The following is a 72089-nucleotide window of genomic DNA, read 5'->3' on the forward strand; positions in this document are numbered from 1 at the left end:
CAAGGCTGCTTAGTTGACAAATAGGAGGTGTCGAACAATTGTTTCTTTAGTTAAAGACTTTGTTTTTGCTCCTCCAAACAAATGTTATCACCTTTCATGACCTATTTTTGGATTCTACCTTAATTTCAAATGAACAAAAAATAATGAAATAGTAACTTTCTTATCGACTACATATATCTCCAATTATTTCGTGTCTGCAATACCAGCACTTCACCGTGTGCATACTTTATCCCGTACCTATTGCACACTCTTAACTTCATTACCGTGTCGGGCAACGCGAATTAGGGCGACTTGTAAGTCGTCGCGTGTGCGGCGACCGTAGTAAAGCATTTGGTTGACTCTGTCGCCGCTACGTCGGAACAAGTGGAAGCTGCCCGGCTACATGGCGGCACCACAATTAAAGGACGCGTGTGCGCGGCTCAACGGTCTGCTTCCTGCTCTGTTCCAACGGTCGTATTTTTATTTTCATTTCTATACTCCTGTCACTTCTCCTAACGTTCGGCTCTCCGGACCCCACCGAGCTGTCGATCACGTGCATTAGCTCCACTTTGACCCAAGATTCTTAGTAGCCCGGTCACCCGTCGCAACATCTCTCTCGTTTCGGACCAACCAGGCACGGGGATCGCCATTACATGGCGTGCCACGCAACAGATCGACGCGTTCGCTGCATGATCTGTCGTGGTTAGATTGGTGTTGCGTGTTCGCGAAAGAAGTCTCTCCTTCCAGAAAACACTTCCATTACCCACTCCCTTCATACTCGTTGGTCGTCCTGTCTTTGGTTGGAGGTCCTTTGTGGGTCCCGATGGAGTGTCAAATAGAGAGGCGGGTGAGTCAGCCGAGCGAGGACGGGTGACACGTTACTCTTTGCTTAGAGAGATCGCTTCAAGCGACCGCGTCTCGATGTTGGAAAGGAAAGGTCGGACTTCTCACACCTTCGCCAACACGCCATTTACGTTGCTTTGACTCATCTGCCAAATCTTCCGATCCAGTGCCCTTTCGGGCTTCTGTTTTTCATCCGGCACCGATCAATAAGTCCAACCTCTATCAGATCCTTCTGATCCTGTCAGATGATCTCAATCGTCCAAATCTACTAGCGCTAGTTCTTGAGGAGCATTTTACCAACACTCGAGCGCTATAAATATCAGCTCTCCGACGGCGAGTTCAATTTGGTGAAAGGAAGCGACTTGGCATCAGAAAGAAAAAGGAAGAGAAGACTAGACGATGTCGTGCTCTGTGGCTATCGCCAGCTCTCCTGTGTTTTCCCCAACTCGGATCTCGATCTCGTGCAAGGGGTCCCCGGAAGCCCTCTCCCTCAACACGGGCTCGCCCGCCGCCTCGCCGTGCTCGTCGTACTCGTCCTCCCCGTTCCGGTCGCGGTTCCAGAGAGCCTCAAGAGGGCTGCGGGCGATCAACGCCGGAATCGGCGCCGCCTCACCCGCCTCGCCCTCCGTTGACACGGCCAGGTCCTCCCCGCCTCCTCCGGCTTCGGCCGAGTTGGGGTCGGTGTTGAAGAGGAAAAGGCCGGCGCGGATTGATATCCCCTTGATGGAGGGGTTGCCCTTCGCGTCCGAGGGATCGGATGGTAAGAAGGAGGTGGAGGCGGAAAGCGTGAGGTATTCGATGTATTGCAAGAGGGGGAGGAAGAGGTTGGAGATGGAGGATCGGCATAAGGTGACGCTGGACCTCAATGGAGACGCCAAATTGGTAGGTGTCCTTCGAGGGTTTCATTTATCTTTGTTCTGTTCTTGAACTAAATATTTTGGAGTCCAGATTAGGCGTAAAATTGAGATTTTTCTGAATAATTATCATAAGAAGTCGATAATTCTATGCGCGAAAACTTCAAACGAATTAAAGATTGGCTTTTGCGGTCTTTAAGTCGGTCTAATTTTCTGCTCTGTGAATTGAGCAGTAAAAGATTGGATTTTGTTCATAAAGTATTAATCGTGGGGTTTGATGAGGTACAGATAGGTGATTAAAGGCTTGAGATTTTGGTATGCTAGAAAATTTGCAATGTATTTGTGGCATGAATTCTTCAAGTCCTAACTTGATCTCATTTTTTCCCTCCCCTTTGTGTTCGCAGTCTTTCTTCGGCATCTTTGATGGGCATGGTGGCAAGAGAGCCGCTGAATTTGCTTCTGAGAACATGGGAAAGTTTATAATCGAACAAGTGTCGACAACAAGTGGAGCAGACTCCAGCGCTATGGAGGAAGCTGTTAGGATTGGATATATGAAAACCGATAAAGAGTTCTTGAAGGCGGAAATGGATGGAGGTGCTTGCTGCGTGACCGCCTTGCTCATAGATGGTGATCTTATTGTCTCAAATGCTGGCGATTGCCGAGCCGTATTGAGCCGAGCGGGTAAAGCAGAGGCCCTCACATCCGACCACCGGCCTTCTCGAAAAGATGAAAGGGAACGAATTGAGAGCCTTGTAAGTATTTCTACATCATTTGGTTCATCCCTTCTTTTCCATAGTTTGATAATATGACTGTTGATATGTGTGGGAGGGATTTCTTCCTGTATGCCATGAACGAATTGGTTAATGACCTCAATCAATTTAGTTTTTCCATGAATTAGGGTACCACCATTTACTTAGATTGATGAGAAATGAGACCGACGAGAAATCCTGATCACTAAGATTTGATGCTAGTATCAGCTGATGACACTGTTAACAGAGCATGGAATCAGCAAAATTTGCTGAAACTTTACATTTGATGCTTCTTGATTTCAGAGTAACTTGGCGTGGGTTCAGTACTATTAATTGATCTTAAGATGATCATGAAAATGTATGCAAAAATAATATGTCTTTGCAATTTGATACCTTGAAAAAATTTGCTCATGAGCATGGTGTACATCTCATGCAGGGTGGCTATGTCGATTACTGCCGAGGCACATGGAGGTTACAAGGTTCCCTTGCTGTATCCAGGGGAATTGGAGATTTGCATCTGAAACAATGGGTGATACCGGTGCCGGAGACTAAAATCATTAACATTGAAACTGAATGCGAGTTCTTAATTCTTGCATCTGATGGGCTATGGGACAAGGTACAATTGCTCTCTGGGTTTATCTATCTTTTGTTGGACTGCAAAACCTTTCTCCTTTTATCTCTGCTCTCTCGAGTGAAGATGACAATATGCTACTCCTAATTCTTTTCAGGTTAGCAATCAGGAGGCTGTAGATATAGCTCGACCATTGTGTATCGATGCCGACACTGCATCATCATTGTCTGCTTGCAAAAAGCTTGTGGATTTATCGGCTACACGAGGATCACTGGATGATATAAGCGTTATGATAATAAAGTTGCAGCATTTTGTTTGAAGGGTTATGAAGTAACAATCCCGAATAGCCATTCATTGACAAACAGAATTAGGAATAGATGTTAGTTTTGTGCCGCAAGTATTATTTTCATGGACTTGCGGCTATCACCATTGGAGTTCGCTAATTCTCTGATTTGTATTTAGATTTTTTCCAAGATGATGATTACTAACTTTGTACTGTAAGAACTTGTAGAAATTGACATGAGATAGATACTACATTATTTTTGCATGTCTGATACAAACCTTTCAACCCATTGTTGTCTTATTGGTGTTTCATTTTGTTTGGCATGAAATAATAATTCCACAGCTAGCTTGATATTGAATGAATGTCAAGGAGAGATTGTGCATGTAATGTAATAAAACAAGACAAACTGATCATTTTTGCAGATGAGAATTGGGAATCTAAACCATAAGACCGGAGTCTTAATATTGCCATAACTTTCAAGAGTGTAAGCCAACCATTTCATCCATATTCTCCTATCTGTGTTCTTCAACAATCAATACTTTCATGCAACAATTATACCTTATTTCTAGTAAATGCCTAAATAAGTATCTGCTAATGAATTCTGAGATATGCTACTTTTCCCTGAAACCTGTCACTATGAGTATGCCTTCAATCTGGCCTCTTCTTTCCTAATATTGTTCCATTTGCTTGCTTACAAAGGCAGATTACACCACACAAGAAGTGGCATCAACCTTACCACCAACCATGTTCTTGGTGACCAAAATCATCAAGACAGGGCCCATCTCTTCATTCATTCATTCATGTCTCGCCGCTCTGGGTTGAGACAGAATTAGTCAGATCTGGAACATCTTTCGCCCAGCTTAGTTTACTGTTACAAATTGGAATAGATGGAACTCCAATGGCAACTACCATTGGGCATATCTAACTTTTCATCCTTTATTTACAGACCTCTATACTTCTTGGCTGAAATAAATGTTCATTGAGCCAGGAGAAGCATCTGACAGTAGCAGCAGTTCTTCTTTAGAGAAAAAGGGTAAATTAGCAGTATTAACTGAGCACTGAAGATTGACTTTTGAACTGAACTCTACTTCTTGCATGCAGGCAATTGAAGGAAAAGTACAGCAGCTACTCGATGCAGTGATTGATACAGGTAAAAACCATGAACTACAAGTCACCCACTGACTCCACTCTGTGCAACAAAAATCATCAAGTACAATCTAAGAATTCCAGAGATCATCAACAGAACCCAATGACTCTTTCACTCTCTACAACCAAAACCATCAAGCACAATCTAAGAATTCCAGAGATCACCAACAGAAGCAGTGGTGAAGAAGCTTCACCAGTTTTATTCAAAGCGAGCAGTCCACTACAACTCTGCTGCATGCTCTCATGGGATCACTCCGCGGAATGGATTGGGGACCTCATACCCGGGGTTGGGAACAAACGTGTCATCGTTCCCAGGAAGATACTTGCCATTAGCTGCAGCTGGGATGCTGTGGTCTAAACCACGGAATCCAGGCATCTCATGGCTGCCGATCATGTACCGCCCGATACCAGGAATCAGTACAGTGCCTTCATGGCCGAGGAACTCGGTCTCCTTCGTGTCCGAATTGGCCGGAACTTTACGTCCGGCGAGTGCAACTTGAGCTACGGATATCAGTCCCAGGAAGAGGAGGATGAGAGGGAGAGTAGGGCAGCGTGAGCAGCTCCCCATTGACACAGACAACGACAAGAAGAAGAAGGAAGTAGTAGTAGAGACAGCTGTGTTGGATTGCTGCTGCAAGCTCTGCTGCTTCTTATATAGGCAGAGAAGAGTTCATGGTGTTAGGTGGAGAAATGGCGGTGATTAATTCTGGCTTGCCAACCTTCCGTGAGTGACAGCGAGAAGCTTTGTTACATAGCGTGAATTAAGTAGGCTCCAAATCCATCTAACCCGATCCATTACAAGAAGCAGACACCAACAATCATTTCCTGCTCATTCATGTTGCCACCTTGTACATCCAAGGATATAAATTAGGGTTTACGTTGCTGTATGTGGCTTCTCCTTCCACGTACTGGTGGACATTAAATCGAGGGCATGACCGAGCAGGAGGCTGCTCCACGAGATTGTTGGGATTCAATTAAATCCCAATCTCTCTCATCAACGTCATGAGCACCAAGTCGAGCGTAATACCATAGTCCTCCTCTACACAAACTGATGATGATGATTTGGTGGCTTTTGTTCATATCCTCATCAAAGCGTTTCAACCATCTGATGCAGTCAAAGCGCTTCGCTTTATTTGTTACTCTTACATCCAAAATTTCCTCGTGAGACCGACCATTCACATCCCACGAGGATTTCTAAACCTAAAAGTTATTTATGATTACAGATTTCTCGTATGATATCTCCTCTTGATAACTTGATCGAAATCATCTTCGACACACGTAAATCGACTACATTTCCTATCGTTCCTTCTTTTGAATTTGACCCAAAGGTATAATAAATATTATGACACCCATCTATTATCTTCCCAACCATCCGACGATTTCGTCACGGTAAAGTGTCCAAATACCTCTCCTGGATCAAACACGTTCGTACCCGAGTTCGCACCCCAGCATGGGCCAGCACTGCCGACATGGTCCACCTGGCTTTGAATCGAGACAGCTCACTCGGGTGGTTGACCGAGTCTCGAGTGAGCCCAGTGGAAACCAGTGTATCAATTGGACCGCTGCGTGCCCCACAAACAGGCTCCTATTAAAATAAAGACTCCTCTACCCGTTGCCCCACTGCAGCGCTGTAGAAGCCAAACGTGCCGGATTTCTCCACCGTAACGCGTGGGTCTTCCTGTTATCACGGACGTCCGATCATGATCGGACCGCTCTCGTTCGAAGATCACGTCGGTGATCGCGCACGCACTCGCAGTTGGCAGCCGAAAAGCCTACCCCTTTTTTTTGGGGGGAGGGGTATTTGACGGCACATGCGCCACCAACGGTGGCGATCCGATCTCGTTCCGACGGGCCACACCGACACTAAACTATGACGGTTCAAAGCGTTGAATAAATGCTGATTTGGCGTCGGTTCGACCCGTCTCTCCCTCCTCCCCATCTCCGTTGGGGATTCATCCCACATGGCCACGACCGTCAGCGAAGCAGGCGGCGCTGGCGATGAAAGAGGCCGCAGGAAGGGCCGGACCACGCCGCCGCACGTCAGGGCGCTGGCGGGGTCTCTCGGCGGGGTCGTGGAGGCGTGCTGCCTGCAGCCCATCGACGTGATCAAGACGCGGCTCCAGCTCGACCGCACCGGGGCGTATCGCGGGATCGTGCACTGCGGCGCCACCGCCGCTCGGACCGAGGGGGTGCGCGCCCTGTGGAAGGGCCTCACCCCCTTCGCCACCCACCTCACCCTCAAGTACGCCCTCCGCATGGGCTCCAATGCCCTGCTCCAGTCCGCCTTCAAGGACCCCGCCACCGGCGACCTCTCCAACCGCGGCAGGGTCGCCGCCGGATTTGGCGCGGGCGTCCTCGAGGCCCTCGTCATCGTTACCCCCTTCGAGGCGAGCCCCGTTGCCCCTCATCTTATTATCTAGTTCCCAATTTCTGACCTTGATATTGTCATTGTAGTCGTTGCTGTCTGATTGCTTATTAATATATGTTTCTCATCGATCTTTATCGTGCTGTTTAGGTCAAAGATTTTGATCTTTTTTACTGTTTCTAAATTGGTCATCTATTGGAGAAAAAATTATACTAAAATCTTGAACTTGATATTCTTGATCTAATGATTATTGCAATATCAATCCACTTAACATTAATGTATGAAAAGGAGGTCAAACCTTTGAAGGAGAAAGATCGTGTTATGAGTTCTTTCATTCCTACTAAGGCATGCTATTGAATTTGCCTCAGACCAAGTGTCCTTTTACGGAAGCCATATATCTTAAGATGTTCGTATGCATTTTCATATTGTACATGAGTTTGTGATCCCTCTTATTGTTGTCATAATCAGCATATTGGTATGTGGCATTCTTGATCAGACACTGCATTGAATTTGAGATCTCGTACACGGAAAAAGTTTCAGGACCACCGATTAGGTATTGGTACAACTGATATAGATCTCTTGTTGGTCTTAAAATTGATATACTTCCCTAATCATGATATTGCTTTAGCATACTTGCATCTTTACCCCAAAGTCTCATTAAATCATAGGTTTTCCTGGAAAGGACAATGCTGGTATAACCATCCAGTTGTCTGCCCATGAAGACCTGATAATTCTCTCACACCTTGTCCGGCAAGAGTCACCAGCATAAGTGCAACTCGTATTGATTTAGCTCAGCAGGCACAACTCCATTTGCCTTAGAGGTGATTGGTTTGGACCTTCATGATGAATCTATATGCATTCCTCTCTAAACTTTTTCTGGAAGTTGCCAAACCTTTATTCAAAACATAGTGGATGTGAAAGATAGATGTCGACCATCTCGAACTACATGTTTATTCCTCAGTTATTTATTTATTTTCACTGAAGTATTGTTTACATTATCAAATTGAGGAAATGACTTTGTGCACAATGAAGATCCAAGAGTCTTCTTTTTGCAGAAAACCAAGTGGTTTCATTAGGATAAAATTGGACTGAGCTTTTGTTACAGTATTTGAAGTTTTTAGTTGCTTTGAAATGCTAGGAACTGCATACACCTTACATTCTATTGCCAAGAAAATAATTTTGTGTCAGTCAGCTGAGACCTTTACGACCCAATGATTATCACATAATTCTGAATAAGAAGATAAACAGGGCTCTGGGTCTGTAGATATCAGATATAACGGCGGAGTGAACAAATCCTAAATTTAGAAAGAGATTGAATTTAACCTGTTTATTTACAAACATTTGACTCTGCATAATATCCGCACACAAGGTCATGCGCTTCAGGTTCATTGGCACTAGGCGTCGTTTGCTAGACATGTGTTCTTCTCCAGAATTCTCCTTTTTTATAGGTAACTTGTGCTGGATTGCTGTTTCATACTTGTGCTCTTTCACAGTTGTGAAGCATTAATGTAGATCTCATGAATACAGGTGGTGAAGATTAGGCTGCAGCAACAAAAGGGGCTGAGACCCGAGCTTCTAAAGTACAAGGGTCCCATACATTGCGCAAGGATGATCATTCGCGAAGAAGGCATTTTGGGTCTTTGGGCCGGAGCTGCACCGACCGTCATGCGTAACGGAACCAACCAAGCCGCCATGTTCACGGCGAAAAATGCGTTCGATGTTGTTCTCTGGAAGAAGCATGAAGGAGATGGCAAGGTGCTTCAACCGTGGCAGTCTATGATTTCAGGCTTTCTTGCGGGGACTGCTGGGCCAATCTGTACCGGCCCCTTTGATGTTGTCAAGACAAGGCTGATGGCCCAAAGCAGATCAGGTGGTGATGTGAAATACAAGGGCATGGTGCATGCGATCAGAACAATATTTGCCGAAGAAGGGTTGCGTGCGCTTTGGAAAGGATTGCTTCCCAGGCTGATGAGGATCCCACCTGGGCAGGCCATAATGTGGGCTGTTGCTGACCAAGTAACCGGACTCTATGAGAAGAGCTACTTACATCGGGCTCATCTATGATCACCCTCGTCGATTGCTTTGCCAATAAAAAGGACTTGGATGATGAATGTCCATCAACTTTCATTTAGCTTTCTGAGAAAGGATAAAGCATTAGAGCTCACACATATCTGCTGAACATGATTCTGTAGCAAAGGAAGATTACATTGTTGTTGTAGTTTACATGTACAAGATATTGGTTGGTTCAATCATTCATTTGATCCTATGCTGTTTATATGTCTGAATGTGAAATCTGATCCATCTGACATCTGAATAAAGCTGTTCAACAACTACTCAGAGCTTTTTTGTGAGACAATTTTCTCGATACATATACCTTCGCTTGGCATATACTGCGTGACATCATCGCTCTGTTTGTGATCTGTAAGCCATTTCTGAGTTGTATAATGGCAAAGATGAACTGCGCAACAGATGTATGGTTCAATGGATGTACATTTCTTTTGTTCCAAAGCTGTGAGGCAGCATATTTCGTGGGACGAACCAAAACCTTGGAAATTGAGACTGGCAACTCGTGACTGCATCACCGCAAAGCACCATAAATGCTCGTCTCCGGCCATTGGCTGCGTGCTTTGCAGCAGCAGAGGCTGGTGGCGTGGGACCCACCGCCCTCCGTCTCACTGCGTGCCAGCTCGTCTCGGGAAAGACAAGCAGGCGTCATCGTCCCCGTTGGTGCTGCTCAGCCGCAAAGCTCTAATATTTTCTTTAATTCTCGGATAATCATTTAATATCTAAAAAAATACTCCTTCAAAAAACTATCATTTTAAATAGTTTAATTTAAAATTTATTATTATCATAAAAAATATATATTTTTTTATTTTGATAAATAAAAATATTAATATTATAGTATTATTTTTGAAATAACAACATATGTGAATCATTGATATAATAAATATTTATTTTATTTAGAAAATATATGTTATCCGATTGGATCATATGGTTATTGATTGTCAAACGTATCCGAAGTGAAAATAGGAATAGTTTTATTTAAAATTTATTACTATCATAAAAATATATTTTTATTTTGAAAGAATAAAAAATATTAATTTTATAAAACCTGAATAAATATTTCAAAATATTTAAACTTAAGTTAATAATAAGAAAAAAATCATACATTTATGATTTAATTTTAATCTTTATTCACTTTTTATTTGAGATTAGAATAGGATATTAAACAGTAATTTCGATCGGAGAAGCAGAAGAGAACGGAGGATTAATTCTTTGCATTGTATGATCGATATTACATAAATATTGAACAGAGCAGAGCAGAGCAGAACAGAGGACATGACATAAATATTTCGATCAGAATAGCAGAACAGAACAGAACAGAGGATTAATTCTTTCCATCATACGATCGATCGGACATGGTAAAAACTCTTTTATATCTGCTTGGCACAAATTCCAACATTGTTTATATTGATGAGGTGAGGTGAGGTGAGGTGAGGTGAGCTGCAGGCCAGCTTTCCATGTCGCCATTATTATGGAGTTCAGGGGTGGTCAGATACGAACTCTGTGGACATTGTTATTGCTGTTTGCCTCGAGAGGAGCGTGTGCCGAGTTTGATGGTGTGCTACGCATGTGGGATTGGCTTTAATGTCCATCCACAACTATCTCTCTGTCTCTCTCTCTCTAATTCTTTTGGTCCTTCACCCTTGTTATGTGCTTGAGTCTAAGACATAAGAACTTTGGTTAGTAAAGATCTGAGAAGGATCAATGCACTAATTTTATCTTTATACTGATCGTTTACTGTATCTAAAATGAGATGAATCGCAAGAGAGAGAGAAAGAGAGAGGCTGCGAACTTGAGAGGCATGTATGTATTAAGATAAAACTCCATATACAAAAGACCCAGTTAATAATCTTGTTGACTGAATCATACATAATATGTTAAACATGTTTAATTATCAATCGTGTTGATTTGATCTCTAAATTTTATAATATATTATTTAAATTTAGATTTAAGCATCACAAACATCAATGAGTTAATGAAACAATTATTCTATCGAATCAGATCTTCACAATGAATATCAAAATCAACAAAATTAAAATGTCTACCGCTAATTCACCTCAGTATTAGACACGAAAAGAAAAGGAGAAGGAGAGGCCCCCCTTTTCCCCTTCTCTGCATCACACACATGTTGTGTGTGTGATGTTTTGTGCCCTCACTGCATTCAATACTACATGAATTCTTCAAACCCTTCCCTTCTCATGTCCCCTTCCCTCCATGTTGACATCCCCTAAACAACACACCTTTTATCTTCCTTGCTAACATTCTTGCCGAATCTCCTTCTCCCTATTTTTCACCAACCAAATATTAAGGAAGAACACGCAAAGTGAGAAACTGTGCACGTTAATGCCGCCGTCGTTAATTGAACACGATGCAGGTTTGCCTGCATGTCTCTTTCTCGGCCGACACCCCGCCGTAATCAACTCCTCCATTGCTGAGAACATGGCCTCCAGCTCCTGTTCTTGGATCACCTCCCGTTTCCACGGCTGCTCCTTCGTTAGGAGACACCGAATCGGACCGATACGATCGACCATGATCTGTTCGTGTTATAGCAGGAGACAGGGCAGGGCGACTCTGTTTTGTTCCTTTGTTTCTTTCTCTGCTTCGTCGGTTGGTGTTGGACGGAGAAAGATGGATGCCGAGATGTCTCGTGCATTACAGCCATCATTCCCTTTCTTTATATGCATGCAGTGCTCGATCTCGAGCTGGCCGGTGTTCCCGCGCGGCAGGAAGCGAGCACGCCATGGCGTGCCGTGCCATCATTCTGGGCCATGACGTGCGCCCACCGAATCCCCACCACCGCCACCAGCAGGAGGAAGGAAGACGGTCGTCGTCCTGCACGTCTACTGCTGCTGCTGCTGCGGCCACAGCAAGCGTCGTGCGCCCCTCGACCGCATCCCACGAGCCACGCAGCCACCACTACGTCGAACTTGCCCCATCCCACCAGTCTCGCCATCTCCATGAAGTCAAACGAGCTTAACTCCAGCAAAACTTAAACCACGTTCGCAATCAGTCACTCGATGCCGAGTCGGCTTAAATCGAATTGACCAAATCAAGACCCAATTCGGATGGGTTCGTCGTCGTCCATTTCCATTACGTCAAAGAAACCGTTTCCGGTGGAGCCTTTTTCCCACGCCCCGCTCCCACCGTTGGCCACTTCCCCCCTTTCTCTCCTCTCTCACGTGCTCTTATTTACTGCACGCCTAACTATATATACCGGTCCTGCCGTTTCTGCTGCCCTCTATCCGCTCCGTTCCCTTCTCACTCCCGGCTCCTGTCTTAGCTCACCATACCAGCCTTTCTCCATGGAGGGCCGCCGCCGCCGCGATAGCAGGAGTTGGGTGAGGGGGCGAGTCATCGGAAGCGGTTCCTTCGGTACCGTCTGCCTCGCCTTGGACGAATCCAGCGGCGAAGTCTTCGCCGTCAAGTCCGTCCCTCTGCATTCCTCCAACCCCGCTCCGACCCTTGCTCTCGATAACGAGATTCGTCTCCTCAAGTCCCTCCGCTCGCCTTACGTCGTCGAGTACCTCGGCGACGACACCACCCGCGAAGCTCGCGCCGGCGCGTGCCGCAACTTGCACATGGAGTACATGCCCTGCGGCACCGCGGCGGACTTGGAGACTGCGAGGAAGAAGAAGGGGAATTGCCCCATGGACGAGCTCGAGGTGCGAGCTTACGTTCGGTGCGTCGCCTGCGCGCTTCGTTACCTCCACGACGTCGCCGGCGTCGTGCACTGCGACGTCAAGGGCCGGAACGTGCTTCTAGGCCGAGCTCCCGGCGTCGCTAAGCTCGCGGACTTCGGCGCCGCGGTGAGGATTTCCGATGGAGGCGAGCGTAACAGGGTGCGGGGAACGCCGCTGTGGATGGCGCCGGAGGTCGCGAGGGGGGAGCGGCCGAGGCCAGCGTCGGACGTGTGGTCGCTCGGCTGCACGGTCATCGAGATGGCGACCGGAGCGCAGCCGTGGCCGGACTACACGCCCAAGGATGCCGAGGCTGCTATGTTCTTCGTCGGCTACGGCGACAAGCTGCCGGAATTCCCTCCCTGGCTGTCGGAGCTCGGCCGCGATTTTCTCGACAAGTGTTTGAGAAGGAACGCGACCGAGAGGTGGACGGCGGAGCAGCTACTGCGGCACCCGTTCTTAGCTGAAGCAGACATCGAGACGCCTAGGGGAGTGCTCGAGTGGGCCAATTCGGAGTTCCGTGACGACGCCGACGATTGCAGCAGGGAAAACTACAGCACGGACTACAGAAGCGTTGCGGATTCCATTGATCTGATGGCTTGTGGAGGAGAGAGAGTGAGGGAGTTGGCTTCGAGTGTGGGAATTATAGGGTGGGATAGTGATGGTTGGGAGGAAGTGAGGAGCGCAGAGGAGCACAATTGGGCAGGGGATGGAAGAACAGAATTGGTCGTGGGTGGGTGGAGGGGAGAAGAAGGGGGGAGGACATGCTCGGAATATTCCAATTGCTGCAGCGTGGGAATGGCTGACGAGGATAGGGCTGGCAGTGCTGCTGCTGCTCCTCTATGTGGCTCTTGTAATGGCGGTTCGGTCGGTTTACATGGGACCGATGATCTCAATAGGAAGGTGTTCTTTGGATGGTGTGGTTTACTGTTACTCCTACATGTGAAAGTTGATGTTCCCATGCACTCGTCCTTTATCATTGCAACATTCTCCGTAGTTTCGGAGAATGGATTATTTTTGTGACTCAAATTCTGACCTCTCAGATTATAAAGAGGCCGCACAGAAGAGTATTTTCTTGATGGAGTCTGGGCAACTGTTCCAAGTGATGCAAGTTGAAGCACTTGTGTCTCTCATGCTTTCAGTACGAGAGCCACACACACCAAGAGCATGGGGGGGCGGGGGCGGGGATGCTCCACTGCCCCTCTCTCGGTGCTCCGAATAAAACTTAGTACATTCTCATCTCACTTTATGCATGATTGTGTCTGTGGTCATTACTCGAGTCAGAGAGAGAGAGAGAGAGAGCTGAGGTGGCCTGTCTTCTTCCTCAGCTTTCGGCCAAGCTCATGCAGTATGGATTATGTGGGGTCGGGACTAACTCTCCCTCGCCTCAAAAGATAAGTGGTTGCAGATGGCCCACATGACGCCTTCTCTTTACCTCAGTCACGCTGCGGCCACCCAAAGATGGCTACAAAATTATGGCGGAGTACGGTGCATGGGAAAGACGAAGGCGGACGGCCAGCTTTTTCATAGTTATGCCCTGTGCCAAGTAAGTGACAGCTGCCGCAACCCCAAACTAAGAATAACCGAAGACGACATTTGCGGGCTTTTCATTTTGTGGTTGGGTCATATGATTCGAGGACGAACCGTAGTATATGGTACTGTTGATGAGAAAGCATTTCAAGTTTGCACAGCCATTGCAGCTTCACCTATTGGCATCCGAGGAAAGAGGAAGCATTATGAGAAGAGACGAGAATAAATGTTGGGTAATAAATAAGAACATTGCTTTCGGTTCTTCCATTGTTTGTATCAATAATTGTACATCATGGCACGAATGATTCATATCAAATGCTGTTCAAACTGAGGTAAATTGTAAATGCAGCAACTACGCTGGGGTTTAAGCTCGACAATATGATTATGATGCTCCCATTCAGTAAGTAAATATTCGCAGGGACTATGTTCTAACTCATATAATTGATCAAATGATTCCCAAAAAACAATTGGTAATTTACCCACGCAAGAAAGATTATTTTCCATGACGAGTTATATTTCTTTGAATTCCCATTCCAAGTTCCACACAGCCACTGACGGAAATGTGCAAATATGAATAATCACCATGTAGCAGGGTATCTAAAAGTGTTACCTGCTTCTCAGGGACACATTCCCTTCAGCCAAATGAACTGGAGTTGAACATTCATTCATTCAAGATGGACATCCGGCTGCGAGTTTGAAGTACTTCCAGTGATTGTTATTTTCGAAAGGTCTGTAAAGTTGGATGGATCCAGAGCAATGTGGGACGAAAAGTCAACAAGCTACACCCTTTACAAAATACCTGAAACAAATAATTCGAATATTAGTTGCCGGTTGATTTGCTTCCAAACACGAATAAAATTATGGATGCATCAAGACTCATTATGCAATCACCTATAGAGTAACACAAGGCATCACACACAAAAAGAATAAAGAATACATATCAAAATTTCTAAACCATCTTTCATGCCTGCTATAGCTGAACAAGTGCTGATGGTTGGAATAGCTGCATCAAAAGATGCACCTCCATGAAAAGAAGCACAAGCTTTTACTTTGTCTTTCAGCATAGTTTTCAATTGTAACTGTATAATTGGATCTGAATCTTCACACGCACACACACACATATATATATACGTATATACATACATATATATATATATATATATATGTATATACATTCATATATGCATATTTATATATATATCTATACACACACGTGTGTGTGTGTGTATTGACCCACTAGAGAACGAAGGCTGAAATGCAAACAAACATTCATCTCTTCTCTAAATGTTGACCCAATACAAAATCGCTGATGGTTTGACCTACTGCTATTTTTACGGGGATTCTATCAATCATTGTATGATCCCTATTCAAGATCACTGCAGTTCCTCTTCGGGCAAGACTATAAAGAAATCATCAACAAGAGCTATGAAGATGTGAAAACATGTTGCATATAAAGCTGGCTAAAGCAATCACACAAGTCTAAAGCTAGGCTAAAGAAGAATTAGCAGTGAATAAATTTGAAGGCAAAGGTTCATATCATTTCGAACCTTATCAACCCATATATGAGCCAAACAAAGAATTACTTTCTGGCTGATGGAAAGTCCTGCCTGCTGAAGGGCCATAGCAAGAGATGGTTCAGATGCTAATTGAGCAAAATAGTTGGTATTCATCACCAACACCCTGTCAAGAATGGTGGCAGAAGAAGCACACACTGGTGTCACGGAAGGATTATGATCAGGGCCCAGTTAGGATGAGTTTCTAGAAAGCAGGGCCCAGTTATCAGAAGTATGAGAAAATGTGCCAAGTATAATGCCCATGCAAGCTTTGTCAATCCAATAGAACGCTCAAGTACCTGAAGAACTCCAGTAATCAGTGGAGGGGCCTCCACAAAAAAGCACTACAGATCGAATGAAATTGATTGACTAATAATTAATAAATATGTCCATATTCATTTAAGCATAGTAAATTAATAGTGAAGAACTACAAAATAGGTGATCATGTTCTGCAAACAGCAGTAATAATAATTAGTATAAAGCACCACTTTGATTATGTTCAGTGTATAATATGACTGATGCAATAAGATGCAAAATCTAGGTTTGCATGAGTTGAAAAGCTTAATTCTATCAGAATTTGATAAATTCAACGTAATCACCATACAAAGCTTTAATAAGTCAAACTTGGAGAATCAGGTAGGATCTGAAATATATATGAGAAAGAAATGAATGCAAGGCCAATGAAGAATTCGGTGTATGAAAGAAATAATAACAAGAATATTAAACATTCTTTCAAGATGTTCCTTTCAAGAGAATTACCTTGCTCGGTGCAGCACAGTCAGTGTGACGTATCATTGAATTTGTTGGTTCCTTTCTTATACTAAGTTGATAGTCCTGCCATGGATTTAAGTACTTGTTCGTACGGGTTTCAGTAATCTATGAGACCGGTACAATACCAGACACCAAGCAGTATACCAAATAATACCCTCCATTGTCATTGAATAAAATAATAACAATAATTTAAAGCCAGTGTCAAGCTATAAGCTTCTATTCTAGTACTTGGTAAAACCGATAAAACACCAATCAATATGTAAGGGTCCATCCGGTATTTAAATTCTTGGGTCCAAGTTCAACGAGTAAAAAGTACAATATTCAATATTTATTCTTTATCATTCCCCCTATCATGAACAACATTACAATGGACATCTTAAGGGACTACATAGAAGTATTCATAAAAAAAAATGTATGCTTATGAGAAAGGAAAGATGCAGATGCTGCAGAAGATTTCTCTGGTTTTTTTTCTTCTGCACCATTATCAAAAGCGTTCGACTGAACTACACCTACCTTATGCAATTATAAATAGGTACATCAGGCATAGACCAAAATCTATTCAATCCATTATGACAAGAAAATTGGCAGGAGTCATATTTTCGGTTATTTTATATCTTACCTTTTTTCTCCTTTCCTTTTAAGTTGCTTTCTTTGCACGTCATCAATATAATCGCCACAATTTTTATTGGCAATCTTGGCTTTTGGTAGCTGTACTTAAAGGGCGAAGAAATAACAAATTAACAAATGGAAGCTTTAGCAGTGACTTGTATAAGAACAGGGGCAACCATTGCAAACAATGTTCTTAAAAATGAATGTGAAATATAGAGCAAACAATAACAAAAAGATAAAAGGGTCACTAGGCAGTCTAAATATATCAGGATGCATCAAAAAACAGAGATGCTAGAATAAAAATCATTAAGGTAAGTCATTAGAAAATCTTCTTATTATCAAATCCCAAATTTTATGGAGAGGAGATCAAGTGAAAAGGCCCTCCGCAGTCATAATCTTTGAACCATCTCAATTCATGTCCCATCTCCAATGCACCTATTTGTAATTATGTTTATAAGCGAGCAGGGCAATGGAACAAGTCAGTGATGCAATTGTAATAATTCATTAATATGCCATCAGAGCACTCTAAAGTTGTACCTCACCATTCGAATTCATCCAATTTGTGCATCCTTCAGAAATTTTATTAATAGATTTGATCTAAATTCTCGTGGATTTTTAATCCTACGGATTTTTATCAAAATAAATCCGAAAAAACACACAAAGGCAGACCGAGTAAAACTCACAGCAGTCAAACCATGGAAAGTTCCATGCTTCGAGTGGGACAGCTGTCAGGATATCACGGCGAGGCCTCCAGGAGCGGACCGATACTGTTCTAGAAATACACGGAGGCCAGGAGGCGAACATCATCCCGGCGACCCGAATCCCTCGCCGTGACGATCTCCTGCATCCACCATTTCCCAAGTTCTTGAGTTGAATTCATCGTCGAATTGAAACGAACCACGGGCGAAATAGAAATCCAAGAAAGCAAGATGGGTTTGTAAAGATTACAAGAAGGCAGGAGCAGAATTCCGGGCGGTTCTCGATCTGGGCGAGGGCGGACTCATCGAGGCTCAAAACATTGGAGAGGATCGGGTACACGGTCTGGACGTCCGCCGCGGAGAGAGCCACTCCTCGACCGGGAAATATACGAATGCGAGTCTCTCTTCTCCCAAATCTGGCCATGGCGATCGAGGGTTTGGATTTCCTAATAGAATCGGTGGATGCATTCGCGAATGACGCGGAGAGTGGATTCGCTGGGGCGTGGGCAAACGACGGTGCCGCAGACAGCAGGGGGCGTGCAAGCGGCGAGGAAAAGGCCGTCGGGGAAGAGGGCAGCGAGGCATGTTGTATGAAGGCGCCTTTTCTTTTATGAAGGCGATTTTACATATCTAAGTTCTAACTTATGGGAAAATAATATTTACACTCACTAATCTTATTCCAAATATTATAATCTTTGAAATATTATTTATTTCATGAATATTTCATTCCCACCTTATAAATAGCAACCATTCATGATACTTTTTCCTCTCCAAGTAAAAAGAAAAAGAAAAATGTAATACGTTATTTGGTCCTAAAACAACAAAAATATAATATTACGTGACTTTCCAAAGAAAAAGATAACAAACAAGAGAAGAGATTCATAAAGTCAACTCCATTGCCCCATCAATGCCTCTCACAGTTACAAAACAACTATTGACTTATATTATGAGAGTAAACAAATTATAATTACTGAAACTTTTCCTCTCTCTCTCTATATACATTATTACACGGTCAACCCAGCTGTGTACTTCACACCAGTTGACGGCAACCACATGTTTCCATCTATGAACTGAGCCACCGTGAAGTTGGCAACCATGGCCGGATCGCTGAGTGCATGGTAGCCTGGCCACTTGACTCGGTTCCCCAACCCGGAACCCGGCCCGTAGTTCATGTACTCGGCGTAGTACAGTGTGTCCAAGGCGAACTCGGCGTTCCACTCCAGCCACCCCTCCGGTCGGATCAACGAGCCCAGGTAGGACTGCATGAACACGGTGCGGGAGTACTCCTTCCACGGCCGGCCGAGGTACGTGGGCGTCGAGTTGGTGAAGCCGACGAGGTCGGCGTCGGCGGAGACGTTGCAGAACTGGAAGGAGAAACCGGTGTTCTGGTTCGGATCCTTGCGGCCCTGGGCGGTCACTGAGTTCTTCTGCTCGGGGAGGGGCCGGCGAAGGAAGAGCTGGCAGTTCTGGAAGACCGCGGCGGCGTTGCCGAAGACGAAGTCGACGGTGCCGGTGACGCGGCACTCGCGGAAGAACTGCCGCAGCGAGTGGGCGTAGAGGGTGTCCTGGTAGCCGGAGAACTCGCAGCGGTAGAAGACGGAAAGGTCGGAGTCGGAGCGGAGCGCTACCGCCTGGTGCTTCTGTGGCCCCGCCGTGTTCTCGATCGTCAGGTCGCGGGCGATGAACCCCTTGCCGGCGACAGCTGCAAGAACACATTCGGTGACACGTATTCCCCAAAAGAAGAGAGAGAGAGAGAGAGAGAGAGAGATGCATGCATCGTAAAGAAAGGACTCGCTTTTGACTCGAGAGCACATGGAGATCGATGGTGATGGTGGCCTTCAATCACATAGGTGGGTGCAGCTGAGGACGGTTTGAAGACGATGGGGAGGAATGATACTTTCCATCTGAGGCCAGTGGCATCTTGTCAGATCCAAACATAGCTTCGATCAGACCAGGAGGGCAATCGAGAGACCACTTGAGGAACGATTCTTGACAGCAGACACGGGAATAGCATGAACAAATGAACGCTAAGGCCGGCAATGTAATACGGGTACCGAGGACCTCACACAAAAGCTTCGCCATCCGGCGTGGCTCTCTCGAGATCCAGAGCATGAGAGAGCCAAAGGAAAGGGAGGTTGGGACACACCGACACTCTCCAGGTCTAAAGGACCTAAAGCCGGAAGAAAAGCCGGTGACGGTCACGTCACTTAACTTCGTCTCTTCCGTCTCTTCCTTTGATGCGCCGCAGCGCATGTGACTGGTGTCGTGTTCTCGGTAGGACGACTATTTTTGACTACATAAGTACGAAGCATTGACCAATTTTGACTTTGGATATGTGTTAGAGAAGGATAATGCCGTGACGTGGTGAAGGATGGGTTCTTTTGACTCACCGAAGGTGGCGCTGCGGTAGGTGGTCCAGCCGTCGACGTAGCTGCGACTGCCGGAAATGACGGTTTGGCCCATGCCGTCACCGACGAGCATGAGGTTCCACTTCTTCTTCTTCACCTCCACGTTCTCCTTGTACACCCCCTTCTTCACGTGTATTACGTACCTCCGCGCGCCCTCCGTCGGTGCCGCCGCCACGGCCGCCTCTACCGTCGTGTAGTTACCACTCCCGTCCTGCGCCACCACGGCATCCGCCACCGTCGTCGGCTGGGCCTGCAGCAGCCTCCGGTCGGCCGCCGACACCCACTCCGGGAACCCCATCAGCCTCCTGCTGCCGCCTTTGCCGCCGGTCCCTCCGCCCGCCGCGATCTCGCGGAGGCCGTCGGAGACGAGGGAGGTGACCATGTCGAGGCCGCCGGCGACGAGGGTCTCGACAAGGCCGCCGGTCCCGTCGAGGCCCTCCTTGCAGGTGTCCTGGTTCCCAAGGGCGGCGCTCATCCAGGAGCGGAGATCGGACCGGCGGTTCCCGGCGCCCGAGGCAGACGCGGAGGCGGTGGTGCGCTGGGACGCAGATAGGGTCCAGGTGAGCTCGTCGGAGGAGAGGTCGAGGAGGTCGAGGCAGTCGTCGACGGCGGAGGAAAGGCGGAGGTCACCTCCGAGAACTCCAGAGAAGGTAGAGACAAGTGACATGACCTTCTTGATCTCCTCGAGGGTAGACTGCAGGGTGGAGACGAAGTCGGCAGAGGGGACGAAGGAGCTGGCCGACGACGACACCCGCCGCGGTGCCTTGGGCGTCTCGCATTCCGGATGCCATGCCGTAGTATTCAAGGAGCTGCCCTGGGCGGACGTTAACAGGAGGAGGAGGAGGAGGAGGAACAGAGAAGCAAAGGTGGGCCGGGAAGAAGCCATGATGCCGGTATTGCTGCGGAAAGGATAGAGGAGGGAGGGAGTCATTAATGGAGAGGTGATGAGCTTCACAACTACATGCAGATTGTGCTATATAGAGCGAACAGAGCCGCGTGCCAGCTGCACAAAGATAAAAAGAGATAGCGTTGGAACTGCTGCGCCCTCCATCGAGAAGCTTTCTGCTAATTGAGCTCAAAAGAGCAAGGAAATCAAGAAGAAGACCCACATAAAACATAGTTTCGGTGGATTTGGACCAACGTAGAGAACTTGTAGTCAAGTTTCATTCTTATGACTGTGGAAAGCTGTGGTGAGGTTGAATTGGTTCTTGTAATCTTCTATCCGAAGCTTTCAAAGCCATGGTCGTTTGTTGAGTACATAAGCGGTGGATCGGCGACACGTATGAGCTGCATTTAGCTTGGTTAAATTTGGGGCATGTCCACTTGGCTTTTGAGATTCATTAATGCAACTTGGTTGCGTGCAATCTACTGTACCATAAAGACATGGCTTTAATCTTCATTTTTCTATAGAACAAAGAGTTCATAACCTGATGATATTAATATTTCTATATAAGTGGGTGAGAATTGAGTAGTGAGATAAAATGGTAACGCCAATAAGAATCGCGCCCACATAAGAAGGGCTGTACTGCACTACTTTAATGCGTCTCCGCGTGAGGCTCTGTTTAAAGATCGCTTTCTTCACTTCAGCAATATTCTTTGGAGTTGTTTATTTGCGTTGGCAGTATCCGTCTTCACATCAATCTGCAGTAGCGCAATAAAACCACGTCCGACTCCCCACCCATGCAAAAGGATTTGACGGTCTTCTTCGTTTACCGTGGACGGAGAGACGAAGCAGCGCCACCACGTTTCGTCCATCGCTACTGTGTCAGCGGCCGCCGACGCTCGTCCTCGCAAACTGTACGTGATCCACATCACATGAACCGACGCGGTTTGCGGACAAAGCCCATGCACGGATGTCTGCTTCGACGTGGGGGTGTTGACCGAGAGTCCTCTCCTATCATCATCCTTTGAACCCTAATCCTGTCCGTGTACTTGGACCAATAAATACCCCCATGTTCTTTTTCAGCCACTGTCCCTACGATCGATCTCTTTCTCTCTCTCCCCCCAACCAACCTGCTTTATGATGCAATATCTAAGCTCGTGGTAGGGTCATCGATTTGAGTTGCCTTTCCTTCAAACGATGGCATCACAACATTTTTGAGCTGTCCTCACAAATATTAATTTATGAATAGCATATACATCATAGCAAATCCTAAAACCTTGTTTATATTTAATTTATGGACATTGGGGTTGTACATTTTTTTTCTATATATTTTATATATACCTCTCAAGTGAATCTTTTAATTTGTTTATATTATTTATGTTTCCTATTTGCAACCTAGCAAAAAATCTAAAAACTAGCATATATAGGCTTACTATCTTTGAATATTAGTTAATATTAGCTATGGCTAACAGTAGTCTAATTTGATTTTTCTAGATGGATATATGTTCACAAGAATGATAATGATATTTGCAAATATGAGCTTTCTAAACATTGCAAGATTTTCTATTGTGTGGAGCTGAAAAGGATTGGCATCACAAGGAAGGAAGACATTGAAGGCATGTTATGAGTTTTATTTAATGGGGACAAGCCTCACCACATCAACTATTCAAGTCTTTTCAAGAAGGTTGTGTAAAGCTCTTTATTATTGTGATTCTTCACTTTTCCTTAGTGAGCTTAAACATTTAAGCTCTTTATTGTGATTCTTCACTTTTCCTTAGTGAGCTTAATATTTAAGCTCTTGTTCAAACCTTGTAGAGGTTCGACTACAAAGAGATAAAAGAACATCGAATTTGTTGGTTGGGTTAAGTAGAACACTTTATTCGGTGGCTTCTCGAATTAATATTTTACTGATTAAATCGATTACTTAATTTAGCTTACATTGTTCTGACTATATGTTAGATAAATCAGGCTATTCAATCATCATATAGATTGTACGTGATTGAATTCGTCAATGTAAATGAAACTTAAATCTTCAATCCGAATCTTCGAGAGATGGCAACGCCCAAAATGAGTCATTGCTTCGCCTTCAAGAGAATGCAAAGTCCCACAAACAAGCATTACGATTGTTGTATGAGATGTGTTGTTACCTTCATTGACCACATTGCTTTTAATTGATGTTACAAACCATCTTGTGCTATCTTTCAAAGAAATTTGCACATAACAAAAAACAAATTATTTGCAAAGATAAGATTATATATATTGATCAGCTTCTTATTTCATATTGGTAAAAAAAAATCTTTTAAGAAATTATTTATTACTTGTAAGTTGATGTGTATGTTTTGTTCCACATCAATTCAGAATTAAGGGAGGAGCAAAAATGAACCTATTACTTGATTGCTCAATTTCTTTCTTTTCTTCTTAATAATGTTTATGTGTATGGGAAAAATATTTCTTTTAATTTTATGAATAAACACCAACTTTCCAATTTTCTGAATTATGCTTCTACGAATGGTGGATTGACTTCTTTCAATTTCTTGAGTAAATACAAAGTTTCTCATTTTTCAAATGTATTTTGTTTTTGTACTATAAAAAAAATGGTGTAAAATTTTTCTTAATATATTTTGTTATTATGAACTGCTTATTAATCATATAATTAATATGAGGATCTTTGAAATCTTTTTTCTAGAAACACTGATAGGTTGAAGAGAAGAGAACTTTGTGTACGTTCAATATCAAATAAGTTACATAATTCTTTAAATATTTAAAAATTATGATTACCTGTGCGAGTATTTCTTTAACGCTTTGGATGTCTTCATGTTAGATTTTAATTTAAATTAGATTAAAAATAGATTATGAGTTTGAATTGTGTTTGAGTATATTTTGATAGTTCGAACTGAAAGTTAACTCAGATTCAATCTATTTTTTCTTTGAGATGATCTAAGATAGAACTTGCTAATTTGGGCACTTTGAATCTTATAAAACTAAGTCGGGGAGCATTCTCGGCAATACTCTTTTAATGCTTAAATGAGTGGTATGATCTATCACAAATAAAACTGTAAATAAGGTATTCGATGTAATGTTTTTGTATGTCTATATCTTTCAATTTTATTTATACTTTGTACAGCATATAAAGAATTTATAGTATGCTTAGTAGTCTTATTTTGATTGGCTTCTAAATAAATATAGGTTGTACACAATCATCACATACAAGCAAAACTACATAGAAACAAACCATCTAAACAATTATTTTAGAGATTTTCTAGCTCCATAGAGTGATATAGAGTATTAGCTAACACAACATCTAGGAGTTACCTATGTGACATATGGCTAGATGAGCATTTGTGTTAGAATCGTTTCTGCACTAAAAGGGGGTGGTGAATTAGTGCTTTCGTAAAACTTTGACGGTTTGAAAAATTTTGTTCTTTAAAGCCGTATCAAAAATGTATTTAAACTTAGAGTGCAAGTAAGAGAAGTCGATAGTTAAATCAGTTTGCAATATGAGAATGAAAAGCATAACAGAATTACAAACCGAGTTTATAGTGGTTTAGTTGTCACGACCTACATCCTATCATAGACAGAACTATAAACAAGATGTTTAATGTAATGCTCATGTATGTCCGTATCTTTTAGTTTGTTCATGCTTTGCGCAGCATGTAGAGAGATGGTCGAAGGCTTAACAGCCCCAATTTAGTTGAGTTTTAGGTTATTTTAGGCTTGTAAATAAAGGTTGTGTCATGTGGATACTTGTAGGAGATCTCGGTCTATAGTGGACCATTTTGGATCATTTGTTGTGCAACTGTTTAGAGCTTGTGAAGTCTGTTTGTAATTTGTATTAATTATAAAGTGTTTTATGATATGTTTGCTTGTGGTTCCCGAGTGAGGCGTTTTCTCTAACCCGTTTTCTCTTTTGTAGGTCCTAAGGGACCATGAGAGGTTTCGGGGAAGTTGACCTTTGTAGACGGACACACAAGGGTGCCACATAACTTAGGAAAAATCAGCAAAGTCCGTGACAGATGGTATCATAACGGGACAAGCACTCATAGAAACACTTGGCATGCAAACGTGGGGGACCTAACGAGACTACGTTGAGGGCAGTAAGCATGCATGACCGTTTGAGGGCAAGCAGACATGGAAATGTAGGGAAAATGAGTCGTTCAGAGGAGCAGGCATATGAGATTAGCATTCAGAGGAATAACTAACCCTTCGCACAAGAGGCACCACGAGGACAAGTAAGCTGAGAAGAACGCATATCGCACAAAGGTTGGGATGGCTGAGTTTAAGCTACGACTCAACATTGGTAACCATACTTGATGGTGCTCAAGGCAAGCGAGGTGCTTGATAAAGGTTGAGATCATGTAAGATGTTATGGATTATTCATCGACCGAAAGAGTTGTGTAAAGCTCACAAAGGTGAGAGGAATTGGTACCTGAGGAATTTGGTACTCATGCAAAGGCTTGTATGTGAACGATGGAGTGTTCGTGGCCATCCCAAGGCGACCAAAACTCAGCGCCATGGAGCATTGAAACTTTCTCTTCAGCATAATAAGGATACGTCCGTAGGAGGCTGAAGTGTGCAGCGAGTTTAGCATGTTGCTAGGCCTTGAGGGGTGCAGTGGGGGCTTTATTGACGTGGAGTCGCAATCTAGCAAGTGCGTTTACGAGAGCAGAACAATGCATAGTTTGTTCAGTATAGCAGATTAGTCCAAGGGGATAGTGGTCTATGAAATTTTCAAAGAGAAGAAAGCGAAGAGAGAAGTTGCTCCAACAGGACAAATATCTAAGAGGGATAAGTCTCGACTCTTCAGAGGGAGAACCATATGCAACGAACCACACATGTTGAGGAGGAGTACCTTAAAATAATTTCACAAAGCTCAATGGACCGAGCGAGTGGTGAGAAGTCATCACATGATTTCACTTGACATAATACATTAGGGAATTCATTACAAGATCAAGTGGGGGAGCGATTCAAGGCAACACAAATGAAGGCACACTTGGAGCCGATATAGAGATCAGACTCAACGAATGGCTAACCCGTAGAATGGTGGGCGCGAGGGCCACCATCAACTCAATACAAATCGAGGAGCAGAGTAACTTAGGTGTAACTTGGCGAAGTACCCAAGCCACATGAAGGGAGCCGACATAGAAGATAGAATATAGAGCGGAGGCACAGAGCTTTCCTTGAACAGAGGTCAAGGACATGAACTCTTGTAGAGGCAAGAGTAGGATCATATCGTTCTATGGATCCCTAATTCTAATGGAGCGGGCTCACCCTGCATGGTGCCAAAGATGAAGGGAGCTTCGAGGTACATGCATCTTACCTTAGAGAAGCATTTGACGGAGGAACTGAGGTGACTCAACTTACGGAGGCGAAGTTGGGTTTAGAAGGCCTTGGCATAGGGCAATAGGACACGAAGGCGGGTACTTTTGAAGAATATGCCATAGTGTTGCTATTCAAGTTGCCATGAAGGGAGCGGTATGTAGCGGAGATTGTGCTGGTAGGGGCATAGGCTCAGGATCCAGACAATAATGCACCAATTTTAGTAAAGTCGATGGACTTCGGGAGCTACTAGGCGATGGACTATCCAAGAGCGGGGCTTCATCTAAGTGTGACCTGAGAGCGGATGGACGAAGATCGATTGCCAAAGGAGCGAACACAATCGAAAGTGGAAGAGACATTGTGATATGTTGGTAGAGGCCACATATGGAGGGATCACGATCCGAGTTCATCCCACAAGGATCAGAATGCAATGGAGATGTCACCAGGAGGTGACATGGTGTAGCGGATTATGGTGGAATAGTTCATGATAATACGATACATACGAATATAGTCCCGTGAGGGACTATATCATACGGAGATATGATCAGGAGCTATTGGGAGCTCCACTTCGGTGAACAACACGATGGCAAGAAAGGCTATAGATTCAAGGAGTGAAAGCATGGTATCGCAGAGGCAGGTCTTCCGTTCGTGCATCGAATTTTGTATCAGATAAAAGCTTTGGTCATCAGCATATGGGGGTTGTGTACCTCCGAGGGAAAAGTTCGGATGCAAGTACCAGTGAGTCCCATGAGTAGGACTTGATCATGTAGAGGTATGATCAGAGTAGTTGGAGAGTTGGACTACTTCAGAGCCTATATTCGCTTAAGGGAGCCCGACAAGTCAAATGACAAGGCTGAGTAAGCGAATATTGCTACCAAGGAAGCTAAGGAGAACAAAATCGGTATGAACCTTGCAACATGATGGCAGAGGCTATGTATATGAGTTATAGTCTGTCTTTCCATCGACCAAAGAGAATTGCTTGGAGAATACAAAGGTGTTGAAGCAAGAGGTCGAAAAGGGCGAGAAAGCGACGATGAGTCCAAAGGGGCTTAGCTACCCAAAACCAAGCATTGATTAGAATGGAGATGAACTTAGAGGAGTGCCATAGAGACATATCTACCGATTATAAAGAAAGGGATGCAGATATGAGGCGACGGATAGTAGGTCCACGGGCATGGCAGCGCCATGGTACCGCAGATGCGAGACTTCTGTGAAGTCATCGATCCCTTGCTCTCATGGAGGGAGAGCACTTGGTCGTGAAAGGGGTCATGGAGATGAAAAATGCAGAGGCAAACTCTAAGTACCAAGATAAGGCTGAAGGGAAGAGGCTAGGGAACTTCATAAGACCGATGTCAATGAGCTTCTCATTAAAATAACCGAAAGTGGAGGACTTCGGGTCGATGCAAGAGTACACGACTAAAGAATGAAGCAGACAGTACGCGGTGTTATATCTTTGCTACTCAGTGGAGTAGGCGGTTGGGTTGATGGAGAAGACGGTACAATCCCAAAGGTGACCAAAACTATTAGAGACTTACTCCAAGTTGGGGTGAAAACTTCCTGCATTCTAGAAGTTCGATGGCATTGAGAAGGTGAATCACAGAAACTAACTCAATGCAAGGAGTGCAAACACTTCAAGTGCTTCATAAGTATGAGCAAAGAGTAGACGAAGACCAATAACCAACTCGATGCATGTAGTACATGTTAGGATCGAGAGCACTAAGAGGGGGGGGGTGAATTAGTGCAGCGGAAATCTTACAGCGATTTTAAAAACGAAAGCTGCGTTCGTCCGATAAAAAACGATTTCGATATAAAAGCAGAATCACAGTGCAGTTTGCGTCTAAGCGCAGTTTTGCGTCTAAGCGCAGTTTGCGTCTAAACATAGTTTGCGTCTAAGCGCAGTTTGCGTCTAGGCACAGTTTGCGTCTAAACACAGTTTTACGTCTAAACGCAGTTTTACGTCTAAACGCAGTTTTGCGTCTAAACGTAGTTTTACGTCTAAACGCAGTTTTACGTCTAAACGCAGTTTTGCGTCTAAACGCAGTTTTACGTCTAAACGTAATTTTACGTCTAAATGTAGTTTTGCGTTTAAAAGTAGTTTTGAACCTTGAAAAGCGTTTTACGTAGAAAGCAATTTGCAGTTGTAAATGGAATCCGAATGTAAGCGTAAACTGCAGTGTGAAGATCGTACGAAAACACGATTTACGTTTGAATGCAGATTCTGAAAGATCAGAGCTTAGAAACTCATTCGTAAAGGCGCAGAGGGTAGTAGCAATGTAGGAGGTTTGCAGTAATGATAAAGTGCTCAAGGTAAAAGCAAACCAGAGATTTAGAGTGGTTCGGTCAGTCTTGACCTACTCCACTTTTGGCTTCCTCCTCCGACGAGGTCACCGACGTCAACTAGCTGCCTTCCTTCAATGGGCGAAGGCTAACTGCCCTTTTACAATTTCTCTCCTTTTGACAGGCTCAGGAGACAACCTTTACAGATCCTTTCTCTCCTCTCTTTACAACTCAAGACTTGAAGAACAGAAGGAGGAGAACTTTAGGACTTTACACAAATTTGAGCTCTTAGAATCACTGAAAAGATCAAGAATTCGGTGTGGATCTGTATCTTTTCAGTGCTGAATGGGTGGGGTATTTATAGGCCCCAACCCAGTTCAAATTTGGAGCTCAAAACGATCAAATCGATCAAATCCCAGAATTCTGGGCGAAGGCTAACTGCCCTTTTACAGTTTCTCTCCTTTTGACGGGCTCAGGAGACAACCCTTACAGATCCTTTCTCTCCTCTCTTTACGACTCAAGACTTGAAGAATAGAAAAGATGAGAACTTTTAGACTTTACACAAATTTGAGCTCTTAGAATCACTGAAAAGATCAAGAATTCGGTGTTGATCTGTATCCTTTCAGTGTTGAATGGGTGGGGTATTTATAGGCCCCAACCCAATTCAAATTTGGAGCTCAAAACGATCAAATCCCGGAATTCCGGGATCAGGCGGTTGCACCTCTTGACTGGAGAGGTGGCACCGCCTGGCAGAGCTCGAAGACTGAGCTCAGGCGATTGCACCTCTCTACCAGAGCTCGAAGACTGAGCTCGGTGGTTGCACCGCCTGGCAGAGCTCGAAGACTGAGCTCGGTGGTTGCATCACCTGGCAGAGCTCGAAACTGAGCTCAGGCTGATGCACCTCTCTGCCAGAGCTCGAAACTTGAGCTCTGGCGGTGCTACCTCTTGACAGAGGAGGTTGCACCGCCCAGTCTCGCTTGGAGACTGAGCCCTAGGCGGTTGCACCTCTTGGCTGGGGCGGTTGCACCGCCCAGTCTCGCTGGGAGACATAGCCTGGGCGGTTGCACCTCTTGGCTGGGGCGGTTGCACCGCCCAGTCTCGCAGCCCTGGCGGTTGCACCTCCTGGCTTAGGCGGTTGCACCGCCTGGTGCAATCAGGGTCCGAATGGTTCGCTCCATTCGGCCCAATTTGAATCTTTTCAGGGGCCCAATTGCCCCAAGATTAAGCTAATGGGATCACCTCCCATTTTTAAGCTTAATCATCGTGCTAACTACGATTAACTCTAAGACAACTTCTGCAGCTATGCTCCGATGCGTCAATCGCTTCTTCCGGCGAGTTTCCGGCGAACTTCCGTCGATCATCCGATAAACCCTCGGTGATCCTTCTGCGGACATCCGGCATACTCCTGGACTTTGCGACGATCCACTTGGCGAGTTCCGAAGAGCTTCGCTTGGCAAGCTTCTGGACTTCTCGGATCTGTTCTCGCTGAACCTCCGACGACCGTCCGAACTTCCGTCGAACTCTCGAACTCCCAACGTGATCATGATCTTGACTCCGGCGCAACACCTGCTGCTTGTCTTACTCTCATCGTAGTTAATCCTGCACACTTATCTCAACACATAGATTAGATAACAAATGACAATTGACTTCATCATCAAAATCCGAGATTCAACAGTACAACCCTCGAGGAGGTGAGCGAAGTCAAGTAATATTTGGCTTCTCAACACTTAGAGAATGGGTGAAACGAGTGTCCCAATTCTCTTATTTGTCCAACAAAGGAGCTCTGCACATATTCAAAGACCCTTCGAAGAAACCAAATGGAAGACAATAGTTGTCAAATCCTCACCAATGGCGATCAGTGCTACTAAGAGTATATTAGCCGCTTCATTTCCCAACAGAATGTCAATAAAAAATGGAAGTGATGCGAATCTACTTGAAAGTGACAACTAAATGAAAGAAGAGTCAATGGGTAAATTTTGTGGAAGAAGGACCCAAAACTTTAAAAGTTTGCGAGGCAATGCTCGTTAAAGCTCCAACAAGTATCTACTCAGTTCAAGTAGCATGAGGCATTTGAGAGACTAACGCATAGTAAGAATGGTCTTTTCCTTCATCTAAAGGATCCGTAGGAACCAACAGGGATCAACACAACTCTGCCAACCCCACACTAGAGTCAGAGTCATTGGCAAGTTGAAACAACATGGTAGATCAAAAGTTTGACTACTCAACAATAGTAGTGGAGAGCAGTTGGGTGCGAAGAGGCACATTGCAACTAGAGCAAAAGATTAAAGACTCATGAAAGACGAGGAATTGTAGTGTCGACAAAGGCTTCGACAAGAATTTCAATGGAATAAGTGGGGGAGAATGTCAATGACAAAATTATAAACAATGTGTTTAATGTAATGCTCATGTATGTCCATGTCTTTTAGTTTGTTCATGCTTTGCGCAACATGTAGAAGGATGATTGAAGGCTTAACAACTCCAATTTAATTAGGTTTTATGGCTATTTTAGGCTTGTAAATAAAAGGTTATGTCATGTGGACACTTGTGAGAGATCTCGGTCTGTAGTGGACCGTTTTAGATCCTTTGTTTTATAACTGTTCAGAGCTTGTGAATTCTGTTTATAATTTACATTAGTTATGAAGTATTTTCTGAAATGTTTGCTTGTGGATCTCAAGTGAGGTGCTTTCTTTAACCCATTTTATCTTTTGTAGGTCCTAAGGGATCATGGGAGGTTTCGGGGAGGCTAACCTTTGTGGACAGACATGCAAGGGTGCCGCATGACTTAGGCAAAATCAGCTAAGTCCGTGATAGTCCACTCTCGATTCCTCTTCCGTCGAGGCCATCGGTGTTCACTAACATTCTTCTTTCAGTGGGTGAAGACCAACTACCCTCTTACAACCCTTCCTCCTTTTCACAGGAGAAAAACTTTATAAGTCACTCACCCCTCTCTTAAATATAAATCTAAACTTAGAATAAGAGAATGGGAACTCTCAAAGTATTACAACAATATTTTCTTAAGTTTTTGTTCTCAGTTCATATATAAATCGAGTAGGGATGAGTGATGTATTTATAGGCCCCAAATAGATTCAAATTTGGAGTCAAAATAGTCTTATCCTGAATTTTCAGGGTACTGGCGATACCATCGCATATTAGTTTGACACTAGATGGTACCACTGCCTAGTTTGGCGGTACCACCGCCTAACATACTGACAATGGTGGTACCACCACCTAATAGCTTGGAAAAGTGTGTTCTTGACTTTTCTAGCTTATAGGCAGTTTCACCGCAAATTTGGTAGTGTCATCGCTTGAGGCAACTTTTGATTTATTGAATGAGTCTCCCAATGAGCTCAAATCAGTCCCAATTTAGGCAAAATTGGCCCCTAATTGAGTTAATATGATTACACCAAAGACTAACTCAATTAGCCCCCTAAATTACTTCGATCTAGACAAATGATTACAAAGCATGAATCCTTTGTTCAACATGTCATTGGTTCATTTGGTGCTTTGTCTGATCCTTTGGTGCATCGTTCTCTCATTCGGCGTATTATTTAATTGGCATGTTGACCTTTTGCAACATCCGATCTCCTTGGTGTAATGTCCGATTATTCAGCCCGATGCTCGAACTCATGGCATAAAATCTTTCTACTAGCATGTCGATCGATTCTTTGGCCTAACGTTCAATATTCTAACATGTTCACTCTGGCTCAACGTCCGATTCTTCCTACTTCAATCTATTTGCTTTTTTTGATCGAAGATAGTCTTGCATCACTTAAACACATATTAGATAATAACTTCATTAATTGATTTCATAATCAAAATCTGAGATTCAACAATCTCCCTTTTTTTTTATAATGACAACCAATTGATGACGGAGTTTAAACTAAACTCCCCCTATCAATATGTAATATTGAAAGAAACTTTGAATATAGAAAATTATGAGTATTTCATCATTGCATACTTCTTTATTATGTTGAAGTATTGCATGCATAATACTAAATCACCATGTATATTTTTAAAATATAAAATCATCATTACATGTATGATTCTAAATCATCATACATAATTTTAAAATATAAAACTACATCATACCATGCATGATCATCATCATAACTTCTTCCTCTTTGTCATAAACAAAAAGGAGAAAAGTACAACAACAAGTTTTTGATATATGCAAGCTAGTAATTTTTTAGAGATGTGTAAGTTAGCAATTTTTGCTTTTCTTGAGATGTGCAAGATAACAAGTTTTTGCTTTTCTTGAGATGTATAAGATAGTAATTTTTTACTGCTTCTTGAAATGTGCAAGTTAGCAAACTTTACTTCTTCTCTTTTGAGATGTGCAAGCTAACAAGTTTTTCTTCTCTTTCAAATGTGCAAACTAGCAATCTTTGCTTCTCTTTTGAGATATGCGAGATAGTAATTTTAACAAATTTTACATCATTTTAGAACATGCAAGCTAGCAATTTTATTTTTCTTTATGATGTGCAAGCTAGCAATTTTGCTTTTCTGTGTGATGTGCAAGCTAGCAAGACTTTCTCCCCCTTTGTCATTGTAAAAAAAAAGGGAAGAATACAACATTATAATTCTTTTCCCTTTACATCAATTTTTAAATTATGATAAAAAAAGATAAATATAAATCAAGAGTGATGAGGTATACAATTCATAAATACAAGAGAGTTATACATAATGAACATCATGTCATGAAAGATATAATATCAAAGATCATGAAAGATTAAGTCATGAATACCAAAAGACATGATTCATTTTGACAAATCTCTTCTTTCGTAAATAGCAAAAAGAAACATAGGAGATCAAATGATAAAATATCTTGATTCATACATAAGAAATCTTAAATCATCAAGATCATGATCATCAAATCATCAAAATCATTTTCATAGTTCAAGAGATTAAAAAAAAATATAAATAGATTCATTAATCTCTTTACGAAAGATTCGATGCTTTTAAGGATAGAGATATTTTCAAGAAAAAATACATTCTTCTTTTTTTATTTAATTTATGTGACTAATTTTATATAAGTATGTATGTTTCTTTTATGCTAGAAACCATGCATCAATGTTTAAAACCCAAAAACAAGTTTCATCACAAAAATCATCAAGATCAATAATATAACCATTAATAAACCATCTTTAAGCAAAAGATTTGATTAGTTACAAATAATTCTTACGCCAATGATTTTTTCTTTATTATTGTTATTTTGGTTAGTGAGCTTTGTAAAGTATTTTGGATCTCTAGTCATATGTCTTGAGCATCCATTAACAAAATATTATTTCTGTCTTTGCTCCTAGCTTTCAATTATAGATATTTCTATAAGAAAGGTGGGTTTATTCTTGGTACCCATTTAACTTTGAGTCCTTTATGTTTAGATCTACCTATCTTGTCTTTTAGCATAAGGTCATTTATAGTTCCTTTAGGAACACAAATAAATTTATGCAAGTCATATTTTTTAAACGAGGATTTATATGTAAAATGACTATGTCTATCATAAAAATTACATTTGCTTTCAAGGAAACATGTAATGTGTATACTCACCACCATTATCTGATGTTATGCATTTCAATTTCCTTTCTGTCTCCCTTTTAACCTTGGCATGAAACTCTTTAAATACATTAATCACCTAATCTTTAATCTTCAAAGCATAGGCCCAAACCTTCTTGGAAAAATTATCTATAAAAGTGACAAAATAAAGTGTACCACTTATACCAAGAACATCAATAGATCCACCAGGAGTTTTTGTCCTCAAATGACCACATACATCTGTATAAACACGATCTAAGACATGCATTTTTCTAGACAAAGTAGGACTAGCAAATGAAACTCTATGTTGTTTACCTGTCAAACAATCAATACAAGGGTTCAGATGTATACCTTTGAGGTCTAGTAATACATCTCTCTTGGAAAGAGCTTGCAGCCCCTTCTCGCTCATGTGTCCCAGTCGCCTATGCCACAACTCCATGCTGAAGTCTTTTTCTATAGCATTTAATTGCTCACCATAAGCTTTAGCTTGTAATCTGTACAAAGTATGACATTTCTTTCCATTAGCTATAACAAGAGAACCCTTACTGAGCTTCTATTACCCTTTGTGAAATCTGCTATCATAGTCTTCATCATCTAGCCTTCCATTACCCAAAATTAGATTCAGCCTCAAGTCAACCACATGCCTCACATCCTTAATCACTAATTTGCAGCCAAGGTTGGTCTTTAAATGGATATCACTTATGCCTATGATGTCTGCTGTGTCATAGTTGCCCATCTTGATAACACCAAAATTTCTAGACCTGTATGTAACAAAAAACTCCCTTCGTAGTGTAGCATGATAAGAAGCACCTGTGTCAATCACCCACTCAAGATCCCGACATACACAAGAAAAATTATCATTAGAAGGAGATAAAATCAAATAATCACCACCCTGCATTGTAGTTGTGATATTATCTTTTGACTCTATAGACTCCACTTCTTTTCCCTTTTTCTTGCTCTTCTTAGGTTGCTTACATTGGTTCTTGTAATGTCCTTTCTCACCACAATTATAGCAAATAATATCTTTTCTTGATCTTGACTTGCTTCTACCCATGCGTGAACTGCTTCTAGACTTTGACCTTCCTCTATTCTCTGAGATAAGTGCATGTGAATCATTCTGAGATGTTACCGAACTCTTTCTTCTCAACTCCTCATTTAACAAACTGCTTGTTACTTGACTCATAGTGACAACACCATCTAGCGCAGAATTACTGAGAGAAACTACCAGTGTCTCCCAACTTTTTGGTAATGAACTGAGAAGTAACAATGCCTGCAACTCATCATCAAGAGACATTTTCATAGAGGATAACTGGTTAGTAATACTTTGCATTTCATTCAAATGTTCAGCAATAGAAGCACCCTCTCTATATTTTATGTTCACAAGTTTTCTGATAAAAAAAGCTTTGTTGCTAGCTGTTTTTCTTTCATAGAGACTGTCCAACTTTTTCAAAGAGAATATACAGAAATTTCAGTAGAAACATGGTGAAAGACACTATCATCAAGCCACTATCGAATAAATCCAATTGTTTTTCGATCTAACCTCTTCCACTCATCATCTGTCATAGGTATGGGTTTTGCACTATCCCTTGCAAAGGTCCATACAAATCTTTGCAATACAAGAGATCTTCCATTCTTGGTTTTCATATCATCCAATTGTTTCCATTTAAACTAATCATGCGAGAAACATTACTGGCCTCCATGTTCAAATATAAAATTAAATCACCAAAACCCTTGCTCTGATACCAGTTGATGGGGATATATAACGGAATAACCTTTGTATATGAACAAATACTAGCAGGCCATGATATGCAGTGGAATTAAATGAAATCACAATAAAATATAACACCAAGATATACATGGAAAACCCCTCTAATGTGAAGGGTAAAAACCACGGGACAAACTAGAGATAATCCACTATGAGAATAATGAATATACAAATCTCAATCTCTTGCCCTAAGCCCTAGCAACAATCACAAGAGAACAATTGGGATACAAGGATCATGTCACTGTCTACGATATCTAAAACCTCCCCAAGTAATCACAACAAGAGTCTATTGTAGATTTGATCTAACCTAAGATGAGAACACTACTAGATGATTGAGAACAGCCTCTCTGCGTTGTCCTTGTCTTCTTCCCTTTCTTTCTCTTCATTTTCTGTCTTGTTTTCCTCCTTTTCTTTGGAATCCCGTGGCTGTTTTCTTCTCCCACATTGCTGCCCTATTTATGCCTTTTTCTGCCTCCAAAACGCAGCCACCACACTCCCCCTAATGTTAATTAGTGTTAGGTTAAGAGGGGGTGAGCTGTGGGCTGCCCAAGCCCACTATAGGTTGAATTTGTGGGCTGCCAGCCCAACATAAACCATTGACGACATCCGTAAAATAGGTATACATGTCTCCAATGGTTTCGCTTAGCTTCATTCGAAACAATTCAAAAATATGTATCAAAAGATTAATTTTAGATTCTTTAACTCTATTCATGCCTTCATGAGTTACTTATAGTATATGCCAAATCTCATGTGCAGTTTCACATAAAGAAATATGATTACACTCATTTTTATCTAAAGCACAAAATATAGCATTCATAGCTCTAGTATTTAATGAAAATAATTTTTTCTTAAAATCATTCTATTCATTCATAGGTTTAGATATTGTTTAAAAATCAAATTCGACTATAATTCATAAATTGAAATCCATAGAAAGTAAGAAAACTCTCACATACGTGTTTTCCAATATGTGTAGTCCGTCCCATTGAACATAGGAAGATGAGTGATAGAGTATCACTCTAGATTGCTAGTAAAAGTCATTCTCTTAAGTGTTAGACCAATCGAGAAAATTTTGGCTCTAATACCAATTGTTAGGACCATTTCGGTACCAAGAGGGAGGGTGAATGAGTGTTTTCATAAAACTTCAAGGGTTTGAAAAATTTCATTCGATGAAACCATATCGGAAATGCATTTAAACTTAGAGTGCAAGTAAGAGTAGTAGATAGTTAAATCAGTTTGTAATATGAGAATGAAAAGCAAAATAAAAATGCAAACTGAGTTTATAGTGGTTCGATCGTCGCGACCTATCTTGATTCCTCTTCCGTTGAGGCCACTAATGTTCACTAACGAACTTATTTCAATGGGTGAAGACCAATTACCGTCTTACAATCCTTTCTCATTTTCATAGGTTTAGGAGAACACCTTTATAAGTCACTCACCCCTCTCTTAAACAGAAATCTAAACTTAGAACAAGAGATGAGGAACTCTCAAAGGATTACAATAGCATTTTCTTAAGTTTTTGTTCTCAGTTCATACATAAACCGAGCAGGGATGAGTGAGGTATTTATGGGCCCTAAATGGATTCAAATTTGAAATTAAAATGATCTCATCCCGGGTTTTTAGGGTATTGGATAGTACCACCACCCAATCTGGCGATATGTCTAATACACTAACATTGTGCGGTACCACTACCTAGTTTAGGTAGTACCCTCTTGATAATTTTAAAAAGTGTGTTGACTTTTTCAGCTCATAGGCGGTTCTATTGCCATACTCAAGTTTTAGGTTATTGAATGGGCCTCCCAATGAATCCAAATCAGTCCCAATTTAGTCCTAATTGGCCCTTTAATTAAGTTAACATGATTACATCAAAAACTAACTCAATTAGTCCTATAAACTACTTTGATCTAGATAAATAATTATAAAGCATGAATCCTTTCCGGCTTGCCATTGGTTCATCTGGTACTTTGTTTGATCCTTCGGTGCATCGTCCTCTCCTTCGGCGTATTGCCCAATCGGTATGTTGACCTTTTGTAACATCTGATCTCCTTGGCTCAATGTTTGATCATTCAGCCCGATGCTCAAACTCATGGCACAAAGTCCTTCTGCCAGCACGTCGACCAATCCTCCAGCCCGATGTCCAATCTTCTGACATGTTCACTCCGGCCAACGTCCAATTCTTCCTGCTTCAATCGATTTGCCTTTTCTGATAAAAAATAGTCATTTGTCACTCAAAAATACATTAGATTGTAACTTCATCAATTAATTTTATCATCAAAATTTGAGATTCAACCCTTTGGGATTGTATCTAGGGTTAATTTGTTATCTTATTCCATAATAGTATTATGTAAGCATTTGTGGGGACTTTTGACCATAGCAGACCATCTTTGACCCTTTGTCACATAACCGTTCAGAGCCTATGAAGTTTATATTTATAATTTACATTGCCTATTAAGTATTTACTGAGATGACTACTTGTGAGATTCGGAGTTAAACACTTCATTTAACATGTCTTCTCTTTTGCAGATCCTTAAGGAACTATAAGAGATTTCAAGGAAGTTGATCATTTTCGGAAGGACATGCAAATATGCCACATGACTTAAGCAAAATTAACTAAGTCCATGATAAATGGTATCAGAGCAGGACAAACATAATTAGAAACATTTGGTATGCAGATATTGTTAGGATCAAGTTGGCACTAGGGAGGTGAATTAGTGCTTTCGATAAATACGACGTCGATTCAAAAATATTCGTTCGATAAAGCTAGTATCTAAAAAAGTGTTTAAACTAGAAAATGTTCGTAAGTGATTGAGGGTAGTGAGCAAGTAAATTAGTGACTGATGACAAGCATAAAAGAAATGGAACAGAAAGAAAGCACACCAAATTTATAGTAGTTCGGTCGTTGTCACCTACACCCACTTTTGATTCCTTCTCCATTGAGGCCACCGGTATCCACTAATGGTCTTCCTTCAATGGGTGAAGATCAACCATCCTATTACAATACTTTCTTCTTTTCACGGGTTTAGGAGACAACCCTTACAAGCCTCACACCTCTCTTGAATAATCATAAAACTAGAAAGGGAGGAGGAGGACACTTAGCAATTTTACAACCCTAAATCTCAATATTTTTATTCACACTTTTATGCTCTTTTATGCAGGAAAGAGTGAGGTATTTATATGCCCCAATAACTTTAAAAATGAAGCCAAAAAGTGTCTCATCCTTAATTTTCAGGGTATTGGCGGTACCACTGTCATTATTAGGCAGTACCACCGCCTGTAGACTAACATTGGGTAGTACCACTGCTTAGTCTGGGTGGTACTACCACCTGACAAAGCCTTGAAGACCAGGCTCTGGTGGTACAATCACCTGGTAGCAATAATTGCCGACGGTACTATCGCCCAAACCACCTGGGAGGTCGAGCCTCAAGTGGTACCACTACCCAGTCTGGGTGGTGTCACCACTTGACGTGGCTCCAAGTGGCTGAATGGGTCATCCAACCATCCCAATTCAACCTTATTAAAGGCCTATTAGCCCCTAATTGAGTTACTAGGATTTCTCCCAAAACTAACTCAAATTAAAGTCCTAACTACGATAGTTAAGACTAAAATAATTTCTTTAGTTGTAATTTAAGTTGCCTGCACGTCAATAGTTCAACCAAACTCTCGATGAACTTTCGGCAAACTTCCAACATAATTCCGGTGAGCTTTTGGCGAGCTTTCACCACATCGATGATCCTTCGGTGTATCCCCCGATTCATCCGGTCCCATACCCGATCATTAACTTTGGCCCAACTTCAATTCTACTTTAATCGTTTTGCCTTTCTCACGATTGTAATTAGTCCTGCATCACTTATTTTAACACATGGATTAGATTATTAATTCACCAATTGATTTCATCATCAAAATATGAGATTCAATAAACGTGGGAGACCTAGTAGGGCTCATTGATGGTAGTTAACATATGTTGTCATTAGGTGGGAAACGAGCATTGACAGTAGGGAAATCTAGGGGCGACATCATATTCGTTGCGGAAGAACAAAAAATAATTTTTTTTAGATTTTTCAAAAGGTGTTCATCGTCGTATAAAGATTGATGTGCAAAAACCTATAAAACTGAAAACCATATGTGAGATAATTGTATTACCTAGGGAGATCGTATATCTCTGAAATCCTATAGATTTATGGGAGAGAATAAACAAGGTCAAGTGTCCTCTCCAGTAGTGATCCACACGGTAGGGGCTATGAAGATGCTCCTCGAATCGTTGCCCAAATTTCTATATCTATTGGCTGAGGAGGAGAAGGGGAGAGGAGAATAGGAGGTGACAACCAAGAAGGCCTAGCCTATGGTCCTTTGGTTCCCTCCTATTTATAGAGGTCCCCTATCAACTTAATCATAATAGATCTTACCTTATTAGGTATTGGATCTCTATCTAATTACCCAAGCCTCTTAGATTAGTGGGTCTCTACCCAATAATATCTTATTAGCTCTTATTTGATCTTATCTATAGGAAATAATAATTCATGGGCTTAATGGAAATCCAATAAGATAGGGTCTCCGACGGATATCTCATATCAGAACCTTTACTCGTCGCAACACCTACTATATGTGTGTGACTCTCTAGGCCCAATATCGAGCTAGCCATGAGTCATACATATCAGAATTTTTTCTGGCTCATTGAATTATTATCTTTATGATAATTTACTTAACTCATCGACTACGGATGTACTAGGCCACTGCGCCACAATCCCTATACGATACAAGGGAATCTAATCCTTTGGACTTATCTATCCTCAATTATCGTGTACCTATAGTCCCTCATCCATCTAATATCCTAGAGACCATATACTGGGTATGGTGCTATTAGGCCCATACAATTTCTACTCGAGTCTCATTCTAATTAGATTCTCCTAGAGAACTATTTCTCTCTCAATCCGAATGACCTTGGCTAAGGATTTGTTTGAGCAAGAACACATGAGATATTCCTCTCATGATACCGAGAGTGTATGATCCTCTATCGACACTTAATAGCGCTCGTAAGGTTGGCTGTCACTCCCGATGACTGATTGTGCTAGATCTAAAACTTCCAAACTTATAAGTTTGGTATCAAAGAGTGGAATACTCATACAGTATATCCTTGGTATCTTAAGTCTAAGGACTAGGTACACAACTAGGATGACGAAATCCCTATCTTACAATGATGCATCATCAACCATCCAACATTCTATGAGTGGATCAATCAATGAACTTATTCTCTAATGAGCACTTGCACTATAGCCCTAGTGTCCCTACATGAGCAACTATGAGACCAAATGCCTTCATCATTTGGATGGGTATATAATATACCAATCTCTCCAGTTATCTTGATGTCCCTCTTAAGTAACATATGACCAAGATTATTTATGATTTATGTTTATAGGTAAATTGATCTTATTATCGTGATCCCATCACGATCTGATTCCTATTGCACAGATCCATAAACATCATAATATATTTATGTATCAATCAATATAAAGTGAGAAAATATAATAATAATAAGCAAAAAGAGTGTATGTCTCACATATGTCATCACTCACGTGATTGGATTGTATGACACTTATGGATTGTATGGCACTTATGACTAGCAAGGCACATCGGCCATGGGATAAACTCATCTAACTCATCAGGGCACACCTAGATATGTTGATGCTTCTTTATTATTTTGTATTTAAGAAATTATTATTCCTTAAATTACTAAACAACTTAATAAAGGCGAATAATAACATTAATGAACTCCTACATAATATTGATATCACTATTGATAGCTTATAGAATAATCATAATCGATAATTTTTTAGAATATCTCAAAGAGAAGAGACTTATCATAATTTTTTTTTATAATTATATGGTATATTTACAAGAATCAAGTTATGATATAAATATAAAAAAGATCTCTCATTATTTTCATAAGTTATAAAAAATAATGATTCTAAAAAATGGTACGATACAATAAGAGAATGGTTAAAATCAATATATCAAATGATGTATGAGAACTCGTTGAATTGCCTACAAGACTCAAAGTACAATATAGAACAATATAAAGTCTTATGGCTAAATATTTTACTTATAAAAAAATAATCATAACAAGATATTTTCTCTAGTTTATCTAATGAGATATGCCCTATGCTAGCCGAATCAGAGCGTAAGCTAGTGATGATTTCGATTACTGGATTTTCACCATCTAGGGTTAACATTCATTTTATCATTTTGTCTAGTAGCATGACGCTTGTATTACTCTCCCACAACCTCGTTTTCACAATGTTGACTGATGCCATTTCGCTCGTTGCTACTAAGGGAAATGTTTTTGCTTTGTAAATTCCTCTAATAGAAAAATTGAAATAGACCTATTTCTATACATAATAAGTTATCACAAATCCGAGGGATTGCGACTTTTTTTTTTTATCACATTTGCAACTTGATACGACATATTTTAGCCCCCAAGACACGCTAAGTCTGAATCCGTACTAAGGCACTACTCGGCACGTCACGTCTCAGGAACCCCAAGACATGCCAAGTCAGAATCCGTACTAAGGCACTACTTGGCACGTCATGCCTCGGGAACCCCGAGATGGCGTCGCCCCCAAGACACGCCAAGTCAGAATCTGTACTAATGCACTGCTCGGCACGTCCACCAAGCCAACCCGGCCAGGGAGGGGAAAAAAGGTGGCAAAATCAATTGATCACTCCATTGACTTGCTCATCGGAGGGGTCTCATCGGGAATCACCCGACGAGGGCCATTTTTGTAGGAAAACACGACCACCTCACGAAGACGAGCTACCAACCACCCGGGAATCGCCATCCAATGCACGAAAGAGAGCAGCCAATCGGTCCGGATCCTGACCAACGCCAACTAGCACTCCTTCCCGAGGGCGCGACTACCTCATGAAGACGAGCTGCCAACCACCCCAGAGAAGGAGAGACGCAGCTCGGCATACATGGCGCCTAGATCGGCACACCAAGGAATGCTGATCAACACCCCATCGCGAGGGCCCGGTCGACCTCGGCATCCAGCTTAGCCAATAGAAGACTCCCGACATCGACCCGTGGACTAGGCCATGCTGACTCAGTAATCACAGCACATTTGTTCACTAATATTTTGGAGCTAGAAGGAGGGCCATGTTGCAGGGGCATCCCACGGGAGCTCTCCCCGAGGGAGAACCACCGGCCAGTCACCCTTTTGTCGGGCCTGGAGATCAACCCCTCCCTGTCCTTTGAGATGGGGGATCCCGACCTCGACGCCAGATCGCTACTAGCGGTCATTCAATGACCTAGGGTTACCACCTCCCGGACTTACTGCGGGACCCTCGACTGTGTCGTCTAAGGTGTTCCTCAACCTGACCAAGCAAGTACAAGCGATGGCAGGGATGATGCAGATGCTCGTCCCACTTATTCCCCAGATCGTGCAGCTAGCAGCTCTCTCGATTCACCCGACCCGGCAAAGGCCGAGCAAGGAGAAGGTTGGGACGGGAGAAGCCCGAGACCAAACGATAGACCAGAGAGGTCCGCCCGAGCAGAGCATACCCGCACCCTACTAAATCACACTGCCCCGCTCCGAGCCCAACACCATATCGTCCGACTTGACGGATGACTCATTCAGGATCCAACTATCCCAGGTCAACCAATGCCTGGACGAGTGCCAACGTGAGTTCTAGAAATTGCGATGCGAGTTGAACGAAGGTGGCTCAGGCAGATCCCCTTTCACTCAGGAAATACAAGACAAGCCTATACCACTCAACTTCAGGCTGCCTGCATTAGAGACGTACGATGGCGGCTTCGACCCCACAGAGCATGTCATCGTGTTTTGGGCTTAGATGTCCCTCTATGGCAACTCTGATGCACTAATGTGTCGGGCATTCTCGACCACCTTCAGGGGGCCGGCACGAGCATGGTTCAGCCGACTACGCTAGTCCTCAGTCTCATCCTTCGACCAACTCGCAAGGGAGTTCGAGCAAAACTTCCTCGCCAACGTGCGACCCAAGCCTTCCATCACCACCCTACTGGCATTATCTCAACATGGCATGTTTTGCCATTGAGATCTGGGGATTTTCGGATGCTCACCCCTCTCTAATCATGTAGGCATTTCTGATGGGCTTGAAGCCTTCAAAGTTCTTCTGGTCATTGATCGAGAAGCCACCAGTAACTATCCCCAAGATGCTCCAGCGTGCCAACTAGTACATCTTTGCTGAAGCTCTGGTGGTGTGAAAGCGCATGGACAGCAAGAGGCCAAGGGCGGAATAATCCTGGGGAACAACTTCAACAGCCCCGGTGCAACCCCGCTAGAGGCCTAACTGACAAGAGCTACTATTCCCGAGGCCCCCGCCTCTCCCTCTGAGCACGTTCCACCGGGACTATGACTATGACACAGAAGATTGCCGTGACCTCTAGAATCAAATCGAGGACTTGATCTAAAAAGGTCACCTCGGACGCTATCTCAAGGAACGGTGAGAAGCAACTCCACGTCCCAGGGGACCCATCGAAAGATGCCTCGTCATCCAAAATCTCTTGCCGAAAAGCCACTCGTGACAAGAGGTCCATAGTTTCGCCAGATTGGTTCCCGACCTATGGCTCACCGGCGCAGCTCTTGCCCAAGCCGCTCTAGATCGGTTTCCGACCTACGGCTCGCCGGCCCAGCTCTCACCCGAGTCGCTCCATATCGATTCCTGACCTATGGCTCGTCGGCCCAGCTCTTGCCCGAATCGCTCCAGATCGGTTTCCGACCTACGGCTCGCCGGCCCAGCTCTTGCCCAAGCCACTCCATATCGATTCCCGACCTGCGGCTCTCCGGCCCAGCTCTCACCCGAGTCGCTCTAGATCGGTTCCCGACCTAGGACTCGCCGGCCCAGCACTCACCCGAGTCGCTCCAGATCGGTTCCCGACCTATGGCTCGCCGGCCCAACTCTTGCCCGAGCCACTCTAGATCGATTCCTGACCTGCGACTCGCCAGCCCAGCTCTTGCCCAAGCTGCACCAGACGATTTCTCGACCTGCGCTTCATTGGCCCAATTCCTACCTGGGTCGCTCTAGGTCGCTCCCAACTAGAAACCCGTCGGCATCGATGCCGGAACCGAGTTTAATCACTCGATCCCTAGGTTCGATCCAGAGCCAAGCTCACTCACTCGGTCCCCAGATTCAATTTGGAGCTGAGCTCACTCACTCGGTCCCCAGGCTCGATTCGGAGCTGAGCTTACTGTTGGGAAATCTTGGGGGGCAACATCACATGTGCAGCGGAAGAACAAGAAAACAAAATCCCCGATTCCCAAAAAGATGTTCGTCGTCGTGCGAAGATTGGTGCACAAAATCCGCGAAACTCAAAACTGCGTATAGAGTAGATTGTGTTACCTAGGGAGATCGTATATCCCTATTTCCTTACAGATCCTTAGGAGAGGGTGAAGGAGGTCAAGCATCCTCCTCTCTAGTAGTGATCCACACAGCAGGGTTGCAATGACGCTCCTCAAAACTCCAGGCCTGCTCTGAGGTGGAGAGGGAGAGGAGAATAGGAAATGTAAGCAAAGGCTCTAGCCTATGAGGCTCTGAATCCCTCCTATTTATAGAGATCCCCTGTCAAACCCTAATGGGTCCTCCCCTAGTGGGTATTGGATTTGCATCCAATAAGACAAGGGATCCGTCGGATATCTCATATTTAAACCTCTACTCATCGCAATGCCTACCATATGTGTGTGACCCTCTAGGCCCAATATCAAGCTGGCAGTGAGTCATACCTGTCAGAACTCCTTCTAACTCAGTGAATTATTATCTCTGTAATAATTCACTTGACTCATCGACTACGGAAGTACTAGGCCACTACGCCGTAGTCCCCAAACGATACAAGGGAATCCAATCCATTGGACCTATCTGTCCTCAGTTATCGTGTACCTATAGTCCCTCATCCATCTAATATCCCAGAGACCGTATATCGAGCATGGTGTTGTCAGACCCATACGGTTTCTACTCGAGTCTCGCTCTAATCGGATTCTCCCGGAGAACTCTTTCTCTCTCAACCCGAATGACCCTGGCCAGGGATTTGTTTGAGCAAGAACACATGGGATATTCCTCTCATGACGCTGAGAGTGGATGATCCTCTATCGACACTCAATAGCCCTCGTAAGGTCGACTACCACTCCCAATGACCAGTTGTACTATATTTGGGATAGCCAAACATATAAGTCTGGTATCAAAGAGTGGAGCACTCATACAGGACATCCTTGGTGTCTCAAGTCTAAGGACCAGATATACCACTAGGACTACGGAATCGCTGTCTAACAATTAGGCATCATCAACCATCCAGCATTCCGTAAGCTGATCAATCAGTGAACTCATTCTCCAATTAGCACCTGTACTGTATCCCTAGTGTCCCTACATGAGCAGCTATGAGACCAACTGCATCCATCATATGGATGGGTATACAGCACAACAGTCTGTCCGGTTATCACGATGTCCCTCTCGAGTAACCTATGACCGGGATTATTTAGGATATGTGTTTAAAGGTGAATCGATCTCATTATCGTGATCTCATCACGATCCGATTCCCATTGCACAAATCCAAGGATATCACAATATATATATATATATATATATATATATATATATATATATATATATATATATATATATATATATATATATATGCATTTATGCAATAGTTATAAAGTGATATACGCCAAAATATAATAAGCAAAAAGATTCTGTATCAAGTCACATGTGCCATCACTCACGTGATTGGCTTGCTGGGCACCTATGACTAGCACTTACTCACTCGGTCCTCAGGTTCGATTCGGAGCCGAGCTTAATCACTCGGTCCCCAGATTCAATTCGGAGCCGAGCTCACTCGGTCCCTAGGTTCGATTCAGAGCCGAGCTTACTCACTCGGTCCCCATGTTTGATTCAGAGCTTAACTTACTCACTCGGTCCTCAGATTCAATTCGGAGCTGAGCTCACTCGGTCCCCATGTTCAATTTGGAGTCGAGCTTATTCACTTAGTCCCCAGGTTCGATTTGGAGCCGAGCTTACTCACTCGGTCCCTAAGTTCAATTCGAAGCCGAGCTTCCTCACCCGGTCCCCAGGTTCAATTTAGAGCCAAGCTTATTCACTCAGTCCCTAGGTTCGATTCGGAGCCGAGCTTACTCACTCGGTCCCCAGGTTTGATTCGGAGCTGAGCTTACTCACTCGGTCCCTAGGTTTGATTCGGAGCTGAGCATATTCACTTGGTCCCTAGGTTCAAATCGGAGTCGAGCTTAGTCACTCAGTCCCCAAGTTCATTTCCTGCCCGGGTCGCTCCAAATCGCTCTCAACTTGCAACTCGCCGGTACAGAAACCCGAGCTCGAGCTCGGTCACTTGGCCCACATGTCACGGACTTAGCTGGTTTTGCCTAAATCATGCGACACCCTTGTATATCCGTCCGTAAAGGTCAGCCTCACCGAAGCCTCCCATGTCCCTTAGGACCCACAAAAGAGAGAACGTATTAGAGAAAATGCCTCATTCGGGATCCACAAGCAAACATTTCCGAAAATACTTCATAGACAATGCAAATTACAAACAGAATTTACAAGCTCTGAACAGTTGCACAACAAAGGGTAAAATGGTCCATTACAGATCGAAAGTCTCTCACACGTGTCCTCATGACACAACCTTTATTTACAAGCCTAAAGCGGCCACCAACCTAACTAAAATGGGACTATTAAGCCTTTGGCCGTCCCTTTACATGTTGTACAAAGCATGAACATACCAAAAGACATGGACATACATAAGCATTACATCAAACATCCTATTTAGAAGTTTGTCCGTGACATTCTCCCCCACTTATTCCTTCGACGTCCTCGTCGAAGCCTTTGTCGACACCGTAACTCCTCGCCTTTGCTGAGTCTTCAATCGTTTGCTCCAGTTGTAATGCACCGCTTGGCTCCCAACTGCTCTCCGCTGCTGTTTTTGAGTAGTCGAACCTTTAATCTGCCATGTTGCTTCAACTCGCCAATGACTCTGACTCTAGTGTGGGGTTGGCTGAGTTGTGTTGATCCCTGTTGGTTCCTGCGGATCCTCCAGATGAAGGAAAAGACCATCCTTACTGCGCCAGTCTCTCAAATGCCTCATACTACTTGAATTGGGTAGATGCTTGTTGGAGTTTTAACGAGCATTGTCTCGTAAACTTCTGAAGTTTTGAGTCATTCCTCCATAAAATTTGCCCATTAACTCTTCTTTCACTTAGTTGTCACTTCCAAGTAGGTTTGCATCACTTCTGCTTTCGATTGACATTTCGTTGGGAAATGAAGCGGACAATCTACTCTCAATAGCACTAATCATCGTTGGTGAGGATTTGACAACCATTGTCTTCCATTATCTTCGAAGGGTCTTTGAACATGTGTAGAGCTCCTCTGCTGGATAGATAAGAGAATTGGGGTACTCGGTTTCACCCATTCTCTTAAGAGTTGAGAAGACAAAGGTTACTTGACTTCGCCCGCCTCCTCGAGGTTGTACTCCATGCATTGAGCTGGTTACTGGCCTTCACCTGCTCTTTGCTCACACTTCTGAAGCACGTGGAAGTGTTTGCACTCCTTGCGTTGAGTTAGTTACTGTGATTCACCTTCTCAATGCCATCGAACTTCTGGAATGCAAGAAGTTTTTACCCCAACTTGGAGTAATTCTCTAATAGATTTGGTCGCCTCTGGGATTGTACCGTCTTCTCCATCAACCTTGCCGCCTACTCCCCTGAGTAGCAAAGGTACAACACCATGTACTAATGCTTCGTTCCTTGGTCATGCACTCTTGCATGACTCGAAGTCCTTCACTTTCGACTATCTTGATGAGAAGCTCGTTGACACTGGTCTTACAAAGTTCCTTGGCCTCTGCCCTTCAGTCTTGTCTCGGTACTTAGAGATTACCTCTTGCATGCTCCACCTCCTCGGCCCCTTTTACAACCAAGCACTCTCCCTCCATGAGAGCAAGGAATCAATGACTTTCACGAAAGTCCCGCCTCTACGATACCATGGCACTACTATTCGTCGCCTCGCATCTGCATCCCTTTTCTTCACAATCAGTAGATATGCATTTGTGGCACTCCTCCGAGTTCACCTCCCTTCTAACCGATGCTTGATTTTAGGTAGCTAAGTCCCTCTAGACTCATCGTCGCTTCCTCGCCCCTTTCGACCCCCTGCTTCAACACCTCTATGTTCTCCAAGCAGCTCCCTTTGGTCGATGGAAAGACAGACTACAACTCTCATGCATGGCCTCTTTCATCACATTATAGGATTTGTACCGATTCTGTTCTCCTTAGCTTCCTTGGTAGCAACGTTCGCTTACTCGACCTTGTCCTCTAATTTGTCGGGCTCCCTTAAGCGAATATAGGCTCTGAAGCAGTCCACTCTTTCGCTGCTTCGATCATACCTCTGCATGATCAAGTCCCTCCCATAGGACTCACTAGTACTTGCATTCAAGCTTTTTCCTTGGTGGAATACAACCCCCATATGCTGATGACCAAGGCTTTCATCCGATGCAAAATTCGATGCACGCACGGAAGACCCGCCTCTGCGGTACCATGGCCTTCATGTTGAATCTCGGATTTTGATGATAAAATCAATTGATGGGTTAATTGATCTAATCAATATTATTGAGTTAAGTGTGCAGATTAACTACAATAACCAGAAAACATAAAGCAAGAATACTGGAGTCAAGTTCGATGGACGTTTAAGAGTCCGAAGAATCGTCGGAGATGCTACCGGAACCAACTGAGAAGAAATCGGAAACTTGTCGGAACTTTCGGAAGTTCGCCGAAGATATCGTCGGAGGTTCGCGGAGATCACGGAGAAGGCTCGGCTACTCGTTGAAGTCGTCACAAGATCGGGAGCCTGCTAGGAGTCCGTCGGAAGAAATCCGAGGGCATATCGGAAGTCCGTCGGAAGTTCGTCGGAAAGCTCATCGGAACAAGACTCGACGTTTATGGTTGAAAACTTGCTTGGGATGTTTTTAGTTACGTAGTTCACATGTAATTAGGATTAGGATTAAAAGATAATCATATATCCTGGTTAGGGGCCAATTGGGCCCAAAATTAGACTTGGTTTGGGCTGGACTTAAAGCCCAACCAATGAACTGAAGGGTCTGGCGGTGGCACAGCCAGACTGGGCGGTGGCACCGCCCAGCACCCGAGAGCCAAACGGTGGCACCGCTTGGCTGGGCGGTGGCACCGCCAGTACACTGTCAGTGTCAGACACTGACAGGCGGTGGCACCGCCACTGACAAGCGGTGGCACCGCCAGCATCGGGAACCAAAGAGAATTCAAATTTTGGAGCCCAAATTTGAATCCTCTTGAGGCCTATAAATACCCCTCAATTCTCAACTGAGATTACAACTCTTTGAGAAGCAATTGATTGAGAGAAAGGTCTTAGAAAAGTCTTAGCAAGTCTTGTTTTTAATTTGCTAGAGTGTTCACCTCCTTCTTTCTTGCTGAAAATTGTAAGAGTGTGAACCGCTTGTAAAAGGTTGTAAGAGGGGTATTTGCCCTTCCCCTTCAAGACATTTGCTAGTGGAAGGTGGGAGCCTCATCGAAGAGGGCCTCGCAAGTGGATGTAGGTCATTTGACCGAACCACTTTAAAATTGGCGTGATCTCTGGTTTGCATTTTCTTATTGCTATTTACATTACTGCAAACCTTCTTACGTGCTTTATTTCCTCATTACCTTCACTACACACCTTTACGAACACGCGTTCAAGTTAAGCTTTTCAAGTTCGGTTTTTATCGTATCAAAAGATTTGTCGAAACCAAAATTTTAATCTGCTACACTAATTCACTCTTAGTGCCGCTCCGATCCTAACAATTGGTATCAGAGCAAGGCTTACTCTCATATTTGGTTTGATACCCAAGAGAGATGGCTTACTCCGGCATACATGAGGGTCATTCTATCACACGTCCACCCATGTTTAATGGGTCGGATTATACTTATTGGAAGACTCGTATGAGGATCTTCCTCATTTCCATGGATTTCGAGCTTTGGACTATTATCGAAAATGGATTTCAAAAATCTTCTCTTCCGATGAGCGAATGGAATGAATCGGAGAAGAAGGTTTTTGCTTTAAATGCAAAGGCTATGAATGCCTTGTTTTGTGCACTAGACAAAAATGAATTTATTCGTGTTTCAATTTGTGATTCAGCTTTTGATATTTGGAGAACTCTTGAGGTCACTCATGAAGGCACTAGCCGAGTGAAAGAGTCCAAAATCAACATCCTTGTGCACTCTTACGAACTTTTCCGAATGAAACAAAGTGAGTCCATCGGAGACATGTACACTCGGTTCATGGTTGTCATCAATAGACTCAAAGCTCTTGGTAAAGATTTTACTAACTTTGAACTAGTAACTAAAATCTTAAGATCCCTCCCTAAAAGTTGGGATCCAAAAGTTACGGCCATTCAAGAGGCCAAAAACCTTAAAACATTCCCTCTTGAAGAACTTATTGGGTCTCTAATGACCTACGAAATGACATGTTAAGCTCATGATGAGCTCGAGAACTGTCTTCTAAAGAATAGGAAGGATATGACACTCACATCACAAGAAGATCACTTGAAAGGAACATCAAGTGATGAGGACAGTGACAATGACATTGCACTTTTGACTCAAAAATTTAAAAAATATTTAAGAAAGAACAAATTTAAAAATAATACAAAAAATAAATTTGAACACAAGAAGGACCAAGTGATTTGCTACGAGTGCAAAAAATCGAGTCACTACAAGAACGATTGTCCCCAAGCCAAAAATAGAACATCAAAGAAGAAGGCACTCAAGGCAACGTGGGATGATTCTGTTGAATCTCGTATTTTGATGATGAAACTACTTGATATATGTTTATGATTTAATCTGCGTTTTGAGTGACGCAGGATGCTTTGATCAGGATGAGACAATTAAAGCAGGAAAATTATGTTGTGCCGAAGGAACATGTCAGAAGATTGGACGTCGGGCCGGTGGATCGGTCGACGTATCGACAGAAGGCTTCGGGCCGTGGACTCGGGCATCGGGCCAAGAAGAGCGGGTATTGTGCCAAGGATATCGGAGTTGCAGAGTCGACTGGCCGATTGGGCAATAGGCTGCAGAAGAGGACGATGCGTCGAAGAATCGGACGAAGCGTCGAGGGACCAATGACATGTCGGACAACTTGGTTAATTGCTTAGGATTAATTGTCTCGATCGAAGTTTTGTTTTGTTGTGCAGGATTAACTACGATGAAAGTTAGACAAGCAGCAGGTGTTGCGCCGGAGTCAAGATCATGATCACGTTGGGAGTTCTAGAGTTCGACGGAAGTTCGGACGGTCGTCGGAGGTTCAGCGAGAACAGATCCGAGAAGTCCAGAAGCTTGCCAAGCGAAGCTCGTCGGAACTCGCCAAGTGGATCGTCGCAAAGTCCAGGAGTTTGCCGGAAGTCCGCAGAAGCATCACCGAGGGTTCATCGGATGATCGACGGAAGTTCGCCGGAAACTCGCCGGAAGAAGCGATTGACGTACCGAAGCAAAGCTGCAGAAATTATCTTAGATTTAATCGTAGTTAGCACGGTGATTAAGTTAGAAATGGGAGGTGATCCCATTAGCTTAATCCTAGGGCAATTGGGCCCCTGAAGAACTCAAGTTGGGTCGAATGGTTCAACCCATTCGAACCCAAGTAGCTGTGGGAGGTGCAACCGCCCAGGCAGGGAGGTGCAACCGCCCAGACTAAGTCTCCCAGCGAGACTGGGCGGTGCAACCGCTCCAGCCAGGCGGTGCAACCGCCCAGGGCTCAGTCTCCAAGCGAGACTGGGCGGTGCAACCTCCTCTGTCAAGAGGTAGCACCGCCAGAGCTCAAGTTCCGAGCTCTGCCGAGAGGTGCAACCACCGAGCTCGGTCTTCGAGCTCTGGCAGAGAGGTGCAACCTCTTTGGATAGGTGATGCATCGCCTGAGCTCGGTCTTCGAGCTCTGGCAGAAAGGTGCAACCACCCCTGACAGAGAGGTGCATCCGCCTGAGCTCAGTCTTCGAGCTCTGCCAGGCGGTGCAACCTCTCCAGTCAAGAGGTGCAACCGCCTGATCCCGGAATTCCGGGATTTGATGGTTTTGAGCTCGAATTTTGAATTGGGTTGGGGCCTATAAATACCCCACCCATTCAGCACTGAAAAGATACAGACCTACACCGAAATCTTGATCTTTTCTGTGATTCTAAGAGCTCAAAAGTGTTGTACAGCCTTTAAGTCTCCTCCTTCTGTTCTTCAAGTTTTCAGTTGTAAAGTGAGGAGAGAAAGGTCTGTAAAGGTTGTCTCCTGAGCCTGTCAAAAGGAGAGAAATTGTAAAAGGGCAGTTTGGCCTTCGCCTATTGAAGGAAGGCCCCTAGTTGACGTCGGCAACCTCGTCGGTGGAGGAAGCCAAAAGTGGAGTAGGTCAAGGCTGACCGAACCACTCTAAATCTCTGGTTTGCGTTTATTCTCGAGCACTTTATCATTACTGCAAACCTCCTTCATTACTACTGCTCTCTGCGCTTTCACGAACAAGTTCTAAGTGCTGTTCTTCCGAATCTGCATTCAGACGTAAATTCGTATTTTCATACATTACAGTTTACGTTTACGTTTGATTCTGCAGAACTGTCTTCCGTGCTTTTACGAACGAGCTTCTTTGCAGTTTACACTTACATTTTGATCCTATTGATAACTGCAAACTGTCCTCTACAATTTTACGAACGAGTTTCAACATTTAGACGTAAAACTGCATTCAGACGTAAATCGGCTTTCCTCGCACAATCATCAGATCTCAGTTCACGTTTACGTCTTGATTTCAACTGCATACTGCCTTCTGCGAGTATACAAACGAGTTTCAAAGTTTAGACGTAAATCTGCGTCTAGACGTAAAACTGCGTTTAGACGTAAATCTGCGTTTAGACGTAAATCTGAGTTTAGACGTAAATCTGAGTTTAGACGTAAATCTGCGTTTAGACGTAAAACTGCGTTTAGACGTAAATCTGCGTTTAGACGTAAATCTGCGTTTAGACGTAAAACTGCGTTTAGACGTAAATCTGCGTTTAGACGTAAATATGAGTTTAGACGTAAATCTGAGTTTAGACGTAAATCTGCGTTTAGACGTAAATCTGCGTTTAGACGTAAAACTGTGTTTAGACGTAAATCTGCGTTTAGACGTAAATCTGCGTTTAGACGTAAAACTGCGTTTAGACGTAAATCTGAGTTTAGACGTAAACTGCGCTTAGACGCAAAACTGCGCTTAGACGCAATCTGCGCTTAGACGCAAACTGCACTTAGATACAAACTGAGAATTAGCTTTTGCATCATAATAGTTTTTGAACGAACGCAGCTTTTGGTTTTTAATCGCTGTAAGATTTCCGCTGCACTAATTCACCCCCCCCCCCTCTTAGTGCTCTCGATCCTAACAATTGGTATCAGAGCACGGTTAACTCTCAAAAGGATTAAAATCCAAGAGAGATGACTTACGCCGGAAATCAAGAGGGCCATTCTATTACACGTCCACCCATGTTTAATGGGACGGACTACACCTACTGGAAGACCCGAATGAGGATCTTTCTTATTTCTATGGATTTTGAATTATGGAATCTTGTCGAGAATGGTTTTTTAAAGTCTTCTCTTCCAATGATCGATTGGAATGATTTGGAGAAGAAGGCTTTCGCTCTAAATGCAAAGGCTATGAATGCCTTATTTTGTGCACTCGATAAAAACGAGTTTAACCGTGTTTTAACTTGTGAAACTGCATTTGATATTTGGCACACACTCGAAGTGACCCATGAGGGCACAAGTAGAGTAAAAGAGTCAAAAATCAATTTGCTGTTACACTCTTTCGAACTCTTTCGGATGAAACCGAGTGAAACCATTGGCGACATGTTTACCCGTTTCACGGATGTCGTCAACGGTCTAAAAGGACTCGGAAAGAGCTTTTCGGATTTTGAGCTTGTTAATAAGATACTAAGATCCCTTCCTAAGAGTTGGGATCCTAAAGTCACCGCTATTCAAGAGGCAAAAGATCTGCGAAATTTCCCTCTTGAAGAACTAATCGGGTCATTAATGACCTACGAAATGACTTGCAAAGCTCATGAAGAGCAAGAAGACATCCTTCCAAAGAACAGGAAGGATATGGCACTTAAAACTTCTGAATGCCACTTGAGAGAAAACTCAAGTGATGAGGACTGTGATGATGACTTGGCACTTTTGACAAGAAAGTTTAAGAAATTCTTCAAAAGAAACAAGTTTAAAAACGATGTGAAAAATAAACTTGAACCCAAGAAGGACCAAGTGATCTGCTACGAATGTAAAAAGCCGGGACACTACAAGAGTGATTGTCCCCAAGTCAAGAAAAGAACAACAAAGAAGAAGGCGCTCCAAGCAACATGGGATGATTCGAGCGCATCTGAGGAAGAGGAGTCCAACACCGAGCAAGTTGCTCATTACGCCTTAATGGCCATCGAAGACGAGGTAACAAATTCAATAGATGCTGATTTATCTTTCGATGAATTATTAAATGCCTTCAATGACTTATTTGACGAATGCAAGAGTATAAGTAGAAAATATAAATTGCTGAAAAAGATGCATGATAATCTTACTTGTGAGTTTGATAAGTTAAAAGTCGAACATCATGATAGTATAAATTCATGTATCAAATGTCATGATTTAGAAACTATGCAAAAAGAAAATCTGCTACTCAAGGACACCTTGAAGAAATTCGAGGTTGGTAGCAAGTCATTAAACATGATCCTTGCAAACAAGGGTCACATTCCAAAAAGGAGCGGGATTGGATTTGTGAGAAATCCTCATCAAAATCCAACCACCTTCATAAAAGGCTCCATCTTACATGTTCAACACCAAACCAAGTGCAACTTTTGTTGCAAATCGGGACACAAGACACATTGTTGTCCATTCAAGAAAATAAGTCTAAACAAATTAATTTGGGTTCCTAAAGGAACCATGATAAACTCTATGCAACATGATAGAAAATGTAGATCTATTTATGAGGCACCCAAAAGCAAATGGGTACCTAAACATCATCCTTTCTTGTAGAAAACTAAACAATCGCAAGCTAGGAGCAAGAAATGGTACCTTGATAGTGGATGCTCAAGGCATATGACCGGAGATCCATCTCAATTCTCTAAGCTCACTAGCATAGACGAAGGATATGTCACCTTCGGAGACAACAACAAGGGTAAAATCATTGGCAAAGGAACCATAGGTAACAAATCCAACCTCTCTATTGAAGATGTTTTACTAGTTGATGGTTTAAAACATAACCTCTTGAGCATTAGTCAATTATGTGATAAAGGATATATTATAAGATTTGAATCTAATGCTTGCATCATTGAAAAACCACACAAAAATATATCTATGATTGCATTAAAACAAAACAACGTATACACTATTGACATCAATGACTTATGTGATGAAATGTGCTTTGCCGTTATGAATGAGGATGCTTGGCTATGGCATAGAAGATTAGGTCATGCTAGCATGAAACTAATCACTCAAGTATCATCTAGAAAACTTGTAAGAGGAATTCCTCATATCAAGTTCATCAAAGATAATGTATGTGATGCTTGCCAATTAGGTAAGCAAATTAGGGGTAGCTTCAAAGCTAAGAATCAAATAAGCACCTCTAGACCCTTACAATTGATCCATATGGACTTGTTCGGACCAATCTCTACATCGAGTCTAGGAGGTAGTAAATACGCCTTTGTCATTATTGATGACTACAGCAGATATACATGGACCTACTTCTTAAAACAAAAAAATGAATGCTTTAGATATTTTACCAAGTTTTGTAAACTTGTTCAAAATGAGAAGGAATCTATGATTTCGTCAATTAAAAGTGATCATGGTGGAGAATTTCAAAACCATGACTTCCAAGAATTCTGTGAACTCAACGGATACAACCATAATTTCTCTACTCCAAGAAATCCTCAACAAAATGGGGTAGTAGAAAGAAAAAATCGAAATTTATAAGAAATGGCAAGAACCATGTTGAATGAACATAGCCTACCCAAATATTTTTGGGCCGAAGCTGTAAACACTGCATGCTATATTTTAAATAGAGTCCTAGTAAGACCCTTACTCACCAAAACTCCTTATGAGTTGTGGAATAACAAAAAACCCAATGTCTCATATTTTAAAGTCTTTGGGTGTAAGTGTTTTATCTTGAATGAAAAGGATAACTTAGGAAAATTCGATGCTAAATCTGATGAAGGAATCTTTCTTGGTTATTCTTCGGTTTCTAAAGCTTTTCGCATCTTCAATAAAAGAACCTTAATTATTGAAGAATCCATCCATGTTGTTTTCAATGAGATTTCAGAAATTAAGAAAAATGATCTTGATGATGATGTTAATTTTGATTCCTTGAATTTAAACGAAACCCCGTCTCCAACTAGCAACTTGGATGCATCCACTTCCGAAACATCCTTACCCAAGGATTGGAAGTATATAGATGCTCATCCTAAGGAGCTAATCCTAGGAGACACATCAAAGGGGGTTCAAACACGATCTTCTTTTAAAAACTTTTGTGCCAACGCCGCTTTTCTCTCCCAAATTGAACCCAAATGTGTTGATGAAGCCATGAAAGATGATTCATGGATTATCGCAATGCAAGATGAATTAAATCAATTTGAGAGAAATAAGGTATGGACGCTTGTTCCTAGGCCAAATGACCATTTAGTAATTGGTACTAAATGGGTCTTTAGAAACAAGCAAGATGAAAATGGTATCGTGGTTAGAAACAAGGCTAGATTAGTGGCCAAAGGTTTCAACCAAGAAGAAGGTATCGATTACGAAGAAACCTTCGCACCTGTGGCTCGATTGGAAGCCATAAGGATGCTCCTTGCCTACGCTAGTTGCAATAATTTTAAGTTATTTCAAATGGATGTTAAAAGCGCTTTTCTAAATGGTTTCATTTCCGAAGAAGTTTATGTTGAACAACCTCCTGGATTTGAAAATAATGGCTACCCTAATCATGTGTTTAGATTAACTAAAGCTCTCTATGGTTTAAAGCAAGCCCCAAGGGCTTGGTATGAGAGACTTAGCTCTTTTCTCATTGAAAATAATTTCATAAAAGGCAAGGTTGATACTACATTGTTTATCAAGAATTTTGAAAATAATTTTCTCATTGTTCAGATTTATGTTGATGATATTATCTTTGGTTCTACAAATGAATCTCTTTGTGAATCCTTTGCGAAAACTATGAGTCATGAATTCGAAATGAGTCTAATGGGAGAGTTAACATTCTTCTTAGGCCTACAAATCAAACAACTATGCAATGACATCTTTATTAGTCAAACCAAATATGCTGTGAGTTTGCTAAAGAAGTTCAAAATGAATAATTCAAAAGCCATTGACACTCCTATGAGCACCTCCACTAAGTTAGAAATTGATGAGAATGGAGAAAGCTTCGATCAAAAAACCTATAGGGGTATGATAGGAAGTTTACTTTACCTCACTGCCACCAGACCAGACATCATGTTCAGTGTAGGACTTTGTGCTAGATTTCAATCAGACCCTAAGATATCTCATCTCAAAGCAGTCAAAAGAATACTCAGATATCTTAATGGAACTACCAATCTAGGATTATGGTACCCAAAATCAGAAAATTTTGAATTAACAGCTTATGCTGATGCGGACTTCGCTGGCTGTAGACTAGACAGAAAAAGCACATCAGGATCATGTCAATTTTTAGGACATGCCCTTGTATCCTGGTCATCTAAGAAACAAAACTCGGTTGCCCTATCAACAACCGAAGCTGAATACATTGCAGCAAGTGCATGCTGTGCACAAGTTGTATGGATGAAAAACACTTTAGAAGATTACAAAGTGAATCTTAAAGATATTCCCATTAAATGTGATAACACGAGTGCAATATGCTTAACTAAAAATCCTATACAACACTCAAGAACAAAACACATTGATATTAGCAAACTTGCATGATGATAAAACTTGATATTATGATTTTCATGCAATGAGTTGAACCAATATCACACACACTTGATTGTAGTACTTCTCCTTTTTGTTGATGACAAAGGGGGAGAAGTATGTTGATGACATGACATGTGATGCATAAGTTTATGCATAAGTTCATGTTGACGTGTTGCAAGTATTCATGATGAATATTGCAATGACTTGAATTCAGTTTGAATTCAAGGTTCTATCAATATGGCATATTGATAGGGGGAGTTTGTTTAAACTCCGGGAGTTAAGTTTAACTCCGTCATCAAGTGGTTGTCATCATCAAAAAGGGGGAGATTGTTGAATCTCGTATTTTGATGATGAAACTACTTGATATATGTTTATGATTTAATCTGCGTTTTGAGTGACGCAGGATGCTTTGATCAGGATGAGACAATTAAAGCAGGAAAATTATGTTGTGCCGAAGGAACATGTCAGAAGATTGGATGTCGGGCCGGTGGATCGGTCGACGTATCGACAGAAGGCTTCGGGCCGTGGACTCAGGCATCGGGCCAAGAAGAGCGGGTATTGTGCCAAGGATATCGGAGTTGCAGAGTCGACTGGCCGATTGGGCAATAGGCTGCAGAAGAGGACGATGCGCCGAAGAATCGGACGAAGCGTCGAGGGACCAATGACATGTCGGACAACTTGGTTAATTGCTTAGGATTAATTGTCTCGATCGAAGTTTTGTTTTGTTGTGCAGGATTAACTACGATGAAAGTTAGACAAGCAGCAGGTGTTGCGCCGGAGTCAAGATCATGATCACGTTGGGAGTTCTAGAGTTCGACGGAAGTTCGGACGGTCGTCGGAGGTTCAGCGAGAACAGATCCGAGAAGTCCAGAAGCTTGCCAAGCGAAGCTCGTCGGAACTCGCCAAGTGGATCGTCGCAAAGTCCAGGAGTTTGCCGGAAGTCCGCAGAAGCATCACCGAGGGTTCATCGGATGATCGACGGAAGTTCACCGGAAACTCGCCGGAAGAAGCGATTGACGTACCGAAGCAAAGCTGCAGAAATTATCTTAGATTTAATCGTAGTTAGCACGGTGATTAAGTTAGAAATGGGAGGTGATCCCATTAGCTTAATCCTGGGGCAATTGGGCCCTTGAAGAACTCAAGTTGGGTCGAATGGTTCAACCCATTCGAACCCAAGTAGCTGTGGGAGGTGCAACCGCCCAGGCAGGGAGGTGCAACCGCCCAGACTAAGTCTCCCAGCGAGACTGGGCGGTGCAACCGCTCCAGCCAGGCGGTGCAACCGCCCAGGGCTCAGTCTCCAAGCGAGACTGGGCGGTGCAACCTCCTCTGTCAAGAGGTAGCACCGCCAGAGCTCAAGTTCCGAGCTCTGCCGAGAGGTGCAACCACCGAGCTCGGTCTTCGAGCTCTGGCAGAGAGGTGCAACCTCTTTGGACAGGTGATGCATCGCCTGAGCTCGGTCTTCGAGCTCTGGCAGAAAGGTGCAACCACCCCTGACAGAGAGGTGCATCCGCCTGAGCTCAGTCTTCGAGCTCTGCCAGGCGGTGCAACCTCTCCAGTCAAGAGGTGCAACCGCCTGATCCCGGAATTCCGGGATTTGATGGTTTTGAGCTCGAATTTTGAATTGGGTTGGGGCCTATAAATACCCCACCCATTCAGCACTGAAAAGATACAGACCTACACCGAAATCTTGATCTTTTCTGTGATTCTAAGAGCTCAAAAGTGTTGTACAGCCTTTAAGTCTCCTCCTTCTGTTCTTCAAGTTTTCAGTTGTAAAGTGAGGAGAGAAAGGTCTGTAAAGGTTGTCTCCTGAGCCTGTCAAAAGGAGAGAAATTGTAAAAGGGCAGTTTGGCCTTCGCCTATTGAAGGAAGGCCCCTAGTTGACGTCGGCAACCTCGTCGGTGGAGGAAGCCAAAAGTGGAGTAGGTCAAGGCTGACCGAACCACTCTAAATCTCTGGTTTGCGTTTATTCTCGAGCACTTTATCATTACTGCAAACCTCCTTCATTACTACTGCTCTCTGCGCTTTCACGAACAAGTTCTAAGTGCTGTTCTTCCGAATCTGCATTCAGACGTAAATTCGTATTTTCATACATTACAGTTTACGTTTACGTTTGATTCTGCAGAACTGTCTTCCGTGCTTTTACGAACGAGCTTCTTTGCAGTTTACACTTACATTTTGATCCTATTGATAACTGCAAACTGTCCTCTACAATTTTACGAACGAGTTTCAACATTTAGACGTAAAACTGCATTCAGACGTAAATCGGCTTTCCTCGCACAATCATCAGATCTCAGTTCACGTTTACGTCTTGATTTCAACTGCATACTGCCTTCTGCGAGTATACAAACGAGTTTCAAAGTTTAGACGTAAATCTGCGTCTAGACGTAAAACTACGTTTAGACGTAAATCTGCGTTTAGACGTAAATCTGAGTTTAGACGTAAATCTGAGTTTAGACGTAAATCTGCGTTTAGACGTAAAACTGCGTTTAGACGTAAATCTGCGTTTAGACGTAAATCTGCGTTTAGACGTAAAACTGCGTTTAGACGTAAATCTGTGTTTAGACGTAAATCTGAGTTTAGACGTAAATCTGAGTTTAGACGTAAATCTGCGTTTAGACGTAAAACCGCGTTTAGACGTAAATCTGTGTTTAGACGTAAATCTGCGTTTAGACGTAAAACTGCGTTTAGACGTAAATCTGAGTTTAGACGTAAACTGCGCTTAGACGCAAAACTGCGCTTAGACGCAATCTGCGCTTAGACGCAAACTGCACTTAGATACAAATTGAGAATTAGCTTTTGCATCATAATAGTTTTTGAACGAACGCAGCTTTTGGTTTTTAATCGCTGTAAGATTTCCGCTGCACTAATTCACCCCCCCCCCCCTCTTAGTGCTCTCGATCCTAACAGATTCAAGCGCGTCTGAAGAAGATGAGTCCAACACCGAGCAAGTTGCTCATTACACCCTAATGGCCATCGGAGAAGAGGTTACGGATTTAATTGATGCAGATTTACCATATCATGAATTATTAAATGCCTTCCGTGAGTTATTTGATGAATGTAAGACAATTAGTAGAAAATATAAATTGCTAAAAAAGGAGCATGATAGTCTCACTTGTAATTTCAATAAATTAAAGACTGAATATCATGATAGTTTAGCTCCATGTATAAAATGTCATGATCTAGAAACTCTCCAAAAGGAGAACTTGCTGCTTAAGGATACCTTGAAGAAATTCGAGGTTGGTAGTAAGTCTTTGAACATGATTCTTATAAATAAGGGTCACGTTCCTAAAAGAAGTGGAATCGGATTTGTGAGAAGTACTCACCAAAATCCAACCATCTTCATTAAAGGCCCTGTCTTACATGTTCGGCACCAAAGCAATTGCAACTTCTGTTGCAAATATGGACATAAAACTTATAAATGTCCATTCAAGAAAATTAGTCCGAACAAACTAATTTGGGTTCCTAAATGAACTATGATCAATTCTATGTAATATGATGAACAAGTCAGATCAGTTTTTAAGGCACCCAAAAGAAAATGGGTACCTAAAAATAATCCCTTCTTGTAGAAACATACACCATCACAAGCTAGGAGTAAGAGATGGTATCTCGATAGTGGATGCTCAAGACATATGATTGGAGATCCATCTCATTTCTCTATGCTCACTAGCAAAGAAGAAGGGTACGTCACCTTCGGAGACAACAACCAAGGCAAAATCATTGGCAAGGGAACCATAGGTAACAAATTAAAATTTTCTATTGATGATGTCTTACTAGTTGATGGATTGAAACATAATCTCTTGAGTGTTAGTCAATTATGCGATAAAGGTTATATCGTCAGATTTGAATCAAATGTGTATATTATTGAAAAACCAAACCATAACATAACTATGATTGCATTAAAACAAAATAATGTCTACACCATCAACCTTAATGAACTAAGTAATGAAATGTGCTTCTCCGCTTTAAATGATGATGCTTGGCTTTGGCATAGGAGACTAGGCCATGCAAGCATGAAACTAATATCTAAGATCTAGAGAATTAATACGAGGAATTCCAAATATAAAGTTTATTAAGGACAAAGTATGTGATGCATGTCAACTAGGTAAACAAATAAAAACTAGTTTCAAACCAAAAATTCAAATTAGCACCACTAGACCATTACAATTGATTCATTTGGACTTATTTGGACCAATTGATACGACAAGTCTAGGAGGAAGTAAATATGTGTTTGTAATTGTGGATGACTATACTAGATACACTTGGACCTATTTCTTAGCTCACAAAAGTGATTGTTTCAAGTGTTTCTCTAAATTTTATAAACTCACTCAAAACGAAAAAGGCTTCATGATTTCATCAATTCGGAGTGATTACGGTGGCGAATTTCAAAACCGTGACTTTCAAAATTTTTGTGAAGTTAATAGATACAATCACAACTTCTCCACTCGAGAAATCCTCAACAAAATGGAGTAGTTGAAAGAAAAAAATAGAAACCTACAAGAAATGGCAAGAACGATGTTAAATAAACATAATTTACACAAGTATTTTTGAGCCGAAGCCGTGAATATGGCTTGCTACATCATGAATAGGGTTCTAATAAGACCGTCCCTATCAAAAACTCCCTATGAATTATGGAATAACAAAAAACCAAATGTTTCCTATTTTAAAGTTTTCGGTTGTAAATGCTTTATTTTGAATGAAAGGGATGCCTTAGGAAAATTTGATGCTAAATCCGATAAAGGCATCTTTCTTGGTTACTCTTCCGTTTCTAAGGCTTTTCGGGTTTTTAACAAAAGAACCTTAGTAATAGAAGAGTCTATTTATGTAGTTTTTAATGAAATTTTTGATTTAAAGAAAAATGATTTTGATGATGATCTTGGTTTTGATAATTTGAATTTAGATGAACCCCCTCCTCAAAATAGCAACTTCGATGCACATTCTTCCGAAATTTCCTTACCCAAGGAATGGAAGTATATAGATGCCCATCCAAAGGAGCTAATTATAGGAGATACATCAAAAGGGGTTCAAACTCGTTCCTCTTTTAAGAATTTTTGTGCTAACACCGCCTTCCTTTCTCAAATCGAACCTAAATACATTGACGAGGCCTTAAAAGATAATTTTTGGGTTATTGTAATGCAAGAGGAATTAAGTCAATTTGAGAGGAATAAGGTATGGAAGCTTATTCCTAGACCTAGTGACCATTTAGTCATTGGTACTAAATGGGTCTTTAGAAACAAGCAAGACGAAAATGGTATCGTGGTTAGAAACAAGGCTAGATTAGTGGCCAAAGGTTTCAACCAAGAAGAAGGTATCGACTACGAAGAAACCTTCACTCCTGTGGTAAGATTAGAAGCCATTAGGATGCTCCTTGCCTATGCTAGTAGTAATAATTTTAAACGGTTTCAAATGGATGTCAAAAGTGCCTTCTTGAATGGTTTTATTTCCGAAGAAGTATATGTTGAACAACCTCCCGGATTTGAAAATTCTCTTCTTCCTAATCATGTATTCAATTTGACTAAGGCTCTCTATGGCTTGAAACAAGCTCCTAGAGCTTGGTATGAAAGGCTTAGTTCCTTTCTTATTTTAAATAATTTTATCAAATGCAAGGTTGATACTACATTGTTTATCAAACATTTTGAAAATAATTTTCTTATTGTGCAAATTTATGTTGACACTATTATTTTTGACTCTTCGGATAAATCACTATGTGAATCATTTGCCAAATGTATGAATCATGAATTTGAAATTAGTTTAATAGGTGAATTAACTTTCTTTTTAGGATTACAAATCAAACAACTTAGTGATGGTATATTTCTTAACCAATCTAAATATACATTAGAATTGTTAAAATGATTTAACATGGATAATTCAAAAGCAATAAATACCCCTATGAGTATTTCGACTAAGTTAGATATGGATAAAAATAGTGAAAATTTCGATCAAAAAACATATAGGAGAATGATAGGTAGTCTACTCTACCTCACCGCGACTAGACCGGATATTATGTTTAGTGTAGGACTTTATGCTAGGTTTCAATCTAATCCTAAATTATCTCATCTTAAGAGTGTTAAAAGAATATTTAGGTATCTTAAAGGAACTCCAAATTTAGGATTGTGGTATCCAAAATATGAAAAATTTGATTTAATAGCTTATGCAGATGCCGATTTTGGCGGATGCAGGATAGATAGAAAAAGTACATCCGAAATATACCAATTTTTAGGACATGCACTTGTTTCTTGGACTTCCAAGAAATAAAATTCAGTTGCACTATCTATGGCGGAAGCCGAATACATTGCTGCAAGTGCATACTGTGCACAAGTTGTTTGGATGAAAAATACATTAGAAGACTATGGAATTCACTTCAAAAACGTTCCCATAAAATATGATAATACTAGTGTCATATGTCTTACCAAAAATCCAATTCAGCACTCTAGAACTAAGCATATCGATATTAGGCATCATTTCATACGCGATCATGTCCTTAACAATAATGTTGTTTTAGAATTTATTGACACAAAGCATCAATTGGCAGATATTTTTACAAAAGCCTTAAATGAAGACCAATTTGAATTCATTAGAAAGGAACTAGGCATGTTAAATTGTCCTTGAAAATTAGCTTGTTTGAATATATTTTTCGAAAAATGTCTTATTCTTTTTCGTTCTTCTATGGATTTGACTTCATCATTCTCCTTCGATTCAAAATAACATATTAAAGTACAACTCATTATCTTAACCTATCTTGAGTCAAACACCTTTGAAAAACAAAAGGGGGAAGAAAGGATTTTTTTTTTTTCTTCTTCCGCGGCACGCCAGCGGTGGCACCGCCTGAGCGCTCGGGTGCCAGGCGGTGGCACCGCTCGGTTTGGCGGTGGCACCGTCCGAGACACCCTTTAAATACCGAAGGGTTAGGGCCAGCGGTGACACCGCCCCCAACCCGTGAAGGCCTCGCTCAAACTCTCCCAAAAACTTCCTAACTCTTATTCTAACCTCTAGAAGTCTTGGAGAGGGATTCTTATTGGTCCAAGCTCTCCATCCTCTAAGAAACACTCCATAAGGTAAAATCTTTTCTTCCTCTTCTCATTGTTTTACCTTTTCTTTACAATTTTTTTTTTTTTTTTTGATCTATCATCTTGTCTAGATAATGGCTCCTAAGAGATCAAAAGGGAAAAGGATTGAAGGAGATTCATATGACCACGATCTTTTTAGATCCAAAGAAGTGGCCCTTAGGTTTCCAAAATTTAAAACAAGATTTATCCATAAGGGTAAACACGTTGATCTCGATGAACTAGGAAACTTAGAACCCATTAGGTGGTTTGCTCATCCAGAGGCCCTACCTCTCCTACAAATAGATGAACCAATTTATCCTAGGTTAATTAGGCTCTTTTATGCAAACTTATGGGTAGATGACGATAGCTTAAGTACTTACCTTTTAGGAACACAAATTAGGATTTTTGATAGTACTATTTGTGAACTAATTGGAATTACTGAAAAAGATAGGGGCTGCTATTTTAGAGGTAAATGAGATATTAATATAATCGGAGCAACTTACACCGAAGCTGTCGAAACTATTTTTGCAAACTCGGACCTCGGAATAATATCCAAGAGTTGTGAACACTTACTACCTTTTAACTCTAAAATTCCTCATCATATCATAACAAGCATACTATTCCTAAGCAATTTCATCTTGATGAAATGAGTCAAATAGATATAAGCACCATGTATTGGATTATAACCGGTCAACATAACTGTTTTGGATACTCAATCCGGTAACAATGTAGGATATTATAGCTAAAGATACTATGTTGCCATATGGGGGGTTAATCACTAGATTTCTTCTTGCTCATGACATTTGTATTACACCCGATGAAGAAACAATTCAAAGTGATAGATATAACATCATCAATAGAAATCTACTTAAAAGACTTAGGTACACATTTAACAATGGAATATGGGTAAGGCAACCTAGAAGGACTGATCTTATTCCTCCACCAGTAGAACACCCAGAAACACCAATTCTTAGGGGAAATGAATCTCCTCCTCCTAGTTCCTTTGGCGCAGCACCTTCAGCCCCTGTTTCATCCTCTGAAGGACTCATTCTGGCAGAACTGTCTCAGATCAAATTCCAACAAGACCAACTCAAATCGCAGCAAGAACAAATTCAACTCCAGCAAATTGAAATTTTGAAGGAACTACGACAAATGAATCAAAAAATAGATGTTATGTATCAGCACTATGGACTACCTCCTAAGGATTAATTGATGTATCTTTTTATTCTGTTCTGTTTACTCTTAATATCAAGTTCGAAGCTTGTCATCTTTTGAACGAAAACTAACCTTCTTTTTAGATGTATTTTTAAAATTCTGGATATATGCTGATTTTTTTTCTGAATGAATGCTGATTTTTTTTTTTGTTGGATGAATGCTGATTTTTTTTAAGATGAATTCTGGATAAATATTTTTAGCAAATTTGAATAATTAATCTTAATGCTGAATTATTTCTCTAATGATTTCATGATCATAAATTGTGTGCTTCAAAGTCTCATCTCCTTTTTGTTGATGACAAAGGGGGAGAAAAGTGATGACTTATACCATTTTGATAGCATAACTTATATGAATTGCAAAAGCTTGTGTGATACGAATGTCTTATATGCCTTGCAAAATCTTTGAGAATATCGCAAGATTGATTGATCATATTGAAAGCATGCCTTACATCTATATCATGAAATTCATGTTGAAAATATTTATCTCCTGTTGTAGTAAAAATCGTCCCTTATTATTCGACTTGAAAATGATTTTCATCGAAGTTTCGTATTTACTTATGCTTACTAAGAATAACGATAAGTTCAATGGTTAGAACTTATTGGTTTATGCTTGAATTCAATGGGATGGAATTCAAGTACTTTTATCTTCTCATAATATGGCATATAGAAAGGGGGAGTTATGTTTAACTCCGTCATCAATTGATTGTCATCATCAAAAAGGGGGAGATTGTTGAATCTCAGATTTTGATGATAAAATCAATTGATGGGTTAATTGATCTAATCCATATTATTGAGTTAAGTGTGTAGGATTAACTATGATAACAAGAAAACATAAAGCAAGAATACCAGAGTCAAGTTCGATGGACGTTTAAGAGTCTAAAGAATCGTCGGAGATGCTGCCGGAACCAACCGAGAAGAAATCGGGAACTTGTCGGAACTTTCGGAAGTTCGCTGAAGAGATCGTCAGAGGTTCGCGGAGATCATCGAGAAGGCTCGGCTACTCGTTGAAGTCGTCACAAGATCGGGAGCCTACTGGGAGTCCGTCGGAAGAAATCCGAGGGCATATCGGAAGTCCGCCGGAAGTTCGTCGGAACAAGACTCGACGTTCGCGGTTGAAAACTTGCTTGAGATGTTTTTAGTTACGTAGTTCACATGTAATTAGGATTAGGATTAAAAGATAATCCTATATCCTGGTTAAGGGCCAATTGGGCCCAAAATTAGACTTGGTTTGGGCTGGACTTAAAGCCCAACCAGTGAACTAAAGGGTCTGGCGATGGCACAGCCAGAATGGACGGTGGCACCGCCCAGCACCCGAGAGCCAGGCGGTGGCACCGCTTGGCTAGGCGATGGCACTGCCAGTACACTGTCAGTGTCAGACACTAACAGGCGGTGGCACCGCCACTGACAAGCGGTGGCACTGTCAGCATCGGGAACCAAAGAGAATTCAAATTTTGGAGCCCAAATTTGAATCCTCTTGAGGCCTATGAATACCCCTCAATTCTCAGCTGAGATTACAACTTTTTGAGAAGCAATTGATTGAGAGAAAGGTCTTAGAAAAGTCTTAGCAAGTCTTGTTTTCAATTTGCTAGAGTGTTCACCTCCTTCTTTCTTGCTGAAAATTGTAAGGGTGTGAACCGCTTGTAAAAGGTTGTAAGAGGGGTATTTGCCCTTCCCCTTCAAGAGATTTGCTAGTGGAAGGTGGGAGCCTCATTAAAGAGAGCCTCGCAAATGGATGTAGGTCATTTGACCGAACCACTTTAAAATTGCCGTGATCTCTGGTTTGCATTTTCTTATTGCTATTTACATTACTGTAAACCTTCATACGTGCTTTATTTCCTCATTACCTTCGCTGCACACCTTTACGAACACACGTTCAAGTTAAGCTTTTCAAGTTCGGTTTTTATCATATCAAAAGATTTGTCGAAACCAAAATTTTAATCCGCTGCACTAATTCACCCCCCCCCTCTTAGTGCCGCTCCGATCCTAACACTTCACTCCTTGAATCCATAGCCCTTCTTGTCGTCATGTTGTTCACCAAAGTGGAGCTTCCAGTAGCTCCCGATCATACCTCTGTATGATCTAGTCCCTCACGGGACTATGTCGTGTGTATCGCATTTGCCACGAACTGTTCCACCTCGATCCGCTGCACCATGTCACCTCCTGGTGACATCTCCATTGCATTCTGATCCTTGTGGGATAAACTCGAATTGTGATCCCTCCATGTGTGGCCTCTGCCAATACATCACAGGGTCTCTTCCACCTTCGATTTTGTTCGCTCCTTTGGCAATCGACCTTCATCCACCCACTCTTGAGTCACACCTAGATGAAGCACCGCTCTAGGACAGTCTATCGCCTAGTAGCTCCCGAAGTCCACCGACTTCGCTGTAATTAGTGCACCATTGTCTAGATCCTGGGCCTCTGTCCCTACCAACACAATCTCCACTACGCACCGCTTCCTTCATGGTAACTTGAATGGCAACACTGTGGCATATTCTTCAAGAGTACCCGTCTCTGAGTCCTCTTGCCCCGTGCTAAGGCCTTCTGAACCCTACTCCGCCTTCGCAAATTGAGTCGCCTTAGTTCCTCCATCAAATGCTCCTCCGAGATAAGGTGCATGTGCTCAGAAGTTCCCTTCGTCTTTGGCACCATGCAAGATGAGTCTGCTCCATCAGAATAAATGACCCATGGAACAACATGATCCTGCTCTTGCCTCTGCAAGAGTTCATGTCCTTGACCTCTGTCCAAGGAAAGCACTATGCCTCCACTCCATGTTCCATCTTCTATGCTGGCTCCCTTCATGCGGCTTGGGTACTTCGCCAAGTTACACCCAAATTGCTCCGCTCCTCGTTTTTGCATTGAGTTGATGGTGGCCCTCGTGCCCACCATTCCACGGGTCAGCCCTCCCTTGAGTCTGATCTCCATATCGACTCCAAGTGTGCCTTCATTTGTGTTGCTTTGGGTCGCTCCCCCACTTGATCTCGCAATGCATCTACCAATGTATTCTCTCAAGCGAGATCATGCGACGACTCCTTGCCGCTTGCTCAGTCCATTGAGCTTCATGGAGTTGTTATTTGTTAAGGTACTCCTCCTCAACTTGTAAGGTCCGTCCCACATGATTCTCCCTCTAGAGAGCCGGGATTTATCCCTCCTGTATAACTATCCCGTTGGAGCAACATCTCTCTTCGTTTCGGAGACCACCATCCCCTTGGACTACTCCGATCTGCTGAACAAATTATGCATTGTTCTGCCTCCTGCAAACGCACTTGCTAGATTGCAGCTCCACGTAAATACAGCCCCCACTGCACCATTCAAGACCTAGCAACATGCTAAACTCGTTGCACACTTCAGCCTCCTACGGACGTATCCTTCACATGCTGAAGAGAAAGTTTCAATGCTCCATGGTGCCGAGTTTCAGTCGCCTTGGGATAGCCACGAACATTCCATCATCCGCATACAAGCCCATGCATGAGTACAAAATTCTTCGAGCTAGCAATTCCCCTCACCTCTGTGAGCTTTGCATAACTATTTTGGTCATTGAGCAACTCATTCCACCTTGCATGGTCTCATCCTTTACCAAGCACCTCGCTTGCCTTGAGCACCATCAAGTATAGTTGTCAACGTTGAGTTGTAGCTCAAACTCAGTCATCCCACCCTTTGTGCACTCCACATTCTTCCAAGCTTGCTTGTTCTCATGGTGCCTCTTGCGCGAAGGGTTGGCCATTCCTCTGAATGCCAATCTCATATGCTCGCTCCTCCGAGCGACTCTTTTCCCTACATCTCCATGCCCGTTTTCCCCCAAACGGTCATGCGTGTGCTGACTGCCCTCAACGCAGCCCCGCTAGGTCCCCCACATTTGCATGCTAAGTGTTTCTATGAGTGCTTGTCCCGCTCTGATACCATCTGTCACGGACTTAGCTGGTTTTGCCTAAGTCGTGCGGCACCCTTGCGTGTCCGTCCGCAAAGGTCAGCCTCCCCGAAGCCTCCCATGTCCCTTAGGACCCACAAAAGAGAGAACGGGTTAGAGAAAATGCCTCATTCAGGATCCACAAGCAAATATTTCTGAAAACACTTCATAGACAATGCAAATTACAAACAGACTTTACAAGCTATGAACAGTTGCACAATAAAGGGTAAAATGGTCCATTATAGATCGAAAGTCTCTCACACGTGTCCTCATGACACAACCTTTATTTACAAGCCTCAAGCGGCCACCAACCTAACTAAAATGGGACTATTAAGCCTTCGGTCGTCCCTCTACATGTTGTACAAAGCATGAACATACCAAAAGACACGGACATACATAAGCATTACATCAAACATCCTGTTTAGAAGTTTGTCCGTGAGACACAGGTCCAATCCAACATCCGAGCCATGCATCTTGGCCAATCCAATGCCCGAGTCGCATCTCGGCCAATCCAACACCCGAGTCACGTCTCGGCCAAATCCAATGCCCGAGTCGCATCTCGGCCAAATCCAGCGTCCGAGCCATGCACCTCGGCCATCCAATGCCCGAGCCACACATCTTGACCAATCCAATGCCCGAGTTGCATCTCGGCCAATCCAACACCCGAGCCCGAGTTCGGTCACTCGGCCCATAGGCCCAATTCAACGTCCGAGCTACGCATCTTGGCCAGTCCAAACGCCCGAGCCACACCTTGCGGCCAATCTTATACTCGAGTCATATCTCGATCGATCCAGCGCCCGAATCACCGGCCTAGTCCGTTAATCCAAGTCGCTCCACATCAACCCCCGACTCGCTACCCGTCAAGTCTCTAAACCGAGTCGCCCCGGCTCGCTCGTCGACTTGCAAACGCGACAGCCGTAACTCCGAGCCGTGCCAAATCCATTATCTGACCTGCGACACGTCAGTTTCACCTCGTTGGTTTTGCCATGTCATTTTCACCTCATCGGTTTCGACATGTCGTTTCCGCCTCATTGGTTTCGCCACTTCGGTTTCGACACATCATTTTCGCCTCATTGGTTTCACCACGTTAGTTTCGACACGTCGTTTTTGCCTCGTCGATTTT

General features: G+C 42.6%; 5 protein-coding genes and 1 long non-coding RNA gene across 6 annotated transcripts; 3 read left to right on the forward strand and 3 right to left on the reverse strand.

The window, feature by feature from the left end:
• Nucleotides 1-1149: 1149 nt before the first annotated feature.
• Nucleotides 1150-5021, forward strand: LOC135643641 (probable protein phosphatase 2C 32). The gene is made up of 4 exons (XM_065160855.1): nt 1150-1704; nt 2081-2428; nt 2862-3041; nt 3154-5021. Exons 1-4 carry the CDS (start codon nt 1222-1224, stop codon nt 3313-3315), a joined length of 1173 nt encoding a protein of 390 aa, XP_065016927.1. The 5' UTR covers nt 1150-1221; the 3' UTR covers nt 3316-5021.
• Nucleotides 4667-4993, reverse strand: LOC135643814 (putative cell wall protein). The gene has a single exon (XM_065161180.1). The coding sequence runs from the start codon at nt 4991-4993 to the stop codon at nt 4667-4669; it is 327 nt and encodes a 108-aa protein (XP_065017252.1).
• A 1296-nt stretch (nt 5022-6317) lies between the features above and the next one.
• Nucleotides 6318-9067, forward strand: LOC103991749 (mitochondrial succinate-fumarate transporter 1). The gene is made up of 2 exons (XM_009411291.3): nt 6318-6812; nt 8318-9067. The coding sequence occupies exons 1-2, from the start codon at nt 6387-6389 to the stop codon at nt 8852-8854; spliced, it is 963 nt and encodes a 320-aa protein (XP_009409566.2). The 5' UTR covers nt 6318-6386; the 3' UTR covers nt 8855-9067.
• A 2545-nt stretch (nt 9068-11612) lies between these two features.
• Nucleotides 11613-13554, forward strand: LOC135643815 (mitogen-activated protein kinase kinase kinase 18-like). Its single transcript, XM_065161181.1, has one exon. The coding sequence runs from the start codon at nt 11920-11922 to the stop codon at nt 13552-13554; it is 1635 nt and encodes a 544-aa protein (XP_065017253.1). The 5' UTR covers nt 11613-11919.
• A 966-nt stretch (nt 13555-14520) lies between these two features.
• On the reverse strand, nt 14521-18292 carry LOC108953336 (uncharacterized). Its single transcript, XR_010498101.1, has 4 exons — nt 17943-18292; nt 17678-17835; nt 15609-17093; nt 14521-14860 (listed from the first exon to the last, which is right to left on the reverse strand). It is a non-coding gene; the product is annotated as an uncharacterized LOC108953336 (long non-coding RNA).
• A 278-nt stretch (nt 18293-18570) lies between these two features.
• On the reverse strand, nt 18571-21239 carry LOC135642354 (pectinesterase/pectinesterase inhibitor PPE8B-like). The gene is made up of 2 exons (XM_065158453.1): nt 20083-21239; nt 18571-19394 (listed from the first exon to the last, which is right to left on the reverse strand). The coding sequence occupies exons 1-2, from the start codon at nt 21029-21031 to the stop codon at nt 18697-18699; spliced, it is 1647 nt and encodes a 548-aa protein (XP_065014525.1). The 5' UTR covers nt 21032-21239; the 3' UTR covers nt 18571-18696.
• Nucleotides 21240-72089: the final 50850 nt, after the last annotated feature.

The sequence above is a fragment of the Musa acuminata genome, chromosome BXJ3-7 (genome assembly GCF_036884655.1).
Source record: "Musa acuminata AAA Group cultivar baxijiao chromosome BXJ3-7, Cavendish_Baxijiao_AAA, whole genome shotgun sequence".
NCBI classification, from domain to species: Eukaryota; Viridiplantae; Streptophyta; class Magnoliopsida; order Zingiberales; family Musaceae; genus Musa; species Musa acuminata.

What these genes read in the sequence shown, in the direction of transcription:
- LOC103991749 (XM_009411291.3), top strand. Translation starts at nt 6,387, where the DNA reads ATGGCCACGACCGTCAGCGAAGCAGGCGGCGCTGGCGATGAAAGAGGC. An exon ending in TCATCGTTACCCCCTTCGAG is followed by an intron (nt 6,813 to 8,317) that starts GCGAGCCCCGTT and finishes TCATGAATACAG; the next exon opens with GTGGTGAAGATTAGGCTGCA.
- LOC135642354 (XM_065158453.1), bottom strand. Translation starts at nt 21,031, where the DNA reads ATGACTCCCTCCCTCCTCTATCCTTTCCGCAGCAATACCGGCATCATG. An exon ending in CTACCGCAGCGCCACCTTCG is followed by an intron (nt 19,395 to 20,082) that starts GTGAGTCAAAAG and finishes GTGTTCTTGCAG; the next exon opens with CTGTCGCCGGCAAGGGGTTC.
- LOC135643814 (XM_065161180.1), bottom strand. Translation starts at nt 4,993, where the DNA reads ATGGGGAGCTGCTCACGCTGCCCTACTCTCCCTCTCATCCTCCTCTTC.
- LOC135643641 (XM_065160855.1), top strand. Translation starts at nt 1,222, where the DNA reads ATGTCGTGCTCTGTGGCTATCGCCAGCTCTCCTGTGTTTTCCCCAACT. An exon ending in GGGAACGAATTGAGAGCCTT is followed by an intron (nt 2,429 to 2,861) that starts GTAAGTATTTCT and finishes CATCTCATGCAG; the next exon opens with GGTGGCTATGTCGATTACTG. An exon ending in CTGATGGGCTATGGGACAAG is followed by an intron (nt 3,042 to 3,153) that starts GTACAATTGCTC and finishes AATTCTTTTCAG; the next exon opens with GTTAGCAATCAGGAGGCTGT.
- LOC135643815 (XM_065161181.1), top strand. Translation starts at nt 11,920, where the DNA reads ATGGGTTCGTCGTCGTCCATTTCCATTACGTCAAAGAAACCGTTTCCG.